General features: G+C 40.6%; 1 protein-coding gene across 1 annotated transcript; it reads left to right on the top strand.

The window, feature by feature from the left end:
- The first annotated feature begins 27,872 nt into the window (after positions 1–27,872).
- On the top strand, positions 27,873–71,859 carry col5a2a (collagen, type V, alpha 2a). Its single transcript, XM_080902758.1, has 54 exons — positions 27,873–28,150; positions 50,730–50,951; positions 51,482–51,501; positions 51,602–51,634; positions 51,730–51,762; positions 52,037–52,090; positions 52,975–53,067; positions 53,160–53,231; positions 56,047–56,091; positions 56,182–56,235; positions 56,391–56,444; positions 56,921–56,974; positions 57,064–57,117; positions 57,312–57,365; positions 57,459–57,503; positions 57,790–57,843; positions 57,934–57,978; positions 58,318–58,371; positions 58,475–58,573; positions 58,666–58,710; positions 58,796–58,894; positions 58,980–59,033; positions 59,132–59,239; positions 59,445–59,498; positions 59,634–59,732; positions 59,838–59,891; positions 59,995–60,093; positions 60,190–60,243; positions 60,637–60,690; positions 60,797–60,850; positions 60,969–61,022; positions 61,486–61,530; positions 61,614–61,712; positions 61,802–61,909; positions 62,038–62,091; positions 62,324–62,377; positions 62,549–62,602; positions 62,712–62,765; positions 62,870–62,977; positions 63,203–63,256; positions 63,353–63,406; positions 64,827–64,988; positions 65,152–65,259; positions 65,379–65,486; positions 65,584–65,637; positions 66,351–66,458; positions 66,667–66,720; positions 66,894–67,001; positions 67,490–67,543; positions 67,652–67,759; positions 67,954–68,260; positions 70,042–70,223; positions 70,320–70,562; positions 70,907–71,859. Exons 1-54 carry the CDS (start codon positions 28,066–28,068, stop codon positions 71,051–71,053), a joined length of 4,479 nt encoding a protein of 1,492 aa, XP_080758884.1. The 5' UTR covers positions 27,873–28,065; the 3' UTR covers positions 71,054–71,859.
- The last annotated feature ends 230 nt before the right edge of the window (positions 71,860–72,089 follow it).

Below are 72,089 nucleotides of genomic sequence, written 5' to 3'. Positions count from 1 at the left end.
GTGAGTATGCTAACTGTTGGATAAAATTAAGCTAATGTTTTCTTGTGTAACTAGTAACACTCTCTCTTCTAATGTAATGAAGCATGAATGTCCTCATGTGTGCTGAAGTGTCCATAATCTCTTAAAAAGTCACTTTGTTACTGACTCTCATGCTTCGCTGCTTTATTTGGAGTTTAATGGAGGTTATTAATCCCATTTGCATACAGATTTCCTGCCTGATAACCAAGTCACAGCTCGCTTCTCTGCTTTTCTCAGAGCCAGCTGCCACATTGCATCTTTATACTCTACGCAGCTAATCTGTCAGAGAAGCCAAGGGCTGAACTGTTAGAGCTTTAGGGACGCCATGCTTCACTCTACCTTTGCTCCCTCGCTTTAGAGATTCAGGGTCGCCTCATGTAATTGTCCTGCATATGCATCAGATATTCATGAGACACACTGAATGTTCCCTTCAAGAGCAAAGCATTCTCCAATTTACATAAGCTGTAAATTATCGTTAGTGAAGTCAGGACATGCCTATGCTGTAAGTGACATCCAGGAAAGCCAAAGCAGACATTTTGAAAGGAAGCTGGCAGGACTGGAAGTACAAATATGATAAAAAGCATGGCCCTCGGGAGCCTGGTTCACCAGAGATGAACTTCTTAAAGGAACAGCCCAACATTACAGATGAATTGCGATATATGCGAGTCAAAATTATTATTTATATACCATGGGTTATACAGTGATCTTAAGTTGGGAAAAAAACATACCATTAAATCATACCAGCCCACTTGAAAAACTAATGTAAGCAAAGTGGAAACTCTGTAACACATCCCACAACAGACAGAGGACGATCCCCCTTGAGATTTAAGAGAATGCTGTGGTGATTCACACAGTGCAGGGAGTAGAACAGCAGAAGAGCTTTAATAGAACTTACCTCTAGGCAAACACCATCTGTGGTGTTTCTCTCCCACAAAGACACCAACACCAACAACAAAACAACTGACTGGTCTGTTAAATTATCTTCTTTCATTAGTGAAGCCAGTCTAAGGATTTATGTAACTCCCACATCTCCAAGAAACCACAAAACAATATCAAAATCAGATTGCACACCATATTAGAATTTATGAGTAACTTGAACTTGTCCAACAACCAGTGTAAGGTTTACGCCACACATATATTATTAAAATAGCTCAGTATGTCTCTGTAATGGTTGACCAGTATGCACAATCTCTTTATTCAAAATATTTTTCATGCTGAAATATTGAAACACAGTCCTGATCAAAAGTTTAAGACCGCTTGAAAAATGGCAAAAAAAAAAAATCATATTGTGCATGGTTGGATTTTAATAAGGTTCCAAGTTGAGCTTCAACATGCAACAAGAAGAAGTGAGAATGAAATTTAAAAAAAAATTGAGCATGAACTTTATTGAAAACAACACTTAAACTGAAACATGCTGTTTTACAGCTGAACAAAAGTTTCGGACCACACCTCCAAAAAAACCCAAAAACCCATAAACCACCCCAAAACAGAAATCAAAGTTCCAAACATGAACTGAGTAATGAGTAGCTACACTGTTATTGTTGATCACTTCAAAAATCTATTGTGGCATGCTTGATGCCAGCGTTTCCATGAGGTGAGTGGGAACATTTCTCCAAGTGGTGAAGATGGCCGCATGAAGGACATCTACTGTCTGGAACTGTTCTTCATTTTTGTAAACTTCTCTTGCCATTCATCCTCAAAATATGATTTTTTGACATTCTTCAAGTGGTCTTAAACTTTTCATTGGGATTGTATTGTTGTTGTTGTTTTTATTTATTTTATTTTATTTATTTATTTATTACCAAAAAAAAGCATTGAAAAATGTAAAGCACGTGATCATTTTTTACTTCTAACCAAAGCTAACATTCAACTGATCCCATTAGATCGGAGCTGCCTTTTCTTAGCTTTGGAGCTGTGACAAACTGGAATACACCCCAAATTTATATGCTCTTTTAAATTGCACATTGTAAATGGCCAGTATTTGTATAGCGCTTTACTAGTCCCTAAGGACCCCAAAGGGCTTTACACATCCAGTCATCCACCCATTCACACACTGGTGATGGTAAGCTACATTGTAGCCACAGCCATCCTGGGGCGCACTGACAGAGGCGAGGCTGCCGGACACTGGCAATGTGTCTGACACCCTCTGACCACCAGTAGGCAACGGGTGAAGTGTCTTACCCAAGGACACAACGACCGAGATTGTCCAAACCGGGGCTCGAACCGAACCTTCCGATTACAAGGCGAACTCCCAACTCTTGAGCCACGATCGCCACGATCGTTAAAATATCCAGTAAGGCCAGTCCAGGCTTAACATGTATCCTGTTTTGACCTCAGTGTATTTTATAAGTGAAGCAAAATTATATGGAGGGACTGATGTCAAATGCCGAACTTGAACTTTTTCCCTTTATGTGAGCCATACATCAGAAGTGTCAGCTGGATTTTTACATGTTTTATTGGATTCTCAGCATAAAGGACCAGCTCCTGTATAAACACAAACTCACACGTCTATGTAGATGAAAGCACAGCCTGCTGTCTCAGAGGAACTGCACAAACATTGTCAAACTACTGCCATCCCCCTAAATAATGCTGAGCGTAGTGTGGCACAGTCTTAACTTCTCAGGCTAAACAAGGTGTTGAATTTGTCTGTGAAGGTTCTCAGTCATCCAGGTCATCGTAGTCTAAGGAGCTGGGAAAGAAAAGTGTCTGGACTTCTTTGAGTTGCTTGACGTTTCACCTCTCATCCAAGAAGCTTCTTCAGTTCTAGGGTCAAATGGTGGAGAGTCTGGGACTCTGTTGTTGAATTACTTTCTGACTGGCAGCTTCAAAACTATGGAAAGTGTAAAGTCTCAGAGGAATCATAAGAAAGTGCTAGTGGTGTCCTTAACACGTGCAGCACATGTTGTAGAAGTACCCAGGTTTTAAAATCACCTACGGAGGGCAATGTGACTCAGCAGTTCATCTCCGCTTTATGGGGGGCAAAGTGATTCAGCCTTCACCAGATGGGGAAGGTTCCAGGAAACAAGGGCGATTGGCTGAGCCTTCCCAGTCTAATGTGGCAAACAGAGATGAGCACTGAGGTTACTGTTCAGTGTTCTTCTTGAAATGATCACTTCCTTCAACTTCTTGTGGAAACTCAAATTACCTTCCATGCAAAATTGACTGCTTCACTGCCTTTGAACTTAGAGACTCTAAAGAACCCAGTTTAAACAAGGTGTACAGTCATTACAGCCATTTGTAAGGTTAAAAGTGGACTCACTGTTTTACATATTTCCTTTTTTTCCAATGCTGCTCTGCTAAAAGTTGTTTAGAAAATGCAAAGTCACTTGAAAAAGTTACCAGAGACCAAAGTGCACCATATCAAGTGATTGCGCTGCGAGTGTGCTCCCATTGGCTGCTCTGTGCTGTAACTCACAGAGCTTCTTGAATGGGGCAGCACCAAAGGCACGTAAATGATCTGTGTGGTCTCTTGAGGTGAAATTTAAAACACACACAGCCTTACATAAATAGACCTTTCAGTCTTATCTGCAGTCACACTTTGTAGGCACAACAACAGAAAGACTCCTGAGGGCATTTTAAACAGTAGCAGCACCATCATGTATACATGTTATACGCTAAAAGGCTTTCCGAGTACACAGATTAAACCGATATGGTGCCAAGTGTGGCGACTAACAAGTGCGTGAAAACACAAACAAAATAATATTCACCGCATCAGCTTAGGGTTAAATTTCTGTTTTTGCTGGCAGACTATGTGTAGACTGTACTATAACACAGCCCAGCTCCTGTTTTGAAAGTAGAAACCACAGAAAAAACACATGTTTAGGTGTTTGAAGATGGAAGTCTTGTTCGCTCTGACTCTGAAAGGATAAAATGAAACACGGAAATGGAACACATCACGGGAAAACAATCCCAGCATACCCAAAAAAGGCAGATGCTCTCATATTACTGTCTAATTGGATTAAGAGAGGAGTGGACACGTGAGAGGGAAGCTTTAAGAGATGATGAAATGCTCATATTGAACTCTGAAGACGCAAATAAAGATTTTTCCAGTGTAAGAGCCAGCAGTAAACCACTAACAATCTGTTAATTCCTGGGTTGTGATTTTAATATGTGTGCTACATCATGTGAGCCACAGTGACCCAATATCAGTATTTACTATTATATCAGCTACAAAACAGAGAGTATTTGACTTTGCTTTATTTATCCAACTTATCCAAATTTGAAAGTTATAGACTGTAATTTTTTTATTTTGAGAGGTTTTATGGGGAGTTTCTGTATAAATTGACTGCAAGGATCTCCGTGAATATATTTTCCACTATGTAAATATAGTGGAAAACGACATACAGACTGCAAATCCAGTCTGCATGTCGCTTACGCATATTTTCCCAAATTTCAGCTTGGAAACTTGGGGGAATAATAAAGTTCTGTGGGTCTGAACAATTGCTGGCTGCACATGACTTGCTTGCTCCCAGCACAGTGCGGATTAAACAGGACGGGGCAAATTTACATTTTTACATGTATTCTGAGTTTTAATGAATAGCTTGTGCCACATGTATGTGGTATAAATGTAAATCTGCAGATAGACTTGAGTGTGGACCTAGGGTGGCTGTAGCTCAGGTGGCAGAGCAGGTCAGCCACTAATCAGAAGATTGGTGGTTCGATCCCAGGTTGCCTCCTGGCTGCATGCCAAATATCCTTGGGCAAGATACTAACCCCATGTTTGCCTACTGGTGGTGATCAGAGGGCCCGGTGGCACCAGTGTCCGGCAGCCTCCCCTCTGTCAGTGCGCCCCAGGGCAGCTGTGGCTACAACGTAGCTTGCCAGTGTGTGAATGTGTGTGTGAATGACTGAATGTAGTGTAAAGCGCTTTGGGGTCCTTAGGGACTGAGTAAAGCGCTATACAAATGCAGGCCATTTACCTGAGGAGATACTGTCAGCTCTTTTATTTATTCTAAGTTATTTGATTATTATTATTATCAATATTTAATGGTTAACAGGACCTTTCGGAGTGATCATGGTGGGTAGATGAATGAGTGATTTATGGGGTTATATAGTGAGTTAATTAATAATAAATAATCATAATAAACTTTATTTATGTAGCACCTTTAACCTCCTAAGACCCGAACTCTTCCATGGCATGCATTTTTAATTTCTCTTTGATATTTGAGCTGATTGGGTCCTGATGAATGTAAAAACAAAGAATTACCAGATTTATTTATTTTTTAGCTGATTTTTTTTTTAAGAAAAATGAGAGCCACATATGAGGATGTTCATTTAAAATTTCGATAGAACAGTAGCAGTATAATGTCCTCGTAAGTGGATATCAGGCCCTTGTAGAGCAAAATTGAGTATTTTGGTCTAAATAACCCAAAATGTGATGTCCACATATGTGGACGCCAGGTCCTAGGAGGTTAAAACACATGTTACAAAGTACTCCCCAAGACAAGACGGGAAACAAACAGCAAAACATTTAAGAATAGACAAAAGTGAAACGACATTAAGTGTGGGAACACAGAAAACACAAAGAGATTAAAAATAATGGCTAAGGAAAATAAAAGATGGGAACAAGGTCATTTAAAAGCAAATGGAAAATAATTTGGAAAAAAAAAGGATTATTAGTGAAAGATGATAAAACAAGACAACATAGAAGTCACATAAAAATAACTGTGGAGGCACAGAAAATTTCCACTTCCCACTTTTAGAGGGAATTAAATGATGATAGTCAATCTGATCTCCTCAGGGAGATTGTTCCAAAGAATCGGAGCCCTGACATAAAAGGCTCGATCACGCTTGGTTCTCGGCCAGCAAAGCCTTGGCTGAGGATCTTGGATTACGACCAGGCAATTACAGTGTCAGAAAATCTGAACTATATTTTGGTGTGATTTCAGAGTGGGCTTTAAAAGTCAACAATGAAATCATAAAGTCAATTATAAAGTTAATAGGTAACCAATGGGATGAAGCTAAAATAAGAGTGACATGTGCTCTATTTTGGACCAGCTGTAGCTTTTGCAACCTTTGTTGGTTGATCCAAGTGTTTAATGAGTTGAAATAATCTAACTTGGAGGAGATTAAAAAAAAATCAGGACTATTTTTAGATTAACTTAGAAACACTGTAGAACAAGGTTGGACAACTGGAGTCACATGCTCGTTCAGGTTAGATTGTCAAAAATGTTGCTGAGGCTTTTACAGCTCTGGCGAAACTTTACAAACACTGAGCTCAGGTGTGTTGTGTTACATGCATCAAGGCCATTCTATCTTATCCATATTTAGCTGCAGGAAGTTCTGTGCTAAATAGCAAAACAGTCATTCACTGCATTTAATTTAGAATTAGTGGTGTTGAAAGAGATGAATAAAGAAAACTGGGGAGGTCCAGGGACAGACCTTTGAGGTACCCCACAGTGACTTGCCAATGACAACACTGAAAAAGCTCCTATAAGTAAGAATAACACATCTTAAAACGTGAACCAGAGATGCCAAGCAAGTGTTGAAAACAGTTCAAGAAAATACAGTGATCCATGGTATCAAATGCAGCGCTCATGTCTAATAAAACTAAAACAGAGGATTTAGCACCAGAGGCTCATTCATCAGTCTGAGGAGTGCTGTCTTTGTGCTATGATTTGCTCTAAGGCCCGGCTGGAATGTTTCAAAGAGTTCATTTCTGTTCAAGAAAGCAATCAATTGTTCAGTGATCTTTTCTAAAATCTTGGCGAGAAAGAGAAGTTTGGAAATAGGTTCCACAGGGAAAGAATCAGTGAAAACTGAACAATTAATTATAGATCAAATATGAAAGATTCGGAAACTTCCCTTAGGAATCTGACAGGCAGGATATCTGGGATGCATGACGAAAGTTTAATTTTATTAATTATCTCAGTCTCTATAGAAAGGACTCAAAATGAATAGAGGTTCTGGGAGATTCTATTGTAGCATGTGAAAAAATGGATATTAGACTGTTAGTTTAAGTGTGTTGATTTACTGGATATTGTTAAACAGAACCATCTGGCAAGTCATGTTTGAAAAGTATGGAAAGGGCAAACATCTGAAAAGTATGTGTTACCACAAGTAATGGTTCACTCACATCAGAGTAAAAATGTCCTTGCAAATAGGAAAAGTTGGTGGATTCCAGGTGATTGACTGATTTTTTTATGTCACTAACTGCAAGCAGTTGCAGTGACTAACAGGTTACTCAGAGGTTGAGCATGCAACACCATCAGTTTGTAGGTGACCACTTTCCATCACCAGGTGACTGCAACCATTCTCCTAACATAGTCTGTCTGGGGCTGATTGGCAAAAGGTTGCAAATAACTGCTATCTAACAAAAAGAGCATGTCAATATTTTTTAATCTGTCTGACTTAAATGTCCAACATGTGCAACTTGTCTGCAATGCATCTCTTAGCAGTAGGGAACAACTGAACTGGTTGCCAACTGTTTGTACTCTGGTTAAAATCTCTATATTAAAGCAAGATTGTTAAATGAATTCCTGTATAGACAGCAACAGTTTTCAATTTTCACCTATTAATCTCTATATTGTCTCAAACAGACTGCATTTAATTGTCTGCTTGACCCCATTCAATCATAAACGGATAGACTGCTTCCACTCTGTTGCTGTTTTAGTCACTTGCAGTCAGTGGTCGCAGACCTGTTCTCCATCATTTTAAGGTGATGAGAACACAAGTTCATTGCACACAGCTGCAAGAATTTTGATCATGCAACCAGTGTTTCCCTAGTATGATGTTGCATAACCAATCAACAGGGCAAAGCCATTTGGTAAATCAGTCAATTCTGGAAGCAGTAGGAAGCAGAGGTGTGGACTCGAGTCACATGACTTGGACTCGAGTCAGACTCGAGTCATTAATTTTATGACTTTAGACTTGACTTGAAAAAATGTTGTAAGACTTGTGACTTGACTTGGACTTTTACACCAATGACTTGGGACTTGAATTGGACTTGAACCGGTTTACTTGAAAAGACTTGATATTTCACCCCAAATATAAAATTTAACATGCATATTATATAGAGATTGAAAATGTGACGTCATTCACGGGTAGAACCGCAAAGGATTCTGGGAACTCGTGACAAGAGTTACTAGCGCACGCAGGCTTTCAATTGAAATCAGTCACACAGCGATAAAAAGAAACACAAAAATGTCAAGAAGCTGTTGTATTATTAACTGCAATAGCCGGTCACATGACAGCCACGGGAAGCCGACGGGTAAAGAGATCGGTTGTTATCGGATTACGTCGTTGAAGAGAAATTGTTCGAGCCGTGTTTCCGAAGTAACAAAGACGCGACGGATGGCCTGGATTGCAGCCATTCAAAGACCAAATATAACGTCCCAGAACCCTCCAGCTCACATGTTAGTCTGCTCCAAGCATTTACACGAAGGTCAGTCTGCTGTTGTAGTTAATGCGTCATTTTCATAACATAATTGGTGATATAGGTTACAAGCAAGTCTGGCGCTGAACAGAAATTGTCGCGCTATGCTCCTTTATTTATTGTGCATAAATAGTGAATTGTCCTGACACAATATTGCGTTTCGCTTCTGTTATTATGGTACATTGACAAAAACATATACTTTTATTCACAGGGTAAAACAGTTGTTTTGTATCACTAATTGTCCAGTGCGATTACAGCATACAGTATTATTGTCACTGCTACATTTCTGTGATGGGTACCAGAAATTATTTCCACTACTAATTAATTACCGTTGAGCTCAAAGGTCCTATTAATAAACGGTTAAGGAATGTGTATTTATGACGACAATTTGTGAGACTGGTAAACTTATGATACGTACGATGGTCTTTCGTTCTACACGGTGCATTTCAAGGTCCTGTACCCATCCGTCGGTAAACTGTACCTGGGCTTGTTGCAGTGACCGTAAGTTACTAAACTTCACGAGTGTATGCACTCACTCCAAGAACCGTATAATTATAAATATGCATATAAATATGCTACAATGAGATAGCTGACTTCATCTAACTAGCAAATGTTGTCCAGGCTACGTTGGTGATACAGTTTTTTTAATGTGTATGATATTTTTATCATGCGATTTTAAAGCCGGTCCTACAACCGCATCCAAGAATAACATGCAGCTTATCTTAGAACCGTCGGTGAAAATTATTCTTGGAGCTAGGTTTAATTGAGCTGCATTCTAAAGAGGTGCAATTTCACAATTTGTGTATATTTTCTAAGTTCACTATTTTGTCATGTGTTGAGAAAAACACAGATTTAAAAATTACATGGTCTAATATTTACATTTAGCATATAACTGCAACATGCTTTTTTTCGTTTTTTTTAATGACTCGAAAGGACTTGAAATTCAAAATTTCAGACTTGTGACTTGACTCGGACTTTTACACCAGTGACTTGACACTCGACTCTGACTTGCCTGACATTACTTGAGACTTGACTTGAGACTTGAGGATAAAGACTTGAGACTTACTCGAGACTTGCAAAACAATGACTTGGTCCCACCTCTGGTAGGAAGACAAGCAAAAGCATCTTTTCCATTGTGGCCAAGCGTGCATAGACTTAAGCCTGGCAAGATGGACTCTTCTATGATACGCATGTACCATGAGAATCCAGCTAGTTAACAAAGCAGATTACCACATACTGCACGATGTCTTACATTCAAGTTACTGTTACACAACTATCTGTAAATCTATTCATGCAAAATTAAAAGGGGATTTGAAGGCATGGTGGCGAAATCTCAGCAATCAGAAGAACATGCTTCGCTTCAGTTCATTCAAGGAGAACTCAAATGCGATCATTGTTATGCTCAATACAAAATGACACTGAAAGTGTTTTTGGTAAAAAAAAAAAAAGAAGCATTCAAACATTTCTCAGTAACGTAATATAAATACATTTAATCTTCTAAAGCTCACTAATCGTCATATGAAATAAAACAAACCAGGGTTCTCTCCCTCTCTCTTTAGACGTTTCACAAGTCAGTACAAGATAAGGAAGCTGTACTCCATGAATTATTGGCAAGACAACTAACACATCACCAGTGCCTTGCAGTTAAAAAAGAAGAAAAGATGACAACAGACACACACAGATGACTCCAGGCAGGGCTGAGCAGCACTGTGAAACAACCCTACGAACTGCAGTTCGTAGGGTTGTTTCACAGGGCTGAATAAATAAGGTTTTTTGAAGAGCTGTCATTACTCACCTATCAGCTATTTGTAACATTACCTGCCTCAGGTAAGGTTTCCTTCACTTAGCTCTGCAGAGGAGGCAATTCATTCTGCTCTGAGGCTTCTGTATACATTATTGGGAGTCTGCACAGGCATGCAGCAGGCGTGTTGCAAAGAATACTTGTAGGCAAACAGATACTGTTGTCACTGGAGTCAAGGGATGTTGAGGTGATAACCTCTGTGCTATCTTTTATAGCTATCTCTGTTTTTTGCACCCATGGTTTACTAACAGAGCATACCTTGGAAGTAGGTTCAAGTCTCTGTTTTACTTGCTACTGTTCATAGCAAGTCACAGTGCTGTTTCTGTGCTGCTGGAAATTTTTGTTGCACAAAAGTAGTGTCGTAACTTCTCATTTCACATACCCTTCCTAAAGCATGGGCCCTTTTTTTCTGAGGGAATTATACACATCTTTTTCCTCTTGACTCATGGATCTCAGAGTGATAAATTGCTCTGGTACATTCCAGTTTGGGCTGGAGGAGACCCCCAGTCACCAGACACACAAGGGTGGTTTACCCATCTGTGGAAGCAACTGGAATATGAGGGCCCTGATTTTTTTTCCCTCCCCCTCGGCTGTGGAAAGAAAAGGCTCACATCCTAATAAAAGTGTGACATCACCACAGTGCATTCATTTGCTTTATACCCAGTGATTATCTCTCTGGTGTGGACTGTGATTTTCATGTAAGAAAATAGATTGTTTCCTTTGACTGCAGCTTGGAATATCATCATCACATAGGTTAATAGACTGTATGTCAAAACCTAACAATACATTTTCAGAGAAACTCTCATATTCATATTCCCAGGGATTATGGAGTTCATTTGACCTCATCACTGGTGCATGGTAAGGGGAGATGGCTTTATTACTCAAGCTCCACGAGGCCAGGACATTTTCTGCCTCCGTATGCAGAATCATTCCCCAGCCTGTGGTCACATTGGTTTGGATGAATTCTACTTTTGCTATTATACCAAATACTCCTAATTGGCCCAGTGTTCTCTACATAGTATGGTTTAAAATAGAAGTCTCACATTGAAGAACAAATGAAGATTCAGACAGCTGAGAGTAAATTAAATGTTTGAATATGTACATCCAGTCCTCTTTGTCTAATGTCATAGTTTAATGACTTAAACTCAATGATCCTACAGTGAGCAGTGAACAGTGAACTGTAGGAGGCACATTTTTCTATAGCTTTCCTGCTAGAGCTTACAGTTATGCATTACTAATTGTGTTGCCTCTTTGAGTGAAAGGTAGGTGCTGTTTAGTCCTGTTTAGCATTTGGTTGAACTAAAAGACATTCTAAGGATTTCCTTAGTAAATACATTTAGTGGTTAGCCAACATATACCTTGTAATATCATCTCATATATTACTATGATTTGAGATAGAGAGGCTGCACCTTTCCATCAAAACAGGCTAGATAGATTATCTGATCATTTCCCATCTCTAATTTTTCCATATGTCCAATTTCAAAAATGCAAAAATGGCAAAAGCCAAAACACAAAACACGAAGTCTTAACAAAGGATTTCATTTAATGGTCTACGTATTCTGAGTAATGATTTATGTGTGTTGAAGATGAAGATTTCTATCCATCCGTCCATCCATCCATTCATTGATCTATCAGTATATCAGCACCTTTTCCAGTTATTTTTGGGGATCCCGAGACATTTCTGTCCACATATCCACATTAATTATGTAGTCTGTCTGGTGAGCTCCGGATCGAACCAAGGTATTCTTTAGAGTTGGGCAAGCCAAGGGGGCATGCAAAGTAAAAAACAAGTAAAATCCTATCTCAGATTGTTCCTCACCCCTTCTCTAAGGTTGAGACCAGCCAAGTTTTGGAGAAAATTCATGCATTAAGTTACTCATTGACGAGAGGCAATATGCTGCTATAACTTGTAAATATGAGTGCAACAAACAGACCAGATTTCTGACAAAACTTCCCCATTTTTAAGGTGCACAGACAAGAAAATAATGTCGGAAAACGTTAAAGTTTCAGCAACACCTAATTCCTTGACCGACGCATTTTGGCGCGTGGGTTTCATCAGAGTCTCGGAAAAGTAACGGGGTTCTGCCACAGCTATGTAGAGATGAGGTAAGCAATGTAACCAGAGGTAAGCATAATACATCAATAGTCATGTGAGGCGTGTGTTGGAGTCACTCTAGATTTAAAAGGTGACCTACAACATACTGAACACGAGAACACATTAAAAACCTTGATCTGCCTTGTGTGATTCTACAAATGCCTCTTAAATTGAGAATGGGGATATGAAGAAGTTCTTTGTTGCAAAGTGAAGTCACAGACTTTCCCTGATGGACTTGCATGTTCACGTGTTGTTGTTCAAACTGGCTAATCCCCCCCATGCCTCTGGGATATAATGTCGGAAAAAGTATGAAATCAAGTATTTCTTCATCTTTTCAAGTCAAGTCTGAACCTCATCTAACATCACAAGATTCAAACAGTCTGCCAGTTTCTAAATAGACTGACATCCATGTTGCAAATCCTGAGGCCATCCAAAGTGCTTCAAGCCTGCATAGCACTCCATAACACTCACAAACATACGCGTCCAGTCCTGTTCCCCAAGAAAGACTTTTATTTAAGAAAAGCTAATGATTTTCTTCTGATTTAATTTTCTTAGATGGATTTGAAATATTTAGAATGTGAATATGAGCATGATGTCATAAAACATAATAATTAACTCGGAATCACAATTGTCCATTTCAAATGTCATGAAAAACCGGACAGTATAACTTGTCATGGTAAGGAGGCTAAAGGTTCATTCAAAGCCATGAGCTTTGTTATGAATAGCTAATGATGATCAAGTGGTTTATGCCCGGAGCAAGTGCTGGACCGGCTAATTAAAGGTTATGTGTCATCCATCACAGTGATGTGTGTTTGATTACTCTTAGCTAGTGTGCAACCTTATTATTGCACAGTCACATAGAGATCAGAGTCTTGCTAGAGGCTTTGTAGAGAACTGCTTTCAGCTAGATGTGGATATTAACAAGCTAAAATACTTAGAGTGACAATATTAATGCAGCTATCTAATAGCCTTATATTTTAAAATCTCACAGGTTAGTATGGTAGATTGGGAACATGTTCTATTTACCAGTAACATATAGCTAAGACTGATAGAAGTGGTATTAATTATAAAGGTATTTGGTGATAAACCAGAACATAACAAAATATTTTGCTCTGTTACGACTTCTGTCGTAATGTGTGTCCTATGCAAATCTAAGTGTGCAGGTGCCCTTCTGTCATTGGTGGATCCAGGGGATGGTTGATGGATGCGGATTGGCTAACAACCCGGAGATGATGTAAATGATGACACCGCCATGGACACCCAGGGGATTCATCCTTGGGTCATCTCATCCAGCAGACTTCATGTTGCCTGCCCAGCGCTGTTTGCTTTACACAGGAGCATGTACTGGACTGCCTTTTTGTTCTCATGTTTATGTTAGGGAGGCAAGTTGTTGTTATTTGGTTTAATTCTTTTCGTATGCAAGTTTGACACAACCTTGAGATAGGCTCCTTTTGTTTGTTGTTTTGGAGTTAGGTCCACCCACAGTTATAGTACTGCTTCTTTCTTTTGTGTCAAATCACCACAGGAATCCACTCATTGTAAATAAATCACCTTCAAACTTTACTAGCTGTGTGATGTGCTGCTTGGGATCAGATGAGGATGGATCACCCTGATGATATCGTCTGGTCACCCCTAGACGGACCATAACAGCTCTAATTACGGCACCATATGTGAGTAATGTTATTAGAATATCTGAATCATCCAAAGTGTCAAGTGGCAGAGTAACTTAATTAGACATTTAATGCAAACATTATAGATATACATAGAATTTAAAAGTCTTAAATACATCAAACATGGGTTAAATTTGTCATCGGGTGTACTTTTATGCAAACCAAAATTCTTCCTCAGCCCAGACTGTTAAGCAAACCTCATGTGAAAAAGAAATATAGAAAATGAAAACATACTAATTAAAGTACAAACACAATGCACTCTCCTGTTAAAGAGGCTCTAGATTTACTTCACAACAATCCCAACACCCCTTCTTCTCATTTAATGTATCTCAGACAAAAAAGGTTTAAACTGAAGTAGCAATATCACTGTAAAGGAGAACAGAACTGTTTAACCCTTTAAAGCCAGTCAGAGCAGCACGCTCTGTTTTGCTAACTATTTTTAAATCCCGCTAGCACTGCAACCACATAAGCTAGCGCAATAATTTTTTTTGCATATGAAACCAGAGGAGTTGTACTTACATCTTATGCCATCAGCTTGTCCTCGGTCACAGTTTCCTTCCACATATAGCTTTGCAAAAACTGCATAAAAAGCACTTGCAGCAACAAAAACATAATATTCCAGAAACAGGCTTTGCCGATTCGATCAGCTGTTCATAACACTTCCTAGTCCATCAGCACGAACTATCACATGTCCTCCATGTCCTGCCCGAAACCGGAAATGACGTCATTTTGCAGCAATGTAGTTTTTTTTAACATCAGGGCCTTGTAAGCCTAGAGTGGTGTTTTTAAAAGTTATGTTTGAGTTTATGACTTTCTGTGTCGTTTCTGGGATGCTTAGGACTCATATTGCACTGCTGGAAATAGTTTATTTTGATGCATATGCTGTTTTTTTGCAAATTTGCAGTATAATATTTATTTTCGTTTTTCCTGCAGTATATAAAAATTGGTGTATTTCAAAAATAAAACTATGAAGACTCTTAAAATAAATTTCCTGTGGTGGGAAACTATTTTGTGCAACTTTTTTGTATTTACAGTTTTGAGGGATAAGCCTCTTAAATTTCTCTAACTAGAAATATATGTTAAAAAAACAAAAATGATTTTAAATTTTTTTGTAGTTTATTGCACTTTTTTGCAATGTATGTAATTACTATGCACTTAATGCAGATATATTATTAAAATTTGGGCTATAATGGTTGTATTGATGTATATCAACTTGAAATGCTCCCAAAATGGCACTACAACATGTACAAATATAATATAAGCTCTGGCGGACTTGGTTCTATGGTAGGTCTTAAAGGGTTAATCAAGTATCTACACCATAGTAACAGGACAGGAGCACAAAGTTGATTTAATTATGTTGTCAGAGTCGGTGCAAAGAGGTTGAGGTGGCTGCATGGATAAACATAACATCACAGAAACATCTTTTTCATTTCTTATTTCAAACAAACATAAGGTCAAAGTCAAACAGCGTACTGTTCCCAGCTGTCTGTACACAGTTACAAATTCAGTTGTTAAAAGGAAGTCATTCCTGGGCTCAGCCAAGATAGTGGCAACATGACATGATGTCTTTCCAACTCATCAAAATTAACACAAATATACAGGTGGAATAATTATTATGACTAAGGCCTCAGTCAAGCAGGTCTAGATACTGGTTGGTAAACACCCAGCAACCACAGGAAAACAGGATAACTGTGTACTCCCCAATTGGTTGATGAGTGGTTGCTGACAAGAACTAGGTGACATTTTTTGTAAAAAGAATGCTGAGCTCCTTGTAATCAATTTGATTGCTATCAGATTGCCACAGTTACCCATAGTTTGCAAACACTTGCTAACTAGATCCTGAGCGGTAGTGAAACTTGAAAAATTGTGACACAAACCATAAACTGAGAATGTTTGAAGTAAAATTTATGCCATACTATGGCAACCAACATATTTACTTCAAAGGCCAATGGTCTCTGTTTCATATTTTGCACTGTACTTTTCACAATTTTGCTGATACTTGGCAAGTAGCTGGTGAGCCTTAGCAGACAAGTCGGTGTCTTCTATGCAAACAACAGGTGACCGTGGCAATTGCAAGGTTTTTCAATGGAGCACCCCCTTTGCAACTAATTATACTTGGAAATTGCAGCAACTATTTGCCAATGGGCTAGGGAATGCACATTTTCTCTAGTGCCTGCCAGAATGTCCTAAACTGGTCTCTAGGCCCATATGACTGAGATTTAATGACTGACAATGCACGTTTGGTATTTGGTCAGATGCTAGGTCATTGCAGAGTTCTCCAAGAGGTCTCAGGATGCTACATCACATCTCAGCTCAAAAGAGTATGACAAAAAAGGGAGAGAAGAAAGAGATTCTTAGCAAACCTGTCTTGACAAACATTTTTTTCACATATTAATAAAGTAATTCTGATTATGATCAGTGTCTTTTTAAGCATTTATTGAACTTCCTTAATTTTCCAATTTCTTCTGAGTCTCTGTAGAATTTTTGATGACTCAGGTTTGAATCACCTACAGTTATTTTTGAAGCTTTGCCCCATGCAAACATGGATAACCTTTAGTCAATGTGACCAATTCAGTCAGTCAGCTTACAGCAGCCCTCAAAGTCCTCACTAAAGCAGTCATAATTTCCCAGTCTCTAGGAAGATTGCCTGACTAATCGTGATGTGTTTGTGTTGTGTTTTCTCATAAAGTCAAAGAATAAGGCCTTTTGAGCTGTTCTAAATAATACTTTTGAGAAATAAATGTTAACTATGGCAGGTTTAGGTTATATTGTCCATCTAGAAAACTTGACTCAAGTGCAAAGCTGTTATAAGCCAAATAAAGCATATTTATGTTCGTTCATTTTCATGCATTGAACGTTTTGCTTCTGTGTTTTAAGTTATGCTTCTTCCCACCATCTTCCCCTTCGTGTGCCTCTCAACTCCTCTGTCTGAAAAGTAAACAAAAGTCTGAGTCCGGCACTCAAAGGCAGGACTTCCATCCCCCTCAAAGATAGCTGGCCAATGACTCATGCTCAGTGGCCTCAGTCCTCCTCACATTTTCCACAAGGTGCAAATCATTTCTCCACAACCATGTAAAACCAAATGTACATGTGGTCAGGCATTAGGCCACACTGAAAAGCTTCATACCATTTATTGATCTGGTTGTTCCAGTTCTCTGGAATAAGAGCTGAAGCTGCTAACCACTAGTGCAAACTTCCTTAACATTTCAAACTACAACTTCAGTGAAAAAGAAAAGAAAGTATTTCAGCTCAATCACATACACAGAAAGGCAGTTTTACTTTTTATTTCTCACTGTAGCCTCATAAATATGTGGTAATATACAGCCAGATGCTGAAACACACTTGGGATTGGGATTTCTATTTACATAATGGTCTTCAATGAAGTAAATTTAGTTTTCTCTATAAATTAGATCTTCTGCTTATACTCTCCATTATAGTCCTCCCACATTACTGAGGAAATCCCTTCCCCAGATTGCCTGCCGTCTGCCAGGAGGAGCTCATCTCTGACAGATGACTGTTGTGTTATGGCTCTGTTTCATCATTTGTAACCTGACATTCCCATTGGTTGTTTCATTTGAGAGGTATGTTCAGACTTGTCCTGTTAGCTGTTCTGACATCTATCATCATTACTATCACTGCTATTGTCAGGAGAAATGAGAAAGAGGCAGTGAAAATGCTGATTAATTTAACAATTGGCTTATTTGATCACTAAGAAAGGGAGCAGTTGCCTAAAAATACATTTGTGACTTGTCTGTCAATTGAGAATGAGCTATTGTTTTGGCTTCTTTTAGTAGCTACAGAAAATAAATTGGGCTCCACTTAAGCTGAGTTGCACACGTTCCTGCATGCACATTGATCTCACAACCACAAATGCTTGACCGTAGAAAAAATACTGCAGAAACTTTGGGGGATAAGATTAAAAGTTAAGCTTGGCTCACTTTGACTAATGCAACACAAAAAGTACAGTTAGTTACAAAGAAACACCAATGAAAATCTTTTTGCACAGTATAAAACAATATTGTCTTTTGACTTTGGTTTAGTGTTGATTTTCTGGTCAATCTCCTCATGAACTCTGGCTAGTAAGTGGTGGAAATAAAGCTTAGAGCTTGGTTATTTTTGAGGGACTCAGAGTAGAGATGTTATTCCTCCATATTAAAAAGAGACTGAAGTGATTCACACTTCAGGAGTGGGATGCCTCCTGGATGCCTTATAGATGAGGTGTTCAGGGAATGTCCTACCAGATGGAGGTCCCAGGAGAGACCCCAGGACATGCTGAAGAGATTGCATCCTTCAGCTGGCTTGGGAATACCTTGTTGTTGATGTTTCCTTAAGTTACACTGTGAACTTCAGATAAGTGATGACTTTAACAATAATATGTAGAGCAATGACATAAACATAACATCTTTATAACTCTTTATGGAGCCTACATAAAAGTTAAGTAACTGCATCATAATAGTGCAGAGAAACTATGATGACTGTCACAAGAAAAGATATGCCGCTCAAGTAAAAAATACTGAACTAAAACCTTTGGAAGAATTATACAACAACAAAAAAATGCAAAAGTTGAACTTCCATCAGAAAAATTGCATACTGGGTAAACTTCTTGATCTCTTGGATTAACTGGTGATTCTATACGTGAAACTTTTAGCCTAGTGAGCAGTGAAATTATAGTGAATTTAGACAATGCTTCAAATTACCTACCCACATAAGTCCCTGAGCCACAGTGAGATGGCCATTCAGTAATGAAACTTGCTTTGAGGAGTTTGTGATAATCACTCATTGCTAAGTACTAAAACACTCATTTGGCCCAGTTTTCTTCAGGATTGCATCAAGAGCTCAGCAAGAGGACTGAGGAAGACATTCACTTCAAGTTGACCCTGGTTTCACCGTAGCATGTGGCTCTCATATGTGGGTACACAGGAGAAGCTTTGGTGTAGGTTTCTTGGGCTCAGTCTGGAAAGATTCATGCTATGAACAACAAACCCCTGCTGTCCAGATGAGCTTTGGCTTCCATAATAAAAGAGGCAAATTAGGTGAGAGGACAACTGAAAATGGATAATAAATGCCAGGAATAATTAATGGCAATAGTTTTAGCCTGATTTTGCTGCTCAGCATTACAAAAAAAATACCATTTTGCAGACAAACACATGGCTAAAGTTCCACCAGGAAGGATTTAATGTTGTGAATGTTTGTGTAGATCATTTTGTACCTTGAGCATGTATTTCTTCTGTTAAGGAAATCAAATTTGCTTGTTTCAGGTTCTTGCTTGTTATTGTCTCTGTTTTACTGGCCTCCAGTGTCTTCTCCATTTGGTAGGAGGACTTGAGATGAGATGACTTTAGCAGATGAGCCAAAACCATGAAAACTGCACGTTAGGAAATGGGGGAAATTCATCACAGCCTTGGCAGTCAGAGTGTGGAGGGAGGATTGCTGGGGAACAAGAAAGAGATAGCACAGGGGGAGATTTTTCCGCTGTAGGAAGTCAGCTCACAGCTTACATTGCCTGGGAGAATTCTTTCAAAACTTTCTGCCTGTAGGATCACTTTCATTTTCAGTACTACTTGTTTTAGATTTTGTGCAAAACTCGCACCAACTAGCTCAAATTTGACTATATAAAGTATATATATATGTATGTATGTATGTGTATATGGCCACAGTGAAATACAGCTTTCAAAAAGATAATTCATGCTTTTGTGTCATCCTCTCTAAACTACCCAAGCTCTGTTTACACTGGCATCAGATGCAAATCACCCCTGTTTACAAATGGCCTCAAAAAACAGCATCTAGGCTCTTTTCCATTTACAACAGTTTCCATTTGAATTAAGAAGTGATTTCAAACGATTTAACTAATCACGTACAATATGTTGTTGGTATTGGCTCAGTTTCAAGTGTAACTTGAAACTGAACTCCTCATCCTCATTCTCAGGAATGAACCCTTTGGTCTGCCAAAAATGTTCTCCTTGAACTTTCCAAATATTTAAAGACTAATTATGCATTTGTGGCCAGAGCTACCAAACTTTTTTACAGTCTGCATGAACACTCAGTTTCTCCAGGGATGACATGGAACAGTTTCACAACTCGATGCAAGCTTGAGTCTGACTGTAGGACTGTTGCTCAATAAAACCAGTGATTTAAAGTTTTGAGGACCTTTTCAACTATACATTCACAGTGGTGCCTTCAGTGATTCAAGTGAAAAGAGACATGTAAAAAAAACAGGAAAAATGCTGATGATTCAGTATCTTGCAGAATCACCTTAATCAATAACTGGAAATAATTGTAACTGTATAATTTTGTCACCATCGCACATCATTGTGGAGGAACTTGGGCCCAGTTTTCTTTACAACATAGCTTGTCTTCACCATAACATTCATTTATTCACCACTCTCTTAAGATCTCACCAGTGTTTTAATCAGGGTGAGGTCTGGACTTTGACTGGTCCATTGTTTGGTTCATTTGCTCTTCTGTTTTGGATCATTGTCCTGTTGTATTATCTGATTGGACAGAGGGCCCCACATTTAACCCTAGAATACTTTGGTAAATGGAAGAGTTCATGGTCAAGTTGGTGTCTTCAAGGTGCCCAGGTCCATGGCCACAAAACAAGCCCAAATTACCACGTCTCCACCACTTAACAGTTGGTATGAGGTGTTTGTGCTGATATGCTGTGTTTGGTTTTCACTACACATGGTGCTGTGCATTACTGTCAAACATCTCCACTCTGGTCTTGTCTGTCTAAAGAGCATTCAGATGAAGTTTGATTCTGCAAACCTAAGCAATGCTGCCAAGATCTCTTTAGGGAGAAACGAATTTCGATGTTTACCCTGTTTTTCTAATAGTACTGTTATGAATTTTAAAACGTAGCATGCTACCTGAGGCCTATAGAACATGACATGTAGCTTTTAGTTTGTTTGGGATTTTTTGGTTTCTCTGATCATTACACAATCTTACCTTGAGATAAATTTACTTGGATGTCCACACCTGGGCATGTTGTGGTACTGTATAAGAACAGAGGTGTAACGTTGTTTTTATTTAAGAAATGGAATGCAGCTTCCAGCACATTAAATACAAAGCAGAGTTGAGCTGTCTAAAACTTCGTAGTCAAAGGAGCTTGCAAAGAAAAGCGTCTGGACTTCTTTAAGTTGCTTGAAGACGTTTCACCTCTCATCCGAGAAGCTTCTTCAGTTCTAAGGTCAAATGGTGGAGAGTCACAGATATAAACCTAGTGGGAGTGACCCCCCACAGAGGGACAAAAGGACCCCCTGATGATCCTCTAATCGCCTGAGCCAAGGTGTGAAACTGGGCGTGGGTCCCAATCAGCCAGAGTTTCGGGTGTGTTCATTGTGAAACCTGGCCCCACCTTATCATGCGAATTCCTGAGGTCAGATGGCCCAGGATGTGAGTGGGCGTTAAGGCGTCTGGGAAGGGATCTCAAAACTGGATTATAGATTATAGTTTATGACACCAACTCTCTGCCAACGTCTTCAAGCAACCTAAAGAAGTCCAGACGCTTTTCTTTGCAAGCTCCTTTGACTACGATGACCTGGATGACTGAGAACCTTCACAGACATACTGTCTAAAACTTCGTTATTATGGAAGCTGCATTTCTACCACAGGAACTTTCTCCATAGTCCAGGACTATCTGTCCAATCTGTTGCTTGGAGCCACTGAAAAACTTTTCATCTGTCAGGTCTAATACTGTATTTATTGATTCTTGTCAATGTACACAGAATAAATGCTTTCTTCTCCTTTGGTTCAGTTTTTTTCAAGATGGACAAATATTACATAAGTGTGGGTCACCTGGAGGTTTCTTTTTATCTCACTGAGCTCCTTTGACAACATCATATACATCATTGAGGTCTGCATCTTACAGTGGGCTCCATGTGCTTTCCATATGCTCCAAAATGCTTCCTGTTCTCCAAAAAATGAGTTGACATCAGAACTAAATCTTTTCATTTCTGATGTCTGAGGACAGAATTCTTATTCTGTGCTGTGGTTTAAAATGTAATGTTTGCAATGCAAGGCAGAAACAATTCTAGTTCATGGTTATGGATGGCTGCTTCTCCTGAGGAATGGTGAGCTTGCTGATGGTGTGCGAGCTCTGGCTGCACAGTCTGTTTATTGCAATATTTTGGCAGTCGTAGCCTTGGAGACTTAGACACAGCTAATTATTTCCATTCTCCGGTTCAGTCCAGAGCTAAGCTATCAAAGAAGCCCCCCTACCACAAAGTCTGTCAGTGCCATCGGATGTCTTAAAAAGGAGCACAGAATGTACAGATGTTTTATAGTTTGTCTTCCTTCAGAAAAAAACTAAAAGTTAAAAAATAGCTTTTTGCTTAAAGGCTTGAAACGAACATTTCAAACACACCTTCAGAAGTGCGAGGCATGCTGTTTCAGAGCCAGGCCTCATTCTGCTTCAACTTTTAAACGTGTTTTTAGGTAATGCAAGTGGCAAAGTGCCTGTATTCCAAATCACTGTAGCAGGCACTTTGAGTAACTGCTGCAGTCATCAACTTTAGCCAGAGACACTGAAACATCATAGAGGATGAGAATGTGTGAACTGCTGTGACGCAGTTTAGGCAAAGTTATAGGAGAAAAGTTTTGGGTTTGGCAGTCATCTGATACCATTTCACTCTGGACACAGGCTTCGTTGCTTTAAAAAGAAGCCAAAAAGGAGGAGTTTAGTATTGTGGGTGGAGATGGAGGAGTAGATAGATGGATGATGCCAGATGTGTCAGATCAGAGATTTTCATAACTACTTCCCTATACAGCAGACTTGCAAATGTGAAGTCAGTGATCTATATATAATTTTTTTTCCTGGGCCATTAAACGCATAGCAGAGTTGAGCTGTCTAAAACTTGCCCATTCTGCAAGCTGCATTTCCACCACAGGACCTCTATCCATAGTCCAGGAACCTTTAGAAGAACTCCAGGGACCGGGCCTGCAAGATATTAAGAGCAGTGCAGTCTCACAGCAGTTTGTGAAATAGTCATAAAAAGCAATCTAGTTTTCTTCTTAAGTATTTGAGTTTGTGTGCATGCATACAGATTAGATTATATGGAAGTGGGAAGATGAAATATTTGGTTTAGGAACACAATATGCAGGGAATCTCGTGTTGAGGAATAAATAGAAGTTCATGTCCAGCAACATTAATAGATTAAAAACTGTGAGTATTTCAAAAAATGCTGTGAGACCGGGTTGACCAGAGATATCATTTTATTTCAAGTCAAACAGAATTTTCAGAAAAGTCTGAAAATTCAGGAACTTTGGGGATGAGGCTTGCAGTACAGAATTTTTTTTCAGAGGTCAAGAACTCTGTTTTTATTTGCGCTTTGCCACCAACCCCAGCTTGAATCATGCACCAGTAGCATGCTTGAATATCTTCCAAGCTTGGGCTCCAGTCATAGGGGCCTTAGAGACTGGTCAGATACCAACTGGCAACCACCATCGTGAGACTGTGAAAAGTGTGATGCAATTGGAAAACGAAGACCATTCACCTTCTTTAAAATCAATACGTGTTTATTAAGAAAAAATACAAGCAAAAAGCTGTACGCATGGACTATCCCACTTTATTGTTTTCAGTTGACTAAATGAGCAAAGGCTGAGAAATAAAGCCGTTAATCGCTTTTGATAACACGGGGCTAATTTACATGTGAGTAAATTGTGAGTCTTTCAGTGTATGATGATGTAAATACATTATGAACATTTGTTTTTGGTAAAATAAGTATCGGAGTTTTGCTTAATTCATTAATAACAGAGTAAGTGCAGCCACAGTCTAATGTGTTCACTTCCCTTGAGTTTGGACAAAGTCCAGAGAGTTTTCAGTTACAGTGCAGTGAAGACAGGTCCCATATATTTATGATTTTTTTTTTTTTAGACAGGAAGCGGAGTTGGATAATCATCTTTCAAACCCCTGAAATTTGAAAATATAATCCCTTCCCCCTTTAATGTATTCTTAGTGATGACAGTGTAATTTTAGCAAATGATATTTGTTCATGACTCTGTGCCTTTTATGTAAAAAGAAACCAAGAGCTGCAGATTGATCTGCTGACTGCAAAATAGATTAGGAAATCACCCAAGATGCAGCAGACATTGTGCATGCAAAACCATGTTATGAAAGGGGACCTATGCTGCTTTCCCCTGTTTTCTGTCTTATATATAATTGGTGGCTATTCAGTTTAAACATGGGTAAATTTTTAGATAATGAGGATGAGGTCAGCAAACGGACAAAAGGTCACGGTTAAAACTGATTTAGGGGCTAGATTCTCACACTTTCATTGTACTTTTGGCTTTCAATAAAAGCACATATCCCTGTCTTAATGAAGGGCGGGCAATCAGAACAGTTAGCTTCAATGGAGTGGGAGGAATGTTACAACAGCTTGTTTCAGATGCTGGTTGAACTGAAGGGCTGCCTGTAAAATCAAAAAATATAAATAAATAAATAAATAAATAAATAAATAAATAAATAAATTTTATTTTGAACAAGCTCCTCTTGCGGAGTCCAAGAATAAAGGAATGGGTTGAAAATTAGCTTAAGTGTCCCCCTTTATCATCTTTTTTCCATAAAAATATTAAGACTGAAGTAGGATTTATTACTTAAGAGCAGTTGTTGGTGTGGTGTGGCTGAATGTCTGTTGTATTATAAAACGTGAAATCTTCCTGGCAGCAACTTTGCAATCAAATAATTAGATTACTTCATGTTAATACATGAAGAAAACCTTGCTATTAAGTTGTCTAGTTTCAGATTGTTTCACAGATTATCCAGCGATTGTTGATTTTAGCTCTTTTTAAAATCTCATTTACATTTTTATAGTTAATATGATGCTTTAAATTTCCTTATCGGAATCCACTGCATTTAATATTTACATTGCAATAGTCTTGATAGCCACTTGGGGTTGGCTAGCTAGCTAGCTTTATTCATAAATGGCCTGTCTTACAGCACATAAACACGAGTCTGTTACCAAAAAAATTTACATCTTTTCTCTCTAGCTAATTTCCCCTATTTAAACTGATGAGGAGTCAATTTTATTGCTCAAACATTCCAATTGTTTTGAAGCTTATAGTTTACTTACAAGGGACGTGACTACTTTGTTGGACAGGTAGGTGTCGGTACACGTGTCTGAAGCAGGCAGCTCAGCTTGCTGAGTTCCCTGAGGTAGACATCTTCACCTTTTTTGTGGTTTTTGTGCCCTTTGGGGCATTTTAATTAAATATCTAACACCTAATAAAGCCTGCTGTGCAATCATTTGTACTTGCAGGCTGCTAGCTGGTTAACTAATAACCGCTAACACGCCACCATCTTTCCTGTTCCCAAAAAATCATCGCACAAGATAGTGATGGCTAAAATGCCAAACCTGAGGCTTTAACCCATGATTAATCCAGAAACAAATGGGGGGCAGTAACTTTAGCTTCATATATTGTTCTACAACGAATGATTTAGTCTCTTTAAAAACAAACAAACAAACAAACAAACAAACAAACAAACAAACAAACAAACAAACAAACAAACAAACAACCCCACATGAACCTTGTTCATTTACTAATTATAACAACAGCAAATCATTCAATTTAAATAAATGTGAAGCTTGCCTTAAATAAAGGCAGTCCAATCAGCACATGCAAGCAGGGAGGCAGTTCCTCTGCATGCAGATTAATACTGTTTACTTTCTAACCAGTCAGTTGCCAAGCTAGCCTGTATACAAACCAGCAGGGGACAAACCAGGATTCACACTAATTGATTCCCAGATCACTTGCTCTCCCTTTGGCAACATTCTTTGCAATGACAAAGTCTTTGGAAACAGGCAGCAACTTGCAGTGTTTGCAGTCAGTGTTCTAGTGTTTCCTTTATCCTTCAGTTTACAGAGAAAATATGGCTGATGCTTCTTGTGAGTCTTGTTGCTCTGTGGGACTCTGGGGGAATTGGCAGACATGGTTTCTGGGCAGGGCCAACAAGAAAACAGCTGTCTTTCGCATTACCTCTACTCCAGTGTCACGAACGCCCCCCCTCTCTCTATATATACACACATGGAATAACCTGGCACTTCTAGCACCTGGTGAACATGGCACACAGCTGTTTCCTGCCACATTGTTGAGGTTTAGATGTCTGTGTGTCAAAACTGGGCTTAGAAAACGATCTTAGATACTGTAGGTTTACATTCAGTTATGTATGAGTTAATCTACAATTAAGAGCAAAAAAAAAAAAAGTGTTAACTACAGCTCTATCACATTAGCTTTTCTGTTGCTATTTAGTGTTGTCATTCATGATGTTATTCATTACACTGATATAGAGATCATATGGTAAATGGTCTGTATTTGTATAGCGCTTTACCAGTCCCGAAGGACCCCAAAGCGCTTTACACATTCAGTCATCCACACACTGGCGCCACCGGGCCCTCTGACCACCACCAGTAGGCAACGGGTGAAGTGTCTTGCCCAAGGACACAACGACCGAGAATGTCCAAGCCGGGGCTCGAACCGGCAACCTTCCGATTACAAGGCGAACTCCCAACTCTTGAGCTACGATAGTCCCTATATTTGAAAGTGAAAATCATTCTCTTGGAAACGCTCTGTTATTCCTTTGTCTCTCTTCCATGTGGATGAATTATTGGCTCATTTAAAGCCTATTTCACTGATTTATGGCAAATGTGAGCAAATAGCAACTCCCAGGGCTGTAAAGTGAAGCCAGTAACAAATGCCAAAAACTGCATTTCCTCCAATAGCCACTTGGGGCTGTCTCAGAAGTCGAATCAATCCTCATAGACTCCCATTAAAATTCCAAAGTTTTACAGCACAAATAAACAGGTTTAAGACTGGAAAAAATGCCATAACTAGCATAAGTAACTGTAAAACTATTCTTAAATCAGCATCCAATTACAGCCACATCTTGCTAATCAAGCTAGATAACCAGAGTTAGCATTAGCTAGTAACAGCCCTAATCGAGCCTTTCGTTTGAATATGGTCCCATGTGGTTTAAAAATTAAAATGACAAAAAACAAGATGGTGACAGTTAAAATCTCAGAGCTGAGGCTCATAAATGCTACGAGGATATAATTGTGGCTATGTCCATCTTTCTAACACAGTCTATGAAATAGATTAGTAGATTATTAGAAGCATATTGATGTTGTTTTTGTGGCAAGAAAATTATTAGATTGTATTAAAATTTGGAACTTTGCTAAGGTGTCTGTGAAGGTCTTGCTAAGGTGCTACAAGATAGAGTGAAAAAATAAGCCATTTAAAAAAGTGTTGCATTTCTTTTTGTTTAAAATATTGCTCTCCAATCAGATGTCAAGCTGTTGTTTGCATAGGCGATTTCCAAGTTCCCATCGTAAGTCAAGAGGTGTCAACTCCAGATTTCTCTCTAAAATTACACACCAGATTCCCAGCGATGACCACCTACAGTCATGACCACCCACGGCAGCTATTTCACTTTGGTTTTTAGCTCTCTTTGTGTGCTTGTTGCTCAGTATAATTAAATATGTCAGTAATTGCCTAAGAAATCCATTTAATGTAATCTTCAAATAAAGTTTCTTGACTTCAGTTTCCCTTTTGAAAAACAATTGTAATAAACTCTATTCTTACTTTTAATTGCCCAGTAAAAACTGTCCTGTTTGGTGCCCCAGAGACAGCAATAAAAAGGCGCTTTTATGGTCTTTCTTAGTGACCAGTTCTGAAGAAAAGTAGGAGAGAAAAGAAACAAAAAATCACCTTCAAACAAGCAAAGTCATTTTTCTTATCTCCTCCTTGACATCTTTTTCTATGCGTCAGAGTAAAGATGGCTCATTTTTTAAGATAGATAGAAAGAAACACTGGAAACTATGAGAGCTTGTGAACATGGGTGTAGTTCTCTCACAGCCACAAAGCCTGTGAGAGGATGGTTATGGGAGAGGGCTGACAAAAGGGGGAGGAAAATTAGGCTCGCCAGCATTCTTCTCATTTAAAGCTGTAACTACACAAAAAAAAGCACTCTCGCAGTCAGGGTTGGGTCTGCTGCTTACAAGGAGAGGCACTCTTGTATTCATGGTGGTGCAGTGATAACCTGAACATTTTTTTTCTTCTTCTCATCCCTTTTCCCCTCGCTTTGCACACAAGGACAGCTCATGTCTTTCTTATAGACATGGAGAGCTTTGTGCATTTAAGGATTTTCCTTTTTCTGCTGGTCTCCGTTGCTCAGGTTTTGATTGTTTCATCTCAGACCAGCGGTAAGTGAACCCCATCAGCTGCTTATGTTAACACCTATTGTTGTTGGTGATAATGTGTGAAGGTGGCTAACCTTCAGATACTGGCTTGGACTTTTTGTGCAGGCATGAGAAAACTTTGAAGTACAAATTAGGCTTGGTTGTATAGACTTATGTTTATTATTAATATTGCAGAAATGTAATTAAGTGTTATTTTGATTTAGGAGAAGCTATTTTAGATAGACGGGGTTTTTGCTGGTTTGTTGAATTCTCCTTGCACATGACAACTTAATTTGCCCCACTGACTTGTTCTGGTGTGGATGAGAAATGTTTCCAGCCCACTGAAGAGTCTGTGTCAGGCTTAAAGATGATTAATACGAAAAGAGAATCTTGTGGATTATTTGCTAATGGCAAAAAAAGAAGCTCTGCATGTCAGAAAACAGTTCAGTGGAAATCTGTCAGTGATTGCGAGTGATGTCACCCTGAGGCAGTGAAAATGTGCAGAGCAGGGAAACGAGGACCTTTGTGGTATTACATTACTCCTGCACGACTCTACCACTTTGGAAGATTCATTAAGTGTCACCACAACCCCCACCCCTGCCCCCCACCCCCTTACATTGTACATCTGTGAAAAGAATTTCAGCTTTGAGGGAACACATGCTACATGTTAATTCAGGGCAGATGTGAGGAGCAGAGATGCTGCTGGAGTCACTGAGACTGTGGGGCTGCTGATGTCTCCAGCTGGCAAAGCTGCGACCTGGAACACCTGAGAGTTCTTGTTTTACTTGAACCACGCTTCCAGCTTGTTTTTTTCCTCACCGGAGTGTTTGATGTCTTGTGTCGTCACAGGGACTGACTTGTTCTCCTCGTGATGTCATGGGGCACACTGAGCACTGGACTGCTGTTAGAGAGTGTAATTAAAAAGAAAAGCTATTTTCCTTTATATAATTAACCAAAATGAGTTGTTTTTTCTCTTTGGGTTCAGTTTCATGTAAAGCTGTGGTGTGATAGTTGGACACTGGATAGAGTGCCACCCTGTGGTGAAAGCAGCATGTGTGCACTTCATCTGCACCAAAGAAATTTAACACAAAATGTAATGCTGACATTTGATGATCAGTGTATTTAACCTGAATTAAATATACAAAGAGATCCAGCTGTGCACATCTGCACGTTTCTGCCGTTTGTTCTCTATAGCTCCTAGAAGCTATGTTTTAAGCATCTCACTACTCTAGCTGGTTAAATCTCACTTTCCATATTTGTTCATATTCAGCAGTACTCGATCTTGCATGCTTTTTTTTTTCCATGGAACATAGGTGGGGGGAGATGGTTGCATTTCAACCAAATAAAAACTTTGGAAAGTCCGTGGTTTTTGTTGACTAAGGGAAAATGTGGTTCAAGGCCCTGTGGAACAATATACTTGTGTCTTAATGAGGGGGGCTTTAAAGAGACAGTGACCAACTCTGCTTGTATGGGTTTTGCTTGAGAGTTATTACATTTCATGTTTTTAACAACTGTCTGCAGCAAGACCAAAATATTTCAGTTTTCCTCTACTGTCTGGAATGACTCATGTCAGAACTCCTGAAGCACACTTAGTGTTGCAGTGAGATCACTCATTGGGCTAAAATATATCCTTGTGCCAGATTAAATGCATGATTAAAAGGTCAGTCTTTAATTAGGTGTTTTTTCCCACCAGGTGACTGTATATACAATTTTAATGTAGCCACTGTGAAACAATTGGTTCTTGTCTTGAAGTGTTGAGCTGAGCAATTTGGCCATCGCCATCTTGGGGTTTTGAAACCGGATGTAGCAAATGAGCATTGGGAACTAAGAAACACTTATACAGTAGCAGCTTGGAAAACAAATGGTCAGCCCTAAAGCATTTGCTAAAGCATTAGCTTTATTGTCATTTTGAGCCCAAATAAGAAAGCAATTTAGTAAATAAACAGCATGTTGTATTTAAAGAAACTTGGAACTAACAACATTAGGAAAGTGGTTACTGAGGTCATAAATCGGTAATTTGCCTGTAGATTTCTTCATAATCTGACATTTTGCAATCAGAGGAGCCCCCTGCAGGCCATTAGAAAGAATTCTAAAGAATCTTCAAAAAGCAAATCATCAAATTAGAATATTTCCATATTCCATTTAGTTACAGGGAACTACTTTTATAGGGAAACTGCAACTTAAAAAAATAGCTTGGCAGATGGTCGATGAAACTGTTGTCATACTCCCAGAAACCTTTTGTTAGCCAACATTTTGCTTTTTTTGAGAATAAAAAAAAGATAGGACTCTGAGGTTACTGAAAATCAAACACAATGCTTTGAAGACAAAAACAACATGTTCAAAACAAATGTTGAACGTTTTAGTTGATACAGCTCTAGATTAGAGACATGTGCCTGCACATGTGTGGAAAGTTTTCTGCATAAGAACATGGTTTGGAAAATGAGATCAAGGAGCAGACTTTTAGCTCACACTTGGAAATGGTGACGCCAGCACAGAACCCCAGGATAAAAGAAAATATATAGTGCAGGCCTCAAAGAAAAATTACAACTTGTGTTGGAAGAAGCAGATTTTTTCAGTAATATTTGGAGGAAAGTTTAAGGATGTGAACACGGAAAAAAATAGCAATAAAATACTGATTCCAATAACAAGAAACAGTCTGCACCCAGAGTTTTAGCCAAGGACAGAAATCATGCATTTTCTGTGTGTGTCTGTGTTCATGTGTGTGTGAGACCACTCCTTCCAGACACTGACGGAGCTGTAAAACGTCTTCAAAGATGGCACTTTGCACCTTACATCAAAGAAACTCAACACCCAGTCCTCATGACACCGCTGGCTTACTTTGAGTGTATTCGCAGTTACATTTGTCTCATCATCACCAGCTTTTTCATTTCCATCACAGCCAAAATCTTAAAGCGTCTCCAGCATATTTTTTCCTCTGTTTGAGAGAAACCATTAGCACAAAGCAAAAATCTGGTACTCCAGATCAGCAGACCAGCATGAGGTCACCCTGCCTCCTAAATTGGTTCCAGTTGTTGTTGCCACATCAGTGACATCGCAACAAATGGGCTGTTTTCTACTAAAGCTGAAACGTCCAAACATGTGAATTCAACCAGGTCCACAGATGGCTTTGATTAGAAACACATGCTGCATTTTTGAGCTATGACTTGATTACACGCCTTCTTCTACCAGAGTTAAAGGCAAGACAAGGGAAGGGGGGAGGGGGGTCAGCCTTACCAGGTTGTACATTGTCTTATATTGTTTCAGTTACATGTTTGAGGAGGTGTTATGTCGACTGATGTGAAATGTCAGACTGTAAACCCGGGGTGTGTTGGTGGTAGAGACAGTGGAGCTGATTAGGAGTTTTCATGCAGGGATGCACCATGGGAACTACTTATAAACCAGAGTATTGCAGTCAGAAAATGGAGGATTGGGGGAAAGGATGACTTCCAGATGTTAAAAAAGTCTCTTTGGCACTACTTGGAATATATAAAAAAGTCTTATTTGGAAGGGGAGGAAGTTAAACGGCCAATATAAAACAGTGTGTCAGTGTGACTTTAGGTAAACTGTGAGCCAGTAAGTTTTACATCTGTCAACGTTAAAGACACCCTAAACAGTCTGAGGGGGACAGCCCATCTCCCCTGTCTTTACATGTTCAAGTTAAAGTAGCTATTTGTTCCAAGGCCGTGCAATTATGGCTCCTCCTAACAGGTTTCCTGCCGCTTGATTGTCACTTGCTCGCCCATCTGTCCTGTGATCCTCTCAGTTTGTCTATGTAGGAGGAGGATGAGAGGACAGCCGGTAAACACAGAACAGGCTCGTTTCCCCAAATGCTACAATTGTCCTAATTTAATTATAATTGACACTGAGCCCTACGGTAGTCAGAGGAAGAGCTTGGCCACTAATTCACAAGTTCTGTGTCACAGTTGAATAAATAAAACTAATTTTAATTCATGTTTATACTGTGTTAAATATAGTTGCAAAGCACTACAAAGTGTAAAGCTTTAAAATTAAAGGTGCACTGTGACTATATCAGCGTTACGCTGAAGGATTATGTATATAGAGCATGAAAATCCAAGCACATTTCACACGATCCACTATCTACTCCTTTTCATTCCTTTCTGTTATATACACTTACATAGCCTGAGTGTCAAATAATGAGGTCAGCATTATTTGATCCAAAAGCCTAAACTCTTGGATGCTTCAACATCAGCAGTTATTTCTACTGTCTGAATGTTGTCATACATAGTCCTGTTTGAGCCTTCTGACTGGAAGGGTCAGCTAGTCAGAAGAGCTGGGTCATTGAGAGGGTGACCTTATAGAGACAGGAGTCTAAATGGCTGCTTTCATGAGGTGGCTGAACTGAGTTGGTTCCCAATGATTTAGCTGAGTGTTATTTTAAACTATGAATCATGCTAAGTTATTTTTGTGAAGTCAAAGAATAAAAATATGGAGCTGGAAGTATAATAAGTTCCCCATCCATCCAATTTCTTGCTGCTTATCTGGGTTTGAGGGCAGCAGTCTATGCAGAGAGGCCTACACCTCCCTCTCCCTAGGCACTGATATGTTCCCAAGCCAGCCAAGAGATGTGATCTCTCCAGCATGTATTGGGTCTGCCCCAGGGCCTCCTCTTGGTAGGACGTGCTAGAAATACCTGTCCTAGGAGTCATTTGAGAGACATCCTAGTCCAGGGGTGTCCAACTCCAGGCCTCAAGGGCCAGTGTTCTGCAGGTTTTTGACACACCTGAATCAAATGATTAGTTCATTACCAGGCCTCTGGAGAACTTCAAGACATGTTGAGGAGGTAATTTAGCCATTTAAATCAGCTGTGTTGGATTAAGGACACATCTAAAACCTGCAGGACACCGGCCCTTGAGGCCTGGAGTTGGACACCCCTGTCCTAATCAGACACCCAAGCCACCTCGCTTGGCTCCTTTTGATCTGAAAGAGAGCAGCTCTTTCTTGCTGCTTGTACCTGTGATCTCATTCTTCTGGACACTACCCAAATCTCATAACTACGGGTGAGGTTAAGAGATCAACCGGTAAATGCAGAGCTTTGGTTTCACACTCAGCTCTCTCTTCACCGCAGCAGATTGGTGCAGCATCATAAGGAAACGGAAACTTTTCAATTTTAGATTTCTATTTTAACAATTTTTAAAAACAAAAAACAAAAAAAACCCCAAGAAGTTTCTTTTACAAATCTGGAGTTGTGAAGTTTGTAAGAAGACACGATAATAGTAGTCTAAAGATTGATTTTCATTTTGGAAAATCGAGGCTCCATCCTTTCAGTATGTGTCAAAAAATGTTTCATGTTCTGTCCAATCATTCTCAGTCTCTCTGTCTCGTGAGCTCCCCAGCTCCACGTCACTTCAGTACTAAACTGCAGGAGCAGGCCTTTAATTGGTCATGAAAGTAAAGATTATAAGCTTTCAGGCAAACATTATCTTTCTCCACAATTAAAAAGTAATATAGTCCATCACAAAATGCCAGGAAAACAAACATGGCCTTCATGATAATGCTTTTGAGCAGTTAGCCATTGCTGGTGCGTAGCCTGTTCAGCGAGTGTTGATACAGCTGGTTGTAGTTTTTCCTGCAGATCAGGGGGACTTTTACCCTCTGGAGCTTATCCTCTGCAGGTTGGCAGGGCTCAGTGTAATGTAGCACTCCCTCTGTACATGTTCTCTGTCTCTCCTCTGGTGACTGTTTAAAAGCTGCTGTAGTAGCTTTCAGGAGATGTTACAGCCCATTTGGAAACCTTTCTTTGTGCTTCGGTCCAGGTAATGATTCTGTAAAATCACACCACAGTTGCCGTGGAGGGAATCAGTTGATTGTCATAACGGGAAATGCAAAAAGATCTTAACACATGCAATTTCAACTTCTCCTACAGTTTTAAATGAAACATTTTAAAGTCAAAATTACCTCAAGTCTTCAAAAAAATGTGATTTTTAAGGCTGACGGAAAGCTTTTAGAACTGAAGAAGCTGTTTGGATGAGAGCTGAAGTGACTTCAAGGACTTACAAAAGACATCAGGTTGCAGTAAACTCAACCACTTAAGTCTACCATGACCTGGATGACTATGAACTTACAGAAACAAATTCTAAAGTCCTACCATGACTTGTTTGAATGCCACAAAATGGTGACAGCCGGCCATAATTGCAGGTTGCGGCCCGACCCAAATTCTAAGCTGAGGCCTGACTGTGTATATATTACGACTGAAGAGGGTGACTGAATGGTGCTACATGGGTTACAGGGGTTAGCAGTGTGGCCTAAGACATGCTGTTAACAACTCGTTGGACAGCTGACTTCACAGTGAAATGCCTCATATATGAGCAGTGCTTTGAGGTACTTTTCTGTCCAGGTGGTCATAAAACTGCAGCAGCTGCAAATACTGCAGATTACTGCGTTTCACTGAAAACAATCATATTAAATTGTACGTTACACAAAATTGTTATGGAAGCTTTTTTTTTCTGAATGCCTTGATTCAGTCAGATTACATAATTTGGAGTTAATTTAATTTATTTGCCATAAAACTACAAATTCAGAACTGATTTCAGCAGTTGCAGTAGAGAATGAAGCCAGAAAAGGTACCAAGGTCATTAGGATCATTTTCTCATTGGCAGCTAATCTCACTTCAGGAGTTGACCTCCTGTTGGCCATTAGAATGCAGGCATTTCCACACTGGATTCACTTTTTCAGATCTGGCAGTCATGTGACACAAAAAGCTTTCACACGTTGCACTGGCCCAGTGAAATTCTGATACACAGGAAACAATTTCTTCAAATTACTGCTGCTCATGGTGGTCCTACAAGCTGCTGAATCATTGGGTACACTTAGTTTTCCACAGGATTGCAGGGACTCCTGTGGAAAACTTCTTTTTCACATATGTTTGTACAGAACATTTGTATTTAAGTTAGTTTCAAAGACAAAAGTACTGCTATAAGAACTCGTCAGCAGTATCATATTATTAAGTTTTCTTGGTGTTGACCAGCAAGAGTGCTAATAAGCATGTAAGGAATTCAGAATTAGACTGTTAGCAGCTGGAAAATGTCCACCATCTCAGACTTTTACGAATCGATTACAATCTTTCTGGTGTTTTGTCAGGCCGAGTGGATTTTAGCACTTTAATGTGAGGGCCAAACTGAGCTCCTCTTCTACTGGATTTTGATTTGAATGTTAAGAAGAGTTCCAGCACACACAGGGTTTGTATTTTCTAATCATCCCATCCAGATCCCATCAGAGGGTATGGTTTTTATTGAAGTGTCGTCTATGATTAAAGTCATAGTTTGCTCAGCAGATGCATGGACTATCTGGGAGCAGCAATAGAAACCAAGAAGACTTGCTAAGTGTTGGCTGCAGAAAAAAGTAAGACTGATTGGACTAATAAAATTCTGCCTATTTAAGACTTTCTTTGTTTCGCGACATTTCTTCTTTGGGCTTTTATGTGAAGAGCTCACAGCAGGTCCAGAGGGGTAGTGAGGTTTTTTTGTTTTTTTGTTTTTTTTTGGTAAAAAAGAAGGGAGCATTCTGTTAACACAATGTGAAGTCTGTGCCGGCCACTGGCCATAATGTCCAGCCAGTGTTCCCAAACAGACGCGTCTCACATCGAGCCAGACCAGTGAGATGTGGAAATGTCTGCTTGTTGTCGGTGACTCATCGCCACCATTTAACCTCGATGGTTTTAGCAAATGGGTGAAATGCTTTTGCAGAGAAGTTGCCAAAAGAGACAAAGTTAATGAGAATGAATTAAAGTGGTGAAGCCAATGTTAAATATTGGAAAAAAAAAAAAAAAAATCTTTGCTGTATTCTTAGTGTCAGCCAGGAGCCTTTACGCATGAACCGTCTTTATTGCTTCACCATTCAGCTGTTTACAGCACATTGAGGAAAGTTAGTATATTTCACCCAGAAGAACAACAAACTCACATGCTGGCGTGGTAATTTACTCTGTGCTAGCTTTGAAATTATGTCCATATGAATAACATTAAAACTGCCATTTTGCATTTTTGTAACGCTTCAAATTAAAAAGAAAAGCAACGCAAACACAAAGGCTGGTGTGGGATAACCGGGTAATTCACGTGTTAGATATTTTCCGCTCAGGTTTCACTTGATCAGCCGTATGAGATTCAAACAAACAAAGGTTTACACAGCTTGAAGTCTGCTGTGCATCACGCCACTCTCTATTTACTTTGGCTACATAAGAGCACTAAGTGGAGGCTTTGAGCCTTTTTTGAGTTTTATTCAGTTGCATGTTCTTTCTTGTTTCTGAGCTTTTTTTTTTTTTTCCTGGTGTGGCACAGTGTTTAAAGAGAAGGGAGGGGTAAGCTTTAAATACAGAATCTTTTCATTGTAATTTTACATCTACAGTACTAGGAGAGGGGCATTGAGGGGGGAAGAAAAGTCCTGGCACAGCTGCGGATCAGAGAGGAAGGAACAGAGAGTAGAGGAGGAGGAGTCAGGGACAGGGGATAAGAAAGGGAGTCTGAAAAGAGAGCGAGAGAAAAGAAAGAGGTGAGAATGTGAAAGGCAGAAGAAGTGAGAATGAGGGGAACCCCGGAGGATTGTTTGGGACATGTGATCAACAGCAGATACCTCCATGTGTATGTCGCAACAGACTCCAGTTTAAGAGTTAGGATAAAGGAATTTCCTCTAGAAAAGTGGTTGTTGTTGTTGTTAATTGTGATTAACGATCTGAAGACAAAACAGATTGAGACAGATGAGATTACTGCAAATATGTTCTTTTTCATAACGGAACTGAAAAATTGGTCAGCTGGTGATTTGTTCCACATCTGTAAAGCAAAACACTTCATTGTAATTTTATCTGGAGGGAGACCGCCTTCGAGATTTCTGCAACTCACAGCTGTCTATGACATATTGGATAAAGTATGCATCTGTTACTGATAGAAGGGAGGGCTTTAAGCAAACAAACTGCAGCAGAACTGCCAAGAAGTGATTCGCTGCTAGTGAAAAACGTTTTTCATTGGTTGATGCAGTTTTTGGTGTTTTGCCATAATGTCACAAGGACCTGGGTGGGAATATTCCCTTCATACTTCTGTCATTAGAGAAAATGGGTCACTGTGAAGTGTATCTCAGAGCATTTGCTTCCGAGCAGATTGAACAATAATCTTTTTGTCAGTCAAGATCTTCAAAAACAGGAGAACATTATTTCATGTGCGTCGTCCTTTAAAAATTAGAGTCATGCTGCTCATATACAGTTTTTCTTATCTAAGACTCTTTTGGCAAGACACGTGCATGCCAGAACTGAACCCAAGGGGTTATTAGCAAGTATTAGAGGTTCTGATTAGTTGAGAGGTTTGGATTCAAACTCAGTAACTGCACAGTTTAATATAGTTTAATCAAACATGTTTCAAATGTATGTAAAATCAGCTTTAGCTTGGGTTACTTGTTTAACCTTCAACTACAAAACTATACCCTCTTCATTGAGCAGATTTGATAATGCAAATTATGCATTGTGCAACTATGCACATTTAATTCAATCAAAAAGCAAATAATAAAAATCGGCCTTGAATGAGACTTTAACATTAGCCACAGTTAAACTGGTGTTTTGTACCCATGGGATGGCCGCTGAGCAAAAGGAGCCAGCACCACAATGTGACCAAAACATCACAGAAAATGAACAGATGTGGCAAAATCACAAGTAAAAGTGAAGGAGTACAAAGAAGGCGCATGTGCATATTACGGGATGCCACAAGGGTCAAGCTCAGCCACAGTCCTGCCTCTTTAGCTGATCTCAGTGATAGCTGATGGATAAACAGATTTACGGACATTCAACATGTTAAAAATATGAAAGAAAACCAAAATGTGTTTTCCAGACAAGTATTAAAATAATAAGTAGAATAAAGCAGAATAACACTTAATAACTTAAAAATCATATAGTAACAAAAACACATACATGAACTGATAAAGTGCAGATGGAAACTCATGGCACTGAGTCCACTCAGCCTTGTTGTACGGGCGTTGAGGCTACGCAGGTTCATGGTCTGAGTGGGAGGGGCCTCTCATGATGTCCAGTAGCCTGATTATGTATCTGTCAATATAAATGCCCTCTGAAGATTTTCACCATTCTTTACAGCACCTTCTTGTCAGCTTCAGAGACAGCCCATGTTGTCAAGAAGCTCTGCAGATTTTCATGCTGTGTTTGTCTTAGTATCATCTGTTGTCACAGATTTCTGCTCAGATCTGTCTATAGTTTCTCTTTTCCAGTACTGAAAGTTACCAGGGCTGTGAAAGCGTCAATGCCTTGCACACCAATTGCTGTCTACCTAGAAGGTTCACATGAATGGAGAAGACAGAACTTTGGAGATTCAAAAACATATTTTAAGATGTTTAAAGGGAAAAAATAAGATCAGTCAATATACAGAAATCAATAGCTAAATTTAAAAAGGAGCTTCTGCCATCAAAGTGTATAAAAGGCTTCATAGAAACTCAGTGCAGATTTCAGTTATCCTTCCAAGAATGCTTTAATTTACCTGTTGTTGAATAATTATAGTTATTCATTTATTTGCATAACCAAACCCAGACAGTCTGGCTCCAGCAATTTCATAGATACAACCTTCTGGAGACAGAACCATGTGGCCAGTCCTGCCTTGACCTTATCACCCCTTTTTGTCTGTGCCTCCAAAAATGCAAACTGCAGTAACTTCAAGGGCTTCATTTGGCAATAAAGAGAAAGTGATAAATTCTGTGTGTCGCCCCTGGGCTTTCAACTTGAGTGATGTCACAACAGGAAGGCGGCCTTGTGCTGACCCCCGTCTCCCTGTGCTCGCTTATCTGTCCGATCCTAACAGCGGTCCAGAAAATTACGGTTTCTCTCTCCAGCAACAGATATGGTTTGTACCTGCAAGGAGCCGATCACTGGAAACAAACTCTGTGATTTCAATAACAGATGACTCGAGGAAGTACTTGGAGTACAGCTGAAATAGTTCACATGAATGAAGTCATGGTTTCCATTTCGGAGATAATGCTGAAATAATGTTGGATCAATTTTATCTCAAAATGTTTTGGGGAGGTTTTTGGCCTAAATGTGGGCTCAGACAGTGTTTTCCTTACAGATGCAGATACAGATCTCTGCTTCCAAAACCCCCACAAAAACATCTTCCATAACAATGACTGTTTGTCTGATTCTTAGGGCTGGAAACCATTAGTAAAAGTGCATTTCTGTTAATACAATAACGTCACATTACTTTAAAACAAGGTTCCTCCAGCAATGTTTTGAATAGATGATGACTGCACTGAAAGCCTTTAGAAAATGCTGCGGCTCCAGGGCGTGAAGCAGGTGTGGAGGAGATCAAAACTCCAGACATCCAGAGGCCCCCAGAACACAAGAGACCAAGGAAGACCAACAGAGGGGCAGCTGCGCCACTGTCCCGGAAAGAGCTGAGGAGAGTCCCAGATGAGGGCTCACTCAGCAGCCGCAGAGCAGAAGCCAGGGGGAGTTGCAGTGACGCGCCCGTGAGCTCCGCCGGCAGCCAGCTGAGCCTGAGTGACCGAGCCCCAGGCCGAGAGGCCGGGGGCACCCCACCTCCGAAGTGGCCCGAGCGAGCCCCAGGCTCCAGGCCCCGATAAGCGGCCGCCAAGGAGTGAGCCGGTGTGTACCTGGACGCCCATCCCCGGACACAAAGAACCACCAACGCACCGATGTCTGAGGGGGTCCGCCACTGGCAGGGGAAGTGGTGGTAGGGGGAGATAGGCCTCCAAACCTTGGAGGGCCTGAGATGTCCCCAGAGAGGTGGCGCCTGACACCCAACCTGACATATAGACACAGACATACAGGCACACACAGATACAAACATCCATTCCCACCCTCATGCTCTCATATGCACTTACTCCACACTCAACCAACGTGGAGACAGACATGAAGAGACGTTGTACACACGATCACACTCCCCAAGCGTACTCTACAAACCGGGTCTAGGTGCCCTCGCCCCTGGAGGGGGGAACTGCACCCAGACCCAGGTGGTGTTTCCCTTTTCCCTGCGGTGGGGGGAGGCAGACCGCCCCGACTCCGCAGCAGCAGGAAGGCTCCACACTCCAGACCGTAGTCGGACGGCCAACTCCTCCTCCTAGTCCTAGCCCCCCTGCTCCAGCAGGTCGCAGAGAACGGGGGTGAGAGAAGACTCCGAACCTCCCTCCACCCGCTCATTGTAGTGTTGATGCATGTGTGTTCTAAGGTGCATTTAAAACCCAGGAGGGCATGGAGCTACCTGCCAGAGAGCAGCAGGTAAGCGCATGGTCCCTCCTGCTAGCCCTCAATGTCTACGTGTATTTAAAATTGAGAGGTGGGCAACGATGCCAGGGGTGGGGTGTACACCCTGATGGTACTTTGGACTCCGTGTATCGTGCCCACCCCCAAGATCCTATATGTATGTGTAATGAGAGTGTGAGTAATGTGAATGTCTAAGTTGTGGGATAAAATTGAGGCAGAGGCAGCCAGAAGGGGACAGGGGGGGGGGGGGTAGCCTCCTCTGCACCCTGGTGACATACCCCTACTCCAAGGCCCTGCATGTGTGGGTGGTTGTGGTGGAGCGGGAAGAGGGAGGCAGCTGGAGATGGGGAGGGAAGGAAGGGAGGGGCAAGTGACCCCTCCCTGGGGCCAGCTCCCCCGCTGACCCCAGTAGGCACCCCCATACTCCGCGACCCGCCAGGGAAAGGGGGCCCAGGCCCATCCAGACCGGGCCCAGTGCAGCAGCGCCCCCCGGCCCCACAGAGCCCGGGACAGTCCACCCAACCCCACCACAGAGAAAACTGCACCCACCCCACCATCCACTCATCTTCCAGACTACATAAGACAATAAACACCCAGGCTGAGATCTTCCTCCACCTCTCCTGTATCTCCCCCTCCTGCAGAGGGAGCTCCTGAAGAGAGGAAAGCTCCTGCAAGATGTGACAATCTCCCCCACCAGTTGAAGAGCCCCCCAGGTGGCTCGACGCACCGGCGGCACCCTGCTCCAGGGCTGGGCCCCCATGCACCCACCCGCCCACAACCCCGGCAACACACCAACCAGGACCCAAGCCCCCGAGGCCCAGTCCGGGTCCCAGCCCAGAGACGGAGCGCCCCCAGAACCTCACGCCCATCCCGGACCCACCCAGGGCCAGCCAGGCTACCAGGTCAGTAACCCACGTCCGTCAGCACAGACCCTCCCCTAGCCCCGCTGCACGCAGCCGCGAGGAAACAGTCACCGGAGAGCCAACAGAGCCCCTAACCGGACATGACCGCTACCCCGGGTTGAGCCCCCCAAGGAAGATGCCTCCGGGGAACCCCCCGACGCCCTAAAGCAGATTATTACATGAAGGAACCTTTTAAAAAAAACAAAAAACAAGCGCGTCCATGCTCACAGGTGTACACACGGGTGATCACACCCACAAACTACACCCTTTTTGGCTCCTACCTCAAAGCACACTGTGTTCTGTTGATCTTATGTGCTGCACAATAATGTTTAACATTTAGTATTTACTGTCATATTCCCATATATCATTGTAATGTTGTTTATTCTATTACTCTTGTTCTCTTCTGCTTGCTTTCTTTTTTCTTTCTCAGCAGGTGATCCAGGTGATTGATATATGCAGTTTTTTTTCTCTGCCCGTTCTGTTGGTTTTTGTCTTTTGCCCTTCTCCCCGTCCCTCTTCTCAGCTGTTTCTCTTTCCCTCTTTCTTTCTCCCCTTCTTTCCCCCAGTCAAGTCTGTCCCGTATTCAGTAAGTGAAAATAAAATAAACAATAAAAGGTGAATCAAATGGACCATTACGGCAAGGCTGGGATGGTCAGTTTGGTAAAGTAAATCCGTTGGGCATCTTTCTTTGCCTTTAGACAACAATTCTGATGGCAAAAGAGCCAAACGGGACAGGCCAAAAAAAAAAAGAAAAAAAAGAAAAGAAAATGCTGCGGCTTTTAAATTTGCTAACATAATCACTTCCATGTATTTATCTAAAAGTCCTCAAACTTTCATTTTAAAGTGAAAAGGGATTGTGAGGAAAGTCACTAAATGGCCTGGAATTTGTGTTGAAAATAAAACTAAGCAGGACAAAAAACAGGAGTGTGGCAGAAACTTCATAAAGATACTGTGTCCTTTGATAGGGATAAGGGTGAAGAAAGGGAGATTGGAGAGCTTGAGGGGGGATATGAGAAAACACAGGCTAATGCGAAGGGAAAAGTGGGATTTAAAATGGAGCCTCCGGCAGCTGCGGGGTTTGAGGAGAGGATGCAGTGTCCTTAAACTGCTGTAGCGCAGAGGTCAAACAAAATGTGGACGCAATAAATCTCTCTTGCCTTCGGGCTTGCTGCTTCTCACAAATGCAGAATCCCTTGTAAAAAGAGAGAGGAAAAAAAGAAAAGCCTCAAAGCTCTTCCCCACCTGAAGAATGATAGTGGCTGGACATGTGCGTTCCATCTTTTAGCATTTACAAGTCAACATGTGAATTATTGGAAGTGTTTCAAGATGAGATGCCCTTGAAATGTTGCACATATACCAGCAGCTTTGTGCAAAAACACTGTTGCTGTTTTCTGACTTTTATGCATGTGACCAGCTTAACTATGTGCTGCCCACATTCATCCGTGTTCTTGCATTTTGAAAACGATGCAAAGATGAGGGAGAGAGAGGAGACAGGCATGTTATGCGAGCACCGCAGTCTGCCCATGAAAATGCAAACAGATGGGTGAAAATGATGTGAGCTGAGGACAGCGTATTTAAAATTTCACAGCGCGGATTTAAAAACTGAACTGTTGTTTAACCCCTACAGTGGTGTCTAACCATGCAGATCATTCTAAATGAATTTTTTTATTGGTATCATCTTAATAACAGAGAAATAAACATCAAGAAATCTATAAAAAAAGTCAACAGCATCATGTTTTTCTCTGGACTTCTTACCTCTATAATAGACTGTAGGTAAAAGATGGTGACATCAGACCAGGTCACATGGTTTGTGACCTACTGCTTTAAAGCCGTTTTGGTTGTGGTTGTTTTTTGTGTTGTTGGGTTTGTTTGTTTTTTCTCGGAGGATTAGAGGTGTCAGCTAATTTTACTCAATTTACTTAGCAAGGTGCATTGGCAGACTGGGTAGGTGTATAAACACAGACGTCCTAATTAGTGCTAACAAATAATTAAAAAACAAAAACATTCAGACGGACTTCTCGGATGGTCATATTATCCATAGTATTTCTGGCTAATATGACAGCATAAACATGAATGAGAATCTTGAACAAGCCGAGTTGATGCAGGTCAGACAGTGACCGACCACCTGTGTCTGCATACACCTCTCAATCAAAGCAGCCACACATTTTATCATGCAAAATTTTAAACCTTAATATGATTTACATGAGGTTATTAAAGTTAATTTCTTCTTTAAAGTTGTACATTTAAAGAAGAGAGTCTGGATATCAACTCATTTTTGGACGCAGCCTGGAGTGGTCATTTTGGGAACAGCAGCAGAGTTTGCCATTTGGAGTCACTCTAGATGTCTGAAGTTCAAGTTGTTGACATTAGCCCATTTCAAATGCAGCAGTAGTTGAATATTTGACCATGAAAACCGATCTTGACAGTGTGTCATGCGAGAAAAGATAGTTTCCTCTTTGCCCTACACAGACCTGCTGGTTTCATCTGGCAGTACTTTTGGTCTATTTAGTTGATAACAATATCACAAAACCAAAACCTCAGTAATTCTCACAGATAACAAATGGCTAAGTGACTCTGCCAGACATCAGACCGTAATGGTTAAACAGTCCAGTCATTTGCTTTTCAGTTAAATGTATATAGAAAGAAAAGTGCCTCTATTACAGTCATAATATAATCCACATTGAAAGAGCGCTGGGGTATGCTACCAATTTATCAGAGTTGGCAAGTACAGTATTCATCCATCAAGGAGGAGGACGAGGCTAAATCATCCAGAAAAAGGCTCACCCAGCACTCTCTGCTTCATTAAATCCTTTTAATCAGAGGTTTATTAGACAAGTTGCTTGTAAATAAATTGCTCTGGCAGCTGAACCAAACCTTGTAGTGGAACTAAAGAATGGAAGAAGAGCATTAAGAAAACAAGCCAGATACAAATTCTGCACTATTTCATTTGAGTCACAGCTACAGTATCTTGTAGTTGTCCAAATTCCAGAGTGCACTTTGCTAGCATTTGGTTTGCACAAACACAAAGGCCTCAAACACTAGCTTTCTTTGTATTCACATGTTTTAATCAGACATCGTGAACAAACTCTGCTGGAAAGAAATTTCCTCTCAGTCATTTTGAGTATACAATCCAGAGTTTATTCCAGCACATCTGGCTGTATGTTCAGTTGATGTAAAACACCAGGGTGCTCTGACCCCTTGTATAAGTTAACTGCCTGCTCTGGTAAACTGGAATGTTTGACATCATCCTTTTTCTTTTGCAGCTTACCTGCTCTTATGAGGACAAACCACAACTATTTATTTATATTAACACATTTGAAAAATCTGGTGAAAAAAACAACTGTTTGTGGCAGTCCGATAATAGTTCCATATACCCTTGATTGTATTTTCGGTGAGGACCACTTTAGTCAAAAGTCGATTCTTATTCCATATGACAATGTGTGCCTTGGGCTTCTGCGTATGCTGGAAGCCTAAGGCATACATTCCTGACTTCCATGTACAAACATGAAGCAACAGTAAGACTCGCCATGACAGAAAAGGGAAAAAAGAAAAAACTATCACTGACAAAGAAAAGGGTTACCATGCAGACCTGTGAAGTATTTGCACTTAAATGATCGTGATCAGCAACGATGAGTGTGAGCACCTCTGTAAAAGGCATTTTGCTGATCTGGAGGATTCGCGCGTATGTTAATATAATTCCACAATCTGTCCAAGGATGAAAAGGAGTAGCTGGGTTAGTGGTGGGTTGCAAAATGGCTTGCAGAGGCAACTGCAACAGAGGGCAGACTAAAGCAACTGAAATGCTGGGTCCTATGTGAAATTTGAGAAATAAGTTTTATCATCTAAGACATCAGTTCATGTGGGCTGGCAGTGTGATCAGCTTTTATCAGCTAATGTACCATGGCCGACCTAAACTAACATTAGGTACAGTTCGTTTTTATGCAGTGTGTTATAATTAGCATCAAGAATAAATGCCTCAATGTTTTACATATTTGATCATAAGTCCATTATTGTCCATAATAACTATTCTGTAATATTTTAAGTACATCCACAAGTGTTTGTGTATTTTCTTTAGCTTGATCAGTGAGCAGCTGGAAGCATCCCGAGAGGACATGAAAACCACATGTTTGACAGGGTGCAAGGATTAAGTGGAAGATTTAATTTAAATCAAACAGCTACACCTGGCAAGGTCTAGAGTCACTTCAAGACTTTGTTGTGCATTTTCACATCCTAATAGCAAGAACGGCCTGTCGGAATGCATCCAGTAAATCTGTCCCCATTCTTATTTTTTGCTTTATCTTTAAATTATAGTCGGTATTTCACAGCAGAAGTCAATGCAGGCAGTTTCAGAGTCATCAGTCAGTGAGATTTAAGACTTGGAACATTAAGAATGATCACACGGTTTGATGGATTAAACATTGATGCTTGTATTCCCGAGTGTGTTGGAATAAATTTGTCTAAATGATAGGTTACGTACTGCACAATGTTGCCATGTGCAATCAGACATCTGCAACATATTTTGATGCAGAAAAGCAAAAATAAACAAAAGAACCTATGTGGTCACGGAGTAAACTGAACATAATCATACTTAGAGCCACAGTATAAAACAAAGACAGACCAGAACACTAATGCTCATTAAGAAATGCAATCTGTTTGGAGTCAGTGTGAGAACACTGCATTGCACTGTTTTTCAAAAGAAGTTAAGAATTCTTCTGATAAGGAGCCAGAAAAAGATTGCCCTTCAGTTGACCTTTGACACTGACCTCAGCAAGAGCCTCAGACTGTGCTGCTGAATCCAAGTCTAAAAACTTCACTGTTTAGCAACTTTCATTTTATCATTCTCAACAGCTTGAAGTCCTGTAATTATAAAGAATTCTCACTCTTGAGCACGATTTCTGTTGTACAGCATAATTATCTCATTATGATAATGTGCCACAAAGACACAAAGGCACACGACCAGTTTGATAGAAGCGACCCCTGCAGCAAACTTAATTAAAACTGAGAAAATGCCACAATGTAAACTCAGTAAATTGCAAATTCAAATTTCCAGCTCTGCCATGGATATGTAACATAAGATGGAGATGAATCCAGTCTAAGGCAACAGAAGCACAAGACATAAAGACAAGGAGCGGGTGATGTGTACTTCAGCAGGACCACAATCGTCCACTGACTGAACACAGGAAGGGAACAGCTCATAGCTGCGGTTGCCTCTTTAAAAGGAAGAGCCAGTGGAGACGGGGACCTGTTGATGGAAAAGCCTAGACATGCAATCATTTTAACTTTCCTGGCCCGAGCTTCCTACCCCTCCCTCGAGATTCAGAGCTTTGTTTGTGAAAGCCGAGGTGAAGAGCATGTTCAGACTAGAGTGTTTCTTCAGCTTTCAAGCCCTGTCAGCATCATACGGTAAATCGTGCACACTGCTGAATATTAAACAGACAGGATGCCTTTTTCTGATGTGTTAAAATGCTAGAGGAAATAAAAGAAGGTAGATTGAGGTATAATCACAGGGTGTCGAATCACGTTGCAGCAAAGCACTGTTGACACGAGAGCCAAAACATTGGGTGTCCTTTTTTTCTTTTTTTACCTATTATGACTCCAGCTCTGGGCTGGGATGGCAAATACCTCAGTCAGTGTTTGTGGAACAGCAACTTTAATGGACAACTTTATCAGTGGACAAGTCGCAGGTTGACCTAAAGGCCATATGCAGCGCGAAGATTTATGTTTGGCCTCGACACTCTGGGCTTTTAGAGCAAGAAAGCACAGCTGCAGCAGAGCCACCCCTCAGCAGCTGTAACTCATCTGCATCTGGATGAGAAATCATAGTTACAGTCCTCATGGTATAAACCATGTCAGCTACGGCAAGTTACTCTGACTGAAAAGAAGGGCTTGTTCAGAACAAAATGTATGATTTTTATAAACTTAACATCAACTGGAAACTATCTTTTAGAAATTAGATGATGCTGTGACTGTCAGTTTAGGCCCTGTACTCATTATTGTTTTTCTAAAAGAGATCAAGGATCCACTTTTAAATGACTCATCATTTCCATAAGTTCATTTTCTAACCCCTCCATTTCTGGCTGCCATAGCTTCTCCCCAAAAGCAGTGTGTTATGAGTGCTTCCATATTAGCCAAGGAAAATCCATAAACTATCCCCTTTTTTTTTCGTTACTCACATCTGCCAAGTACATCACAAAGTAGCTTTCCCAGGTTTTCTCCTGGTGGTTGGTGCGCGTCATGACTTATGAGAAAGGATGTCGGGTTATCTGGCCTATGTCTGGTGAATGATACTAAATGATAGCAGCAGTAGACACGTGAGTCATGTTGAAAAGATCCAGACTCCATGTTTTAAACCAGGAGAGGAAACCGTCTGCCCTGTTAGCTGACTAGTGGAAAGTACAGATCTAGAAGTAGAAAGGGAGCATGCCTTTTCACCGATGTCACAGTCAAACCGTGGCGTCTGTGGAAAAGTGCAGAACCTGCAACGAATTAGCTGAAAGGAGGGGAAAAAGTGACCCCCCCCCCCCTCCCCCCGACTTCCCCCCCTCTTCCTCGGGGCTTGCGGTGGGGTAGTAAAGACCACTCTAAAAACCACACTTCTCTTCCAGTAAATTTCAAATTCTCCCAACACGCAGTGTTTGAAAACTCTCAAACCTGCGCAGGAAAAATTGCTCCCCAGCTCTGTGGCCAACAGCTCTGCCAGACATCCCTGGTTTTATGTCTCTGTATTGAAATGCACTGACGGTACACACAAATTACCTCCAATACCTTTGAGATAACATTTACCTGAATGGAAATTCAACAGAAGCTTGTCTGAGACTTCACGTCAAACTGAATCAGTTAGAAAGAGTTTCTAGTTTGATCTTGTGAAACTGAATACAAGAATGTTTCATTTGAAAAACAGACAAAGTTTTAATTCCAGATATTGAGATCCATTGTTCAAATAGTTCCAAGAAAATGAAGAAAAATGTTCCATGTGAAGTATTGCTTCTCATTTTGGAAGACCACCACCACAGTGTGGGATATAACTGGCTGTTGAGAGGCAGGAAATTTTATTTTTGCACTATGTGTGTTGTTAGTGTCGTCAAATACTTTGTGGTCGATTGAACAGCAACATCTGAGAAAACATACCTTCGGGGTGTGTTTGCTAGTTGGAGTGTTGATCCCCTGTGTGCACAGTTGGTTAGGAGAAACAATCTATGGGTGATGGCTGTTGTACCTCGAGGTCATTTGTACTAGCCTATCATGTCTGGCTGAGTGTGCCTCTTTTTTAAATGTAACTGATGTAACTATGGAAAAAATACCAGATTAAGTTCAAAGTGCCCAAATTATGTTTTGGTTTTTTTTTTGCCATCTTTAAAGTGGGGCTTCAGAGCTTTCTTCCATTACTAAATCTGGGATTTAAATAATCCCGGGACAGCGAAACAATGGATGTGCAGATGCCATTTTTCTTTTGCTAAAAATATCTCAGTCATCAGCAAAGCAAACCAACTGTTAGCACATTACTTGGCTAATGTTGCTAACATTACCATTAGATTTCATTGTGTGGGTTTTTTTTTTTTTTTTTTTAAATAATCAGAATTGTGGAAAATTGAAGGCTGATTTGAAAACAAAGTAATTTAATAATTCTCTAAAGGATACAGATGAAAGTAGATGACAATGCTACTAATTTAAGAAACAGTAGCACCACTCACTGATTATATTGTACACTGTGTAATTTAATAATTTTTTAAGAAGTCTTTGATGCTAGTTGAAACATGCATGGTTAAACTGCAGTTTTGTCATAGCCCTAACTATGCTCATAAACTCAAAGACTAGAGTTACGACACATAACCAATGTTGCCTTGACAGAGACAGGAGAGGATTACATTATACCAAAATCAGTAAAGTAAAGTAAGGATGCTATTGCAAAAAACCCCTGGGATTTCTTTTATATTTTTATTTTTTAAAAACTCTGTTCTTTTGAACCACAAGAACACATAACATAGATCTGCACCTGCTTTCATATTGTATATATGTAGTTCCAGCAGTCATTTGTGATAAAATATATAACTAAAGTAATATCAGCTGGTAGGAAAGAAAACAGCAGCAGTAGTACAGTGTAAAGGGGGTCATTCCACACCATTGTCTGAGATATTACCCAAATCACTGCTTCCCATCCTTGTGAGATTAGATGTAATGAGCTTAAGAGTGTCTGATTACACGGTGCATTTGTACAGAATCCAAGTCCGATTTCAAAGGTCCCAATGTTGATGGTGGATTGTTGAAGAGTTAAGCAATACTCATATTCTCAAGCTATCATTAACTTGCGTTGATCTTGTAAGGAGAATCTCAACATATCTCACAGATATGTTGAGGGTCTCTTCATTTCGTCACAGAAGGTTCGGCTGCTGGACTGCACTGATAGCCATGACTGATCTATTATTAATGGAATTCCCGAAAATATGTTTTTGTTTTTAATTACTTGATTTATCATTTTATTGAATTCTTTGACCATTTTTTATTAACCAAGTTGAAAATCTATAGTGATTTTTTTTTTTTACTGCCTTCAGATATTCATCTCTACATGACTTCTGAAAAATGTTACTTCACATAGAATCAAATGTTGGTACATATGGAACAATGTTTTTCTATTTGATCCTCAAATGTCATCATAGGTGTCAAATTTTCATACTGATCTGACTATAACAAATATAGAGATCATAAAACTGTTTCATGTAAATGCCATGAGATGTTCATTAAAGAGCATCTCAATGTGTACTTCACATAATAAGCCACGTTTTACTTTAGTTTATTGGCATATTTCAGTCTTCCTGTACATCTGTGATGACAAATACATGTGTGGAAAATATATTGAGAACTACAGAAAAGCTGAAAGAATGCGTGAAGTGCCACTCTGATTTGCGTTTGAGTCACCTCTTTGCAACTTCCTGCATCCTGCAGCTGGGTAACCTGACTTACCTGCTGTCTAAAGCTTAGAGCTGCCACCTGCTGTTCGTATCAGGAACAGGTAAAGGTTTCAGAGCGTCTGCAGACCTGAAAGACCTGGGCTCATGTTTACAGAACGTGCCAGATGTCTGTTGAAGCCAGACAAACCACATCTACATTTCTTTCTCTTTTTTCTGACCAGAACTCTTTTTTTTATATTATTTATTAATATTTGGGGGGATTTTTAAGAATAACAGTTGGTATTTAGCTGGCAGCATGGTGCATTATTATTGAATAAACAGTTGTTTGTTAACTCATAAAGCAATCTCTGAACTAAATTGAATAATTGGCTTTATGGGAGAAACTCATAGGTGGCTGCAGGTTTTTCTCTTTTGAAAAAGAGTCAAATTTCTGAGATGCTGCTTCTGGAGGAAATGATCTCATGTCTAACTGCTGGAGACTTTACCCCGACAGCGAATCACGTTTTCCAGACGTTTTCCAAGAGCTGTTCTTCAGTGGTTTTGTTTTGTATTCAACTGACACAAATTCCACCTTCCAGGAGATGACATGGACTGCACGGCAGACGGCCAGGTGTACACAAACAGGGACATCTGGAAGCCAGAGCCATGCCGGATCTGTGTTTGTGACAACGGGCAGGTCCTGTGCGATGAAATTCAGTGTGACGATCTGAGTAACTGTGAGAAGATGTACATCCCAGATGGCGAGTGCTGCCCCGTGTGTCAGACTGACTCATCAAGCAGCGGTGGGACGGGGAGTTTTGGTGAGCCTGAACCTTTTGTCTGTGTTTGTGGAATTGAAGAAGAATGTTTTTTATTTAATCTGGTTGGTAGAAGACACGGTGATTCAAAGAAAGGCCTTCTCAGATCTTTATCACGCTTTAACACAAATTTAATCCCAAAGAGAGGGCAAGAAATTAAACAGCATCGATTAAATAAACCTTCCCTACCATGTAGTTCAAAGCTTTCAGAAATAAAAGCTATAACAGCAGATTGTTTGGGTTTTTTAGTTTTGACAGGCTGCCAAATAATCTACTGAGATGATGTATGAATTACTGCTGCCAGCAGCCTGCTGCACATCAGTAGCCTCACACTAAGAATGACTGACAACCGATTAATTGTTTTACTCGTCTATTTTGCTTTTGACTGACCTGCGTGTTTATCCCATAATGATTAATGAATTTCTTTGGAGCTGTTTCAGTATATGCTGCCTACTGAGTTGTTACACTGATGATTTGTCTGCATATTCCTTACATGTTTCTTCCTTACAATTTTTCTATGTTTCCTCCTATAGATGGGGGTAGAATTTACAAGGTAGGCCAGTTTTGTGATCCTATACTTTATGTTCGCTCTGACTTCCACTGTCATGTCGTGTGAGTCTGAAAGTTGTTGTCACTTCTTATTGTTTGCGCAGGGTCAGAAGGGAGAACCTGGAGATGTTCCAGTTGTGAGTGTTTCCTACATTTAAACCTGCTTAACTGACAATTTTAAATCCAAAAACGTAGCAGGATGAAACTGATGTGTTTGATGATTTCCCTGCAGGTGACTGGTATCAGAGGCCGCCCTGGACCTATGGTGAGCATCTTTTTTTCTTTCTTTACCGGCAGGATTTACCAAAAAGAACATTGCTAATGTTCATCCACCACAGTTGACACTAGATGGCATGAGAGGACAGCCGCATCCTGCATAACTTCACCTTAAAAGGAGGTCTACACAGCAGGATAGGCCTCCAGTCAGCTGGGTCACGGTGGCAATTCAAGCCGTGCCAAGCGTGCTCATTGTTTTGATGTTACTGCAGAAGTGTCAGGGTCAGATTTTTTTTATTGATTCTTCTTGTCTATTCTGACAGGGACCTCCCGGCTCACCAGGAGAAAGAGGATCACACGGACCCAAAGGAAGGCCTGTAGGTCACATCAACAAGCATTCACAGACAACTTAAGAACAGAATATAAAAAGCATGAAGATAGGAAGATAGAAAATCTGACCTTTTCCTGTTACCAGAGCATCACATCCTTCCTCATTTTTTTCTGGCAGGACCTTTAGAGAACACGTGGGTTTGCACAAAATAACAAACCACAGTAGTATTTATTACCTTAATCAAGACAACGCCATCACTTTATTGTGTCTTTCTCCATTAGACTACGGCAACACTAACAATATTTATCATCTTGCATCATATGCAAGCTATAAATAAGGATGTCATGTCTGTATTATCGGTTTGAAACACCCACTTCGCTATAATTCACATGACATTTGAGCTTTTTCATTACTGGGTCATGAGAATGGATCCTCACTAACTCACTCAGCTTAAAGCCCATTCGGTTCAAGGACAAGTGACTAACGGTCAAAAAGTGATGTAATGTGGAAATTTGATCTATGATGTGCTTAGCAAGCAAAGACGTGGCAGCATGATGAATGAATGTGCTCTGCTTGGTGGAGTTTCAGCAGAGTTGAGGGCAGCATTTTGCTGGTGATTTATTAATACATAACCAATGGTTTTCCTGTTGCACACGCTTTACAGCTCGCAGTTCATAAACAAATGAAAATTAAGTTTAGGTACATCTGTTTTATTATTTTCTTATTGAAGTCAGTGACATGTTCTAGAACACCTTCTGGCTTTACTAACTAATTGATTGGTCTTCATTTGCATCTTTACAATAAAATCCAAATAAGAGCTGAAACCCACTGCTGAAAGGAATAAATCAATATGTGTGTAAATCAGTGTGAGCAGTTTTAAAAATACCTTTTAAAAAGTAAATTAAACTCTCTCTCTCGTTTACTCTCCAGGGAATACGGGGCCCTCAGGGCTTTGACGGCGAGCCTGGCATACCAGGTCAGCCTGGTGAACCAGGACCTCCAGGGCATCCATCACACCCAGGGGTGAGCCAATAAACAGAAACACTAGAGTTTAAACTGCAGGCATCCGTGTCAAGCCTTACATGGTAAGCTAACCTGCAGTGTTTTACCTGCAGGGCCTTGGAGCCCAGATGGCTGGAGTGACTGACTCAAAAACAGGACCCATGGCCATGTTGAGTGGCTCCAGGGTAAGAGCATGACAGCACTAATATGGACCGACCTTAACTGGATGTTTAATTAAATCCTTCAGCTGAAAAGCACCAAACTGACGCACCTATTTATCTCAAGAAATTAGCTTTGTTCCTGAGTGGATAACTTTTTTTCCCCACTTGAAGCTTTGGCAGAAAACTTTGGCACCAGTCTAGAACAGGTGTTCTCATTTCTTGGAGTTTCCCTAATACGTCTAGTACTTAATTAAATAAAGCTCCAAGCTCCAATAAAGCTCCTATGTTTTGCTAATTATGGATAAAATATAATTAAATAATGGTGTTATATTTTCATTAACTCTATTACTTTGCAGTTCCACATCTTCTGTGAGTTCCTTCGTCTTTTCTGTCTCACTCTGTATCTCCCTCTTGTTCAGTCTTTGGCAGTTTCTAAAAGAAAAATGAAAAGAGCCACTTTTGAAATTTCTTTTCACTTTGGGTTTGCAGCCTGTCCAAACAATGTGACCTGCAGGAATTAAGATATGAAAAGATGTGGTTAAAATGCATGTGTGTGCTGTAAACTTTGTCATTGAATTATGAAATAGTGCCTCTTCAAAGTCATAAAAAGGTTTAATTAAATAAACCTTCTTATGGCAAAAAGTTGATCATTAGTCACTTTATTCAGCGTTTCCAGACATGCATATGGTGCATATTTTATTAAGCACTTTGACTGTTCACCGTTGCATTTACGCCAATACTGAAAGGTCAGAGTTCACATATTGTCTTTGTATCATTTAAAGTCCGCCCCATGTCAGTTTGTCGTTTTGCTGTAATGCTCCACTTTGATCCCAATAATAGGAGAAGACAACAAGCTAATGCTACTGTTACTTACTTGTGGATTAGGGCTAATTTATGTTGATGCATTGGGGTCAGTTTCCTTCTGCAGCAACGACATCAAGAGAAGCAATAGGGATGCCATTCACTTCCATAACGTCCACTATGGATTCTGTCTTATTTGCAGAGAGAATAAAGTCATGAGAACAACCATAACAGCAAGATACTGAACCCCAAGTTGCTCTGCATTCGTTGCAGTATGAATGTGTGTGAATGTCAGATAGTAAGCATATAGAAAAGAAGCGCTTGTATCAATGCCTGAATGAGGCATGTTGTATAAAGTGCTTTGAGTGCTAGAGTGGAGTAGAAAAACATTCCATAAGAAGCAATCCATTTATTAACAGCTCAAACACAAACAGAAGCGCACTTTGATCTTCACATACGCTTACCTCCAGACAGGCTTCAACAAATACAACACTAAGTAGACCTGTCTGCAAAACTTTGCACTGCACCAGTGCAATGCGATGGTGGAGCTTTGATTTACTTCACATTTCGGGTGCAGTTGACTAGTCAGCAGCTGATTAAACATGTTAAACGTTGATGATGAAGAAACACGGTGAGCACAGAACTGGAGCTGGTCCTCTCTGAGTCTTCATGTCAGCAGCATGTTGCGCCCTCCCCCGTTTTCCCACAGTGCATCCTGGCGTTCTCTCTTCCTCACCAGCAGCACCTCCTGTTTCCTCCTCCTCTGCAGGCACCTCCGCTGCTTCTGTGTCTCCTGATCCTGAATGTTTAAAATCCAGTAATGCACCCTGCCTCGGGTTGTTTCCAGTACTCTCTCGCCTCACTCTCTGCAGGTGTTCACCACCCCCTCCCAGGAGCAGCCCACGAGCTTTGCCGTGTCAGAAACACTCAGAAACAATCAGAAACAATCTTGCCCTTATCAACCTCACTCAGCGAGTCCCTTTTCCCCGCTTTTCCCCTGCTCTGCTTACTAACCCCACACCTCCAGGTCTGTTGTTCGCTTCCTCAGTGAAGGGCTCAGGGAAGAAATCCCAGCCTCCTGGAACATCCCATGCCTGCGTGTGAGCAAACAGGAAGTCAGTTGGCGGGAATCTCATTTGAGCATGCTCTCTGTGGACTGTCTGCGCCTTCACTCTGTGAAAAAGATTTAAAAAAAAAAAAAAGTCCAAATATGTGGAGCAAATTGAACTGGGCTTTCTTCTAAATATTGTTCTTAACTAAGCTTTTCAATAACTGCAGATATTTTTAGAAAAAGTATGAATCGATGGCCGAAGGAGTAAAACCTCCTGACTAGAAAGCCTCCCAGTAACTTCAAATGGTTTTGAGATGAGCCCCTGTTCTTTATTGTGATACAAGTTATAATTTATTATCTAATTATAATCTTTTATCTAATGTTATTACCCAATTCATATGTAAGTTAATAAACAAAGTAAATTAAGTACTACTTCCCAAAACATTATGCTAATTAAACATAAAGATTACAACTTTATGAGGTTTCACACATTTTTGTGTTTCCTGAACAGCTAATGAAACAAATCTATTTCATTATTTTATATCTTTGTTATTTTTTTTATTGTATTTCTTAACACTTAATGTCTGTTAGATATTTGTCTTGTTTAACTTTCATTTTCTTAAGTGTTGCAAATACCTAAATAAATAATGACAATAAAAATGAGTGTGTGCTTGTGTCTCCTAATTTGCATTTGGTCATTTAGATGAGTTAGCAGGATATATATGTAAATGATATTTAGATCTGCAGTAAGTAAATTATATAGAAGACTTTACAGCAGCATGATCTCGCTATAGAAACAGCTACTGTTTCTGTGCACACCCACAGAGTGTCTACTATCACATAGGTGTCATAAGTATCTCTGTGAATGGAAGTAATTCACTTGATTTTTAACTGCTGCAACAAAAAAGACGAACATAAATAGATATATTAACTTAATAGTTTTTGAATAAAACACATTTAACTGATCTGACGTTGTCTTTGTTTCAGGGAGAGAACGGAGCAAGAGGACCTCCTGGGCCGAATGGATCACCTGTAAGTTTGCAACATTTTTATTAATACTGGAGTGGCATTTTATTATTTAGTAGTTCTTCCTGTTTTGAATGTTTTATCCTTCATTTTAAGGGTCAAGCTGGACCACAAGGATCTCCTGGAGATGTTGGTGATCCTGGACATATGGTACTCTAACTTCAAGCATGCATTTTCTCTGTTCCTATATTTTCATTTACTTAATGTTATTTGATTTTTTTGTTTTTGGTAAGCTGCTCATTAGAGAAAATTTTGCTGTCAGAATGATGGGCTGTTGCTGAGTGTTTGCAATCTGTGTTTGTCAGGGTTCACCAGGGCAGAGAGGACCTGAGGGCCCTCCGGGGAAGCCAGGTGAAGATGTAAGTTAGCTTTGAGATGTTTGTCTGCCTCGACTTGTGAAACTTTAGAGAATTAAAAAAAACAAAAACAAAAAAACGATTGTACTTTATTACGGAAATTGATCATTTCAGTAGAAGGGGGCAAGGTGAGTGGCCACCATTTATACAAAAGGTGGCTTAAAAGAAAGAGGAAAGGAAATAAACTGGCGATGACAGAGAATGAACTGAGAATCTGCAGGAAGACTGATAAGGATCATTTGGAATTGAATCATGCAAAGTGCACAAATTAAAATGTGGAGTTGGAAATGAATAATATGGTTCCCCTGTAAAGGTATACATGCTTTGATAAATTACAAAATAATAAAATCTGTCACTTTAGATGTTTATAGGTCTTACACGGTACACCTCAAGAACATTAGAAGCACCAACAGAAACACAGAACCCAACATAGAAAGACGTTTTACAGTCTAATGTGAAAATGTCATTTCCCCACACAGGGAGAATCAGGCAAAGCAGGAAATAGTGGAGAAGTTGGATTCCCTGGATCAGCAGTAAGCTTTAAATTAATAAAAATTAAATCCTGTGCTTTTTAAAATGATTATTATTAGAAAAAACTAATAATGTTCTACTGTGGTTTTAGGGGCCTAGAGGATTTCCTGGAACACCTGGGCCTCCAGGCCTGAAGGGTCACAGAGTGAGTAATCCTTGTTAGAAGCACTTTAAAACAAGTACCAGTGGTATGATGATGAAGTGAACTGACTTCACTTTGCTTTAAACTCTGTCATTCACTTTCTCCATGTTTCCTTAAGAGTAAAGTCAGTGTGCTTAGCCCAGCTCTGCATACACAACATAAAACAGTATGTGAGTCTTTTTCTATCTTATTAACAGGGCCACAGTGGACCTCTTGGACCAAAAGGTGAAACTGGAGCTGTTGGATCCAAGGTATAACTGATGTCAAATCGACGGTCTGTCAGTTTGTGCCACTGGTGGATTAGATGGTTTCCATTAAACACTTTGTTTTGTGTCTTTTTGCAGGGTGCCACAGGGCCCAGCGGTCCAATGGGAGCACCTGGACCTATGGTAAGCTATTCTTAAAGTTTCTGTTGCTTGTTTTTAGTCTCCACAGAGCCAGTAAATGCTCAGAAACCAAGTGACAGTAACAAATTGCCTGGAGCAGCCCCGTGCAGATGATGCAGTTTATTATTCTTTTAAGCAGGCGTGGACTTCAGTGTCGGCTGCTTTTGGATTCTGCTCTCATTTTGAATCAACTAAACATGTATTCACTTTCCTGTAACTAAAGCTTTTCACCTTAAACCTTTGCATAAATAAAAAATAGGTGTAATTTATCACTCTCTGTGGATAACAGGGTCCTGCAGGGATGCCGGGCGAGAGAGGACGCCCTGGACCAGGTGGTATAGCGGTAAGGGCGATGACACCACCTGTGTGTGTGTATGTGTATATGTGTATATATTACTCTGACTTTTGAACCAAACTGATGTTTACCTTGCAGGGTAAGCGTGGTCCTCCTGGTAATATCGGGAAATCTGGTCCGATGGTAAGTCGCAATATGCTGTGTTTTACTTTTGTGAGTTTACTGTGCACCAAAAAGACTAGCATGACTTTTTGGAAATCCAAATTAGATGCTTAGGTTAAACTGAGGAAAATATATTTGGGTTGCAATCATCAGTCTTATTTTAAACATGTTTATGTGTTACTCCAAATAAACATATGTGAACTAGCCACATGAGCAATAACGGACACAGAAAAGTAGTGATACTTGCATGGTTGCTGTGCCCTGTTGTATGTCAGCAACCATTATGTTTGCATAATTTTAGATGTGAATTGGGTGATGAAGTTACAGTAACATCCTACTGTCAATACTCTTTCTTAACAGGGCCCCTTGGGTCTCAGTGGATCACCTGGATATCCAGGGGCCCCAGGTATGAAGGTAAGTAACAAAGAACATAGCTATTTGCTCTTTTATGCTTTCAAAGCCAAACATATCACTTTTATTGTTTATATTAATTGTTCTTGGCTTTTGTTTTCCACAGGGACAGCCTGGCCCCACAGGTGTCCGAGGTCCAGAGGGGGCACAAGGACAGAGAGGAGAGACCGGTCATCAGGGGAGACCTGGCCCCATTGGCATCAGGGTTAATTTCTTACTTTGTCCATACTTACACGCCACACTTTCACTTTTGCGCATTGATTTAATTTTCTAATTAGAGAGTTTCTATGTTCACAGGGGCCCATGGGAACAGATGGAGGCCCAGGTTCCAAAGGACCAGTTGTAAGTTAACACTTATTTACTCCAGGCTTGTTATTATTAAGACTAAGTGAAGTCACAAAAAGAAACACGTTTTAATTTCTTACAGGGTACTGTTGGTCCGCAAGGTTCAGGCGGCCATCTTGGGCCCCGTGGCCCACCAGGACCTCAGGGAAGCACTGGTCAACCTGGGATCAAAGGACAACTGGTAAAAGGCCTCAGAGTTTGAACTGTAACAGTAAGCTATCGCTTTATGTGCAGGAGACTCACATTTTTGCATTTCTGTGTCAAAGGGAGATGTTGGTGTTGGGGGATTTAAAGGAGAAGCTGGACCTAAAGGGGAACCGGTAAGATTCAGATCAAATAGTCAAACTGATGCAGATTGCATTATAAATCCAGACTTGCCTCTTACTCAGTCTTCTTGTTCCATGTGTTGATTTTCTAGGGTCCGCCTGGTTCCCAGGGAGTGATCGGACCTCAAGGTGAGGAAGGAAAGCGAGGACTACGTGGAGATCCCGGCTCTGTTGGGCCTCCTGGTCCTGTCGGTGAAAGAGTAAGCCTGGATTCTGCTTCCTACTCTAACACTCACCTTTCACGTAGTTCCTCTTCCAGGGCAGGAGTCAGCTCAGTAATTTGTTCACACAACTTTGCAGTTTGGGAAGTCAGAATTAAAGGCACATTAAATTATAGTTTCTGGGATTCTTCACTTTACTGATGTGGTTTAATATGCACATATTAAATCATCACTTCTCTTTCAGGGATCTCCTGGAAACAGAGGATTCCCTGGTGCAGATGGGCTGCCGGGACCAAAGGTACAGTTTGTTACCATAAATCATGCTATATATACATAATGATTACATTTGTGCTCTGAACACTTTATTTACTGGTTAACCTTTTGTTTACCGCTTGTTTACTTGCTTTAATCAGCAATTTTGTTTTGTCAAAAGGGTGCTCAAGGAGATCGTGGAATATCAGGCCCACCAGGACCAAAAGGTTCTCTAGGAGACCTAGGGCGCACAGGAGAACCTGGTCTACCAGGTGCAAGGGTAACACAAGAACTTGGCATTTTCCTTTTTGAGCTACAGTATTTCCGAAAGTTTCTCTTTATTGCTCTAGCTTCCTATCCTTATGTTTTAAAACTTTTTCCACAGGGTCTTACTGGGACCCCCGGAGTTCAAGGTGCAGAGGGAAAACCAGGACCACTGGTAATTCTGAGTATTTGTATATTTTAATGTGTTTGAATCGCACGTACTGGAGTTTTCTTTAAAATTATGATAAATAACCAGTGTCGGTTTGTGTCATTTCAAGGGTGCCCCAGGTGAAGATGGTCGCCCCGGTCCTACAGGGCCCATTGGAAACAGAGGGCCTGCAGGAATCATGGGAGTCCCAGGCCCCAAGGGCTTCAGTGTAAGGCTGCAGCGTCTCTGAAGCTGTGCCCTAATAGTCAAGTCAGTCTAGTAACGTCATGTTCTGTCTCTAATTCAATATATTTTACTCTTAAAGGGTGACCCAGGAAAGACGGGGGAACAGGGATCTGCAGGAGTGCCAGGTCAAAGAGTGAGTACTATTTTGAGTGCACAAGTGCTGAAGTACGGCAACAAAAAGTGCTCTATGATTAGTTTTAGACTTATTACAGTCAAAAAGTTGTACTTGGGGCCTTGTGCACTTACCTTTTTGATTATATGGCAGAAAGGGAAGGACCCCGAAATAACTTTCAGTGAGTAGCAGGATGATATGTCAGCATTAATGATAAACAGTTAAAAAATGTTTTTGTTGTTTTCAGGAATTGATAAAAAATATATATACTTGGATTTATTAGATCTTTCATGAGCACAGAAGTCATTATTAATGCAATCAACCTAAACCGAACGCAGGCTGCTAGGAGATGAAGGAGTGGATCCCCATCAGGTGTGTAATCGGCAGGATTTATAAGTGTGACTTTGTCCACAGGGTCCTCCAGGAAAAGATGGAGAGGTTGGGCCTGCAGGACCCCCTGGCCCACCTGTAAGTGTCGGATTACTATTTTTTAAAAACTTTTTGCTAAGTCCTTTTTTTTTTTTTTTTTTTTTTTATTGCTGTTGATTACATAGAAGTGTTTGTCCTCTAACAGGGTGTTGCAGGAGACAGAGGAGAGCAGGGACCTCCAGGTGAAAATGGCTTCCCGGTGTGTAATGTTTTTGAGGCACTGTAAAAGGACAGAAAGTTTTAAAACAGTTCATGGAGTTAGATTACTTCTGGTTCTAAATAATTTCTGAAAAATATCTTTTTTTGTGTGTTCTTAGGGTTTGCCTGGAAATCAAGGGCCTCCTGGAGAGTCTGGGAAACCAGGTGACCAAGTGAGTCCAACAAAAACTATGAAAGTAAAATGGTAAATGGCCTGCATTTGTATAGCGCTTTTCTAGTCCATAGCACCCCGAAGCGCTTTACACTACATTCAGTCATTCACCCATTCACACACTGGCAATGGCAAGCTACATTGTAGCCACAGCTGCCCTGGGGTGCACTGACAGAGGCGAGGCTGCCGGACACTGGCGCCACCGGGCCCTCTGACCACCACCAGTAGGCAAACATGGGGTTAGTATCTTGCCCAAGGATATTTGGCATGCAGCCAGGAGGCAGCCTGGGATCGAACCACCGACCTGATTAGTGGCTGACCTGCTCTGCCACCTGAGCTAGAGCCACCCCAAGTAGCCTTGAGTTATATCCAATACTAAATTATTATTGCAAAAGGTCTTGGATGAATTTAAATTTCATGTCTCTTTTGGACTGAGCATTAAAAATGTAGCTTTTTTCTTTCAGGGTATTCCTGGAGAACTTGGTCCTGTGGGTCAGATTGGACCAAGGGTAGGTGAACTGCATTGATTCCAACCAGTCCAAGCTGGAGTTTGACTATCTGAGACTCAACTGGTCATATTTGTTTTTTCTAGGGAGAGCGTGGAATTCCTGGGGAGAGAGGAGAACTGGGTCCAACAGGTCTGCAGGGACCTAAAGGAATTCCTGGTGCACCTGGTCCAGATGGGCCAAAGGTATTGTTATACACCATAATCAATGTATAACTCACAAGTCTGGAGTAGTTTGGGCCAACTCGTATTAACCTTGATGCTTGTCACTGAAGGGTAGCCCTGGTCCCACCGGTGCTTTAGGTGACGTGGGTCCTCCAGGTCTTCAGGGAATGCCAGGAGAGAGGGGCATCTCTGGTCCTCCTGGTCCCAAAGGTGAAAGAGTAAGTATGTGATCATCTTTGCAAAAATTGTAGTAGTCTTTTGCAGTGCTTTTAGCCTTAGTTTTTTTCATGACTACATTCCTCTTTAAAGTGGTTACAAAACTTTTTCATTTATTGTGTTTGTTCAGGGAGCAATTGGTGAGAAAGGATCTGAAGGGACAGCTGGGAATGATGGTGCAAGAGTAAGTGAAGCATCTTTGACTTGCTGCAAACACATTTAGTCTCAGCTCACCTGTGAACAAAGGAGTGTGACAGGAGCGTAAGCCAAAACTAAAGCTGTACCCATACAAGCTTAAGACTTGTCAATGCTTGTTGAAAGAAATCTGTTTGCTGACGTGACTGCACAAGTTTATGTTAATGATGAGTGATGGTGATGAGCAAAGATCCCCAACCACATTTCTTTCCTGTCAACAGGGAGCACCAGGTCCCATTGGACCATCAGGACCTGCAGGACCCAGTGGTGAGAAGGTAGAGTCCTTATGAAACACACATAAAGCACAAAAGCAGTTTGACAGCAGTAGGCCCACTGTTCTGGGAAGGAAACTCTTTGCCCCATGCTGCTTTTACACCAATAAAAATACTGGATTCTCAATAAATTCTTATCCAAATTATTGCAATAAACCTGTGGCTTCTTTACAGGGAGAACCTGGACCCAAAGGACCGTCTGGACCACCAGGATCCAGGGGAACACCTGTGGGTACACCTCACCAGTGTTTGCATCTTACACATTAAGTATTGCTTTATTGTGCTGAAACAAGGCAGCTCATTACAAAGTAATACAAACATTTATCTTGTGGTGCAGGGGTCGAGAGGTGACCCTGGTCCTATTGGTGCTGTTGGATTTTCTGGCCCCCCTGTAAGTACACTGAAACACTTTGCTAAATATATGCATGCCTTTGACAATGCCACAGGAGATAAAGGAGGAAAAGCATCTCTGCTAATATCATTTACACCTCACAGGGTCCTGATGGCCAACCTGGAGTAAAAGGAGAGCCTGGAGAGCAAGGCCAGAAAGGAGATGCAGGGTCTCCTGGGCCACAGGGCTTGGCTGGTGCCCATGGACCTCCCGTGAGTTGCAAAATAATGTAGTTGTTCTGACACATTTTTATTTCCAAAACCACTTATTTATTGCTATACATTTAGTTAATCCAGTTTGGCTGCGAGTTCTAAATAAGTGAGCTTTCACTTCCTGCTTGCTCCTCATTAGAACAGAATCTCTCAGTTGCACACATTTCCTGCATGCGTGCACTGAGAGATTATGTTCTAGTTAAATGTTGATATAATTTTTTGTAGGGGCCAGTTGGTGTTGCTGGCCTGAAAGGAGGAAGAGGAACACAGGGAGCACCGGTAAGATCCATTGATCCTACAATTATAAGTACATTTCAAAACACTATGTTATTTTCTGTTGCTGTTCAAACCACTTCTTTTTTCCTTTTTTTGCAGGGCCCCACTGGTTTCCCTGGATCTGCAGGAAGGGTTGGACCCCCTGGCCCACCTGTAAGTACTGCCCCAAGTTAGGGTTTGAATACAAGGTCGTGAAAGAAAAATAAAAATGTATGGGTTACAAATGTTAAACCACCAAAGATGATGCACAATCACCCGTTTATGTAAATAAATTACTTTACTGAAATAGTTTGCAAATCAAAATAAATGCTGACACAATAAAAAAAAATCTAAAATTCTACCTTTGTATATTATACCTAAGTCAAGTTTCGAAAAAGGCAAAAACAGCTATCTGTCTCCTTCCCTGTCATTTCAAAAAGGACACCATCATTCCCTCATTAAGCATTCTTGTCTGTATAACAAGTTGAATTCATTTCAGTGAGATTTATATAAAGCCAAATCTCAACAACAGTTACCTCAAGGCACTTTATATTGTAAGGTAAAGACCTTACAATAGATAATAGATAACTCCTTTATAGTCTCATATTAGTCATGCATCTACTCTGTGTTGTATGTGTTGTATTGACCCTCTGAAATTTGTACGTTAAGGCATCATTATTCTTTTCTGTGATCAATTCTTTAATATTTGTAAAGAAAGAAAAAACAGGCCAGAAAAGATCACAAAACTGGTGGCAGGATATGATCCATACACACATTTCCATCCCCCTCTTGCCGTGTCCTTCATCTGTTAACCCACTTCCCCACCCCTTGCATTTCTTTTTTATCTGTACCAACATACAGAGCAACATTTGTTTTCCTCAGATGGCCCTGCTGACAAAGATGAAGTAAATGAAGGCATGGCACACAGAATGGCTAAATGCTGTGAATTTTGGTCACTATGACATAATGCTTTACAATAAGTCTGGATCCTTGTTTCAAAAGTCTCTTTAAACTATCGGCACCAATATGGTGAACCTGACAAAAAAAGTTTTATTTAAACTTTTTACTTTCTTCACTGAATACATAATGCAGCCTTTGTGCATGTTTAAAGGAGCTGGGGATGTCCAGCTTGAGATTGTCCTGCTGGTTTCATCACCTGGGTCAAACGTGTGTCAAACAACAGAATCAGCTAAGGCTGTGTGAAATGATACAAATAACTTTACCGGCTTTGTTTTCCTACTGTCTAGGTATCACATCACCATTGTAGTTAAAACTGAACAGCACTCAAATAACAGAGGAAAGAGTTAAATATTATAACTACTAATTTCTGTCTACTAATTATAGAGATTACAAAAATGTACAAGATATGCACCTCTAGGATTTTGTTTTGTTTTCTAAAGAGAAAAGTATTCATCTGAAATTTCTTCTCTATGTGTTGGAAATTTTTTTCCTTTTTAAGGTTTTCAGTGACCACTTGGATCAGGGATAAACTTTTTTTGCTTTTACGTATTGTAGCACAACACGTCCCATGAAAAAGTGCATTTGATGCTTTCAACCACATGAAAATATTTGTGACTGTAACCGGTCTTATTAGGGTCCTTTAGGAGAAGCAGGACCCCTGGGACCTCCAGGAAAAGAGGGTCCTCCTGGACTTCGTGGAGATCATGGACCCCCTGGACGACAAGGAGAACGTGGACCTCCAGGATCACCAGGTAGCCCAGGAGACAAAGGGGACTCTGGAGAGGATGGCCCTACGGTAAAGTCAATTTTATTTTTGTTTGTCACAATTTTAATAAAAAACTTGATTTATTTAAATATTTTTTTAATCATCCCAGCTCATACATTTTTTTTAGAAATTCCTTGTTGCTTGTTCTTCTGTTTGCCTTTAAGAGAATTTAATTTAATGTTGTCTGCTTTAGGGTCCTAATGGTCCTCCAGGCCCAGCTGGAACTACAGGGCAGAGAGGCATTGTAGGTCTTCCTGGTCAGAGAGGAGAGCGTGGGCCACCAGGTCTCCCAGGACCAGCGGTTGGTATCAAATCCGATATCTGCTGTGTACCAGCTTTGTTATTTACTAGCTTAAAAGTCTAAACTTGACATTCGTGTTCTTTATATTGTATTGTGACTTTTCTGTTTTCTTTTTTTAGGGTCCCCCAGGAAAGCAGGGCTCAACAGGAGCGCCTGGAGATAAAGGCCCTCCAGGTCCAGTCGGTGTTCCTGGTGCTAATGGACCTCGTGGTGATCCTGGTCCAGATGTAAGTGCATGTTTTAAAGTGTTTGTGGTTCCCAACTAACGCTAGCAAAGCTGTCTAAATGTTCTGTTTTTGTTTTTTTTCTTTGTCTGGTCCTCAGGGTCCTGCAGGATCAGATGGCCCACCAGGAAAGGATGGTGTTATTGGACAAAGGGTAAGACGCAGAAAGGATCAAAATATGACATTGCAAAAAGTGCTCATCTTATATTAATCTAAGGTTGCTGGAGGGATATAACTCTTGTCTTAAAAGATCTTGTACCTTAGAATGGAATGCACAGGTATTCCAAACTATCCTCTCCAGCGTAGGCAAAGGTCTTGAAGGATCTGTGTGTTTCCTGGAGACAAAGAACCTGAGGAGGTACCAGCAATCCAAAAATGGACTGTTGAAATGGCAAAAATATTAGCGTTTGAAAAGACTGATCTGAAGTTTGGTCTAAACCTGATGTTACGAATAGAAAAAGATGTTATTTTAGGAAGGATTGAATATAAAAACATTAGTTACAATATTAGTTTACCATTAGAAAATGAGGAAAATATTCTGACTTGGGCGACAAGACCTGTGAAGTGCTTGATTCCTCTTTTCTGTTTGTTGGGAATCGACACAAACTTGTATTTTTTGCTCTTGGTTCCTCTTGAATTATTGCTTAATTTGGTGTTTTTTTATTGTGTCTGCAAATGAAGAAATGTATTTTTAACCAGGGTTGTTTGTGAATGTTTTGATGATGACAGCTAAACTTTGGTGAGCAATGCCAAAATTTGATTTTTTTTCTAGATAAGAAATAAAATAAAAAAAAAATTGATTAGAAAAAGGGAAAAAATAAAGATGTTGCAGGTAGCTAACACTTACTTACTTTTTTAAATTTCCAGGGAGACCGAGGAGATCCTGGTCCAGAAGGCTTGGTTGGTCCTCAGGGACTTCCTGGACCTCCCGGTCCTGTTGGTGCCCCAGGTGATGCTGGAAGGAGAGGAGAGCCTGTAAGTGGTTTTTGTTTTTTTTCTGTTCATGTGCAGGGTGTATTAACAGATGTACCGAGGGCACATGAGGACATTCTGGAGGCAGATTTAATTGAAACCCTTAATAGTAACTGAATAATGTGTTTCAGTACAAGAAGGCTGGATGGACTCAGTGTTTGCAGAGGTCTGTGTTCCCTGAGGGCTTTCTAATGATTTTGCTCGTTTTCAGGGCTCAAGAGGACCTCCTGGACCACCTGGCTCAGCTGGAAAGAGAGGATTAGTGGTGAGTCTTCAGCTTGTGGTTATGTGAAACTATCTGTTTTATGAAAGTAAATTACCTTTTCAGATAGCTTTCAATGAACATTCATTCGGATCTCAGTGCAGAACAGCAGTAAAAGCAATCTTCATCATTTCATGACCGTAATTATGAAATACCCTAAATCTTTTATAACTCAGGGACCCCAAGGGCCGAGAGGAGATAAGGGTGACCTGGGTGACCATGGAGAGAGAGGCCAGAAGGGACACAGAGGCTTCACTGGTTTGCAGGGTCTCCCCGGACCTCCAGTAAGTAAAAATGATAATGTTGACTCTGATGACTTCTGCTTCATCTCAGAGGCTTTCCAACCTACTGCATACAGTACAGTGGAGTATTCTTCTGTTATTCCACCTTTGCCAACCGCGCTCTGAAATGCAAATCAGACAGTGATCAAAAGGATCTTTAATTTTTTATTTGAACATAATTCTCTTTCATTTTAATGCAGCGCTTGTAAATGAGTGCAGCTTCATTTCCGTTTTTTGCTAACAATGTTGTCTGTCATTATCCCATCAACCCACCCCTCATGACCCAGTTACTGACAGCTATAAGCTAGATTAGTGTATTTACTTTACTCTTGGCAGTGCCCTAAAGTGGACACTTTGTTTCACAGAAATTCAGCTGAACAAAACAAATGGTACCATTAGCTGAGTTTTCCCACTTGAGTATCATCAATAGGTTGTGTTCATCGAGTTAAAGTGCATTAAACAGACTAATAAATTTGATTTATTGCTTTTAGGGCACAACTGGTGAGCAGGGAGCTCCAGGAATTGTTGGACCCAGTGGACCGAGGGTAATTGCCACCGATTCATTCGTGTTGAGGAAGAGAATAATCTTCATATCAGCTATAACTTTGGAATTAATTTCTCATATTTGAGGCTAACGGTTCCTTATGATTTAGGGACCTCCTGGACCTATCGGGCCTCCTGGAAAAGAAGGATACACAGGACTGCCTGGACCAATGGGACCTCCAGGAACTCGTGGGATCACAGGAGAAGTTGGACCAGAGGTATTGTCTCATTACGCAGCAAAAAGTGTGTGCAAAGCTCATAAAAAGGAGCCAGATGAGAATGTTTGTTAAAATGCAGAACATCTTTTCAACAGATGTTTGGTACATAGGGAATAGGGGATGGGCAAAATTTCAATGTGTAAATAAAAACCCCAAAGAGTACAGTCTTCACACTACTATTCCAAAACCCGCAGGGCCCTCCCGGAGAACCCGGACCCGCAGGTCCTCCAGGCCCTCCCGGACGTCCCATGGCAGCTGTGGATGACCTATTCGGCGGCCCCCAGGATTACGACTCTGGGCCACCTCCTCCTGAGTTCAGCGAGGACGAAGCTCTGCCCAACAGCAATGCCTCCACCATAGTGCCCGTCGACCCCGGTGTTCAAGCCACCCTGAAAGCCCTCAAGAGCCAGATCGACAACATGAAGAGCCCAGACGGCAGCAAGAAACATCCTGCCAGGACCTGTGACGACCTCAAGAGGTGCTACCCCATGAAGAAGAGCGGTGAGTGAGGGGAGACATTTAAACAGATTTGACTTTATTAGAATGTAAATTTTTTTCTATGGTGGCCTTGAGAGGTCAAATACACTGCAACTTGGGAAAACACCAGCAAATAGGAAAATGCTGCAAAAACACAACAGGAATTAAAAAACCTGCAAAATCTAAAAACAAGAAATTTTAAAAATCATGAAACAAATCTTTTTTTTTTTAGGAAATGATAACGTGATAGAGCAGAAGCGGAAATGACAAGCTAAAAAATAAATGGCTAATAGCAAACATGTAGCCACAGCATTTTATGAATGGTGATTAAATCATGTTTTACCTCCACACTTTTTCCAGCTCACAACACTGATGAACCCTCCTCTTCGTTTATGTCTCAGTGTGAGCCTTCACATGTTTTGGTTTCCATCACGTCCCCAGAAACACTTGTTTGCGCTTTGTAAGATGTTTTTTTCCTCACTTTATAGTGTTTTGTGTGTATTTGCAGCGTTTTTCCATTTGCTGATGTAAATATTGACACACAAACTAAAGTTGCTTGCATGTAATGTCAAGGCTCCCGAGTATAGTTTTATACACATATAGTCTAATAGTTAATAGTTTAATTATTTATATAGCACATTTAATTACAACAGGAGCGTTGACCAAAGTGCTGTACAAGAATACAACATGCATAATAAAACAACTTAGAGTATTAAAAGCAAACACCAAAAAATATGAATTAACAAATAACTCTCATGCTGTATTAAAAGCCAGTAAATAAAAATGCGTTTTAAGATAAGATTTAAAAAGACTGACAGTATGAGCCTGTCTGATGTATAGGGGTAAATTATTCCACAGCTTAGGCGCTACGACTGCAAATGCTTGATCACCTCTATGAACCAGCCTCGACCTTGGTACAGCTAAAAGCAAAAGATCACTTGATCTAAGAGATCTAAGGGGGGTATAAGTCTGCAAGAGGTCAGACAAATACCCGGGAGCCTGTCCATTCAGGGCTTTGTAGGTCAACAATAAAATTTTAAAATTAATTCTGAAGCGGACAGGGAGCCAATGAAGGGAGGCAAGTACCGGGGAAATGTGTTCACATCTTTTAGTATGTGTCAGAAGACGAGCTGCAGCATTCTGGACCAACTGCAGCCTTGCCAGGCAGGTCTGGCTGACTCCAGCGTATAAGGAGTTACAATAGTCCAGCTGGGATATAATGAAATATAATGCGCCTAACAAGAGAAAGATCCACAGTTTGATCCCAGGAGGGGACACAAATCCATCCGGGGGTGCATCAGGAAGGGTATTTGGTGTAAAAAGTCTGCCAGATCAAACATGCTGTGATGACCCCTTGTGAATAAGGAAGCAGGACACGTGTGAATGTGATAACTCAAGAACAGGCGACTTAGGATTTTCAAATTGATACTGTAGTTGCATCTACTAAAACCTTGGACAGTTTGAATCTCCGTGACCTCAAGTTTTAAGAAAATCTTGAGAACCCAATAACTCGGGAAGGAAGTCACCCAGAATTTATAGCAGAGGTCTGTCTCCAAGGAGGCCAATTGCATACAGTCATCCTAAAAACTTGAGGAAATGGTATATACCTATGGTATATACCAAGCTGTAAATGGTACCATTTACAGCTTGGGAGCTTGTATGTACCCTTTAAGTGCTCAAGGAAACAGATATGTGCCTTTAATACCAATTGTTAGCCCCAGGGGTCCGTTCATGTAGACACTGACTTAGTATATCCCTACTTCTGGAAGTGCAATTTATTTCAATGCTTCCATTTTGTGATGTAGGTGAGTACTGGGTGGATCCAAACCAAGGCAGTGCAGAGGATGCCATTCAAGTGCACTGCAACATGGACACTGGAGAGACCTGCATCTCTGCCAACCCATCCAGCATACCTCGTAAAGTGTGGTGGACCTCCTCCAGGAACAAGCCTGTGTGGTTTGGAGCCGACATGAACAGCGGAACACATGTGAGCAGCTACACACTAGTTGTGTGTGTCTGTGTGTGTGAGAGCATTTTTAAATCAATCCAGAACTTAACATGTTGTACAAATTTGTGCTTTTAGTTTGCTTATGGCAACAAAGATCAGCCATCAAACACCGTCGCAGTGCAGATGACCTTCATCCGCCTGCTGTCCAAAGAGGTTTCCCAGACCATCACGTACCACTGCAAGAACTCTGTGGGCTACATGGATGACAAGACGGGCAACTTAAAGAAAGCCGTGATCCTCAAAGGCTCCAACGACCTAGAGCTCAAAGCAGAGGGAAACAACCGGTTCAGATACACAGTGGTGGAGGACTCCTGCACAGTAAGTCCAGCGTTTCAACTGTTGTAGTTCAACACATGCCTGACAATGAAGATTGAGTAGTGAGTTAATACTGGACAGGTCTTCATCAGTCAAATCATAATGATGCTTGGTGTCTGCTGGGTGTGAAAGTAGGCAGCAGTTTCTAACAGATTCTATCAGGGTTGATACAAATTGAGTTTTTCAGCTTAATTTATAGCAGGAGGTGAGTGTATGTGCATGAACACGAACACAAAATGAACAGTGTGCTTAGGGAACAAACTGAAGAATTAGATGTATTTCAGGATTTGAAAGCCTTTCTCTTCACAGAGTTCACTGACGAACCTGTGTTTTTATCTCTTTAACAGCAAGCAAATGGCAACTGGGGCAAGACCGTGTTTGAGTACAGGACACAGAAAACAGCAAGACTTCCCATTGTGGATATTGCCCCCGTGGACATTGGCGGCCGGGATCAAGAGTTCGGCGTCGACATCGGGCCCGTGTGCTTCTTGTAAAGGCGTCAGCAGGGAAGGGAAGTGTCGAGGAGAATCCCGAGACTGTTGAACTGACAGCTGATGCGATCAGCCACGTTGTACATACGAGTACCGAGGACTGTTGTGGCCCTGTGGCGAGATATTTATTGTGCCTTTCGACCCAGTTCAAGACGGCAAAGATTTGTTTTGGAATTTACATGAAAAATTGGTTTAAAAAAAAAAAAAAAAAAAAATCAGAATCATTCCTCTGTCGTCTTGTGTATGTTTGACTTCAAGCTTTGTGCATTTTCGAGGTCCAAAGATCTTACCCTTTAATTTCGCCAAAGAACATAGAAGCTTTAAACTGTTATTATGACTGCTGTTCGTAAGCCCAGAACGTTTCCACTGAAACTACGACGTATGTCCCACCACTACTAATTTTTTTAGAGACTTCTCTGTTTTCTTTTTGTTTTTTTACTTCATTGTCTGAATATAAAACATCTTTGTGGTGCTATTGAGGAAACAAATACAGCCGCTTATGCGTTCGCTGGCGCAGGTATTTTCTCATGAGAGTTCTGATGAACCGATGTCTGTATCTAGTTACTCAAAACTCTGTACCAACCATGTAGAACATTAAAGACGCATGAAGACTGTCAGTCACTCAGTGTTAGCTACCTCGTCACCGGAACTGAGAACACCATGACACTACATGTAAATCTTTTGTTTCACACAGGTGCTGTTTTGTAAGTAGTGTGACCGTTGTGATCTTCTCCCAGCTGCGCGGTACAGGGCAGGGTTTGGGGATGCCAATAAAGATCTCTCTGTCAACAATGGGGAGATGAATGAGGTGTCATGTGAGTGATGTGTGGTGATTTGTAATTCTTTTTTCCCCCCCCTTCAATTATACAATTATGGTACAGTTAAAAGGTAGCACAGAGTATTCGATTTTTATGCATGTCAGCTCCCCCTTTGAAGTATCCTGGACATATATGCTCTTGAAATCCTTTTTTTTAATACTCAGTTTTATAGAATAAGACGGCTGAGTGTGCCTGTTTGCTTTGTATTTTTAATTTTTATT

The sequence above is a fragment of the Rhamphochromis sp. 'chilingali' genome (assembly GCF_963969265.1).
Source record: "Rhamphochromis sp. 'chilingali' genome assembly, chromosome: 14".
NCBI classification, from domain to species: Eukaryota; Metazoa; Chordata; class Actinopteri; order Cichliformes; family Cichlidae; genus Rhamphochromis; species Rhamphochromis sp. 'chilingali'.
This window is presented reverse-complemented; position numbering and strand designations above follow the sequence as displayed.

What these genes read in the sequence shown, in the direction of transcription:
- col5a2a (XM_080902758.1), top strand. Translation starts at nt 28,066, where the DNA reads ATGGAGAGCTTTGTGCATTTAAGGATTTTCCTTTTTCTGCTGGTCTCC. An exon ending in CAGGAGTGCCAGGTCAAAGA is followed by an intron (nt 60,244 to 60,636) that starts GTGAGTACTATT and finishes CTTTGTCCACAG; the next exon opens with GGTCCTCCAGGAAAAGATGG. An exon ending in GAGGAACACAGGGAGCACCG is followed by an intron (nt 63,257 to 63,352) that starts GTAAGATCCATT and finishes CTTTTTTTGCAG; the next exon opens with GGCCCCACTGGTTTCCCTGG.